Genomic DNA, 67,726 nt, shown 5'->3' on the forward strand with positions numbered 1-67,726 from the left:
AATGACTGAAACGATTACTCTTTTATTAAAAAGATGCAAATAATTTCGATGTCAATGGCCTAACCAGTTAATGGACCAATCGTCATAGTTCTGCATTATGTTGTTTCTTTAGGAGTTCTTGCATCTACTGAGAACCACCCGGCTTTTTAATTCTCAACACCCTCCTTTTCTTTCATCTAAGCACTACAGCACCTATAAACCTCTCACACGCAGCAATCCACTCACGATTAATGAAGTGCTTACTTAACCAATTTAAACCCCTAATTCCTATTAATTCAACATAATAGCCACCCTCTCCGCCAGAATTAACAACACTCCAGCAGAAACTTACAAATCTCTGCAGGCCAGAAATAGTCAACCCAGCAGATCCCATATTCTTTGATAAATATGTAACAGTATGTATATCGCCGTTAAAATGCATAACCCTCGTGTAAGACCCCTATCAAGTCTGCTTTACACCTGTATTACATTTCTCCCTCAATCAGCAGCTTTTCCGAGACTCCGGCCTCCCACGAGGAGCAGAAACCATTACAAGGGGCTGCAGCTCATTTGCAGAAAGATTGGAGATCGCGCTGCATCAAAAAGTATGTGAAGCATTTCCCCGAACAAAATTGATTTATTCCATTTCTATGTTTGTATGCAGCATCAGTATCAGTGTATTTAATGTAAATCCCCAGTCTGGCATTGAGTTGCTGTGCAGGTGGCTCCTTATAGTGCAGGTAAAAAAACGGCCAATCCGATAACACAAGGGGCCTGCTCTGGTGCAACATTTAGGCACATGCAGCATTTTTATATATAAGATATTTAATGTTGAACCAAATGATCAAATATACCTTTGGCATAACAATTCATACCAATCAAACACAACCATGCACAATGCCCTTTTTCTGATCCACTGGTGCCGGTTGCTTAAGTTACAAAGAAACAAGGCTGTTCTTTCGTGGAATAAAAAAAGCATAAGCAAATAAATAAATATGTCTGAGTATTTCAATTTTGACTTAGGAAAAACAGATCAAGCAGAGCCCGTGGCTAGAGGAGCCTGACTGCATGCTGGTGGGGGGTAAAAGACAGCCTGGGGGATGTGGAGGGCGTCTGTTTTTTAATGAGCTGAAACTTTAAATACTGCATAATATATAATAAAAAAAGGATAGTTCATTTAACTCTCACGATAAGTCGTGGAAAAAATATAAAAATCCATTACTCTCTTAATGTCAACAGAGTAAGCATTGAGTATGAATGAAGTGAACATGAAGCCACATCATCAACGAGAAAGAAAAACACAACAATAATCAACTTGAACTGGAAGAAAAAATAGATTTGGGCATGAAGTTAAGTGCACAAGCTCAAGGGCATCAACTAAACACAGAAAAAGCAATGACAATGATTTATTAAACTATATGAATTTGGGTCGACTCGGAGAATACAACATTTGCATTGTTTATAATGCTTTAAATGTGAAGTAGAATATGAGGAACCTAGATAAAATTGTCCAGAATTTGTATTTACTGCAACGTAGTTGTAGTGTCAGCTGGGAGTGGTCTTGAGCTGGAAAAGCCAGAATAGATGACTGACAGACATTTCAGCCACCCACTGACAGTAGCTTTGGCAATGCTGATTGTCACAGCAGGCCCAGCGTTTCAATACTTCCCCTTCCCCCAACACACACACACCCACACACACGCACAGAAAACATGTCATGAAGATAAAGAAGGGGAGCGGGGGGGGGTGTTCCATCAGGAACACTCCCTCCATCTTTCGCTGCGATCTGCAGACTCCAGGCCTGTTTTTATCCTTTAACACCAGGAATGTCTCCAAGCTTCATTAATTTTTTTCTATTTTCTATTTGACATCTTATTTCGTGAACTGTTTCCAAATCAATAAGAAGAGTCTGACGTGGTTCTGATTTTGACGACGGTGGTCCAATCCTCAAACTCAACGCCCTCTCAACCCAAAACGTTCTTCTACTTTAGTTCAGTTCAAAACATCTGAACGGGAGCGAACACAACAATCTGCAGACAGGAAATTACCATATTTGGACTGAGGAGTGACGTAGAGACGATGGACGGCAGCGTTGAGATTCTCCTCCTGACGTCGTTGTATCAGAACATCTGGAGACGAGCTCCAGGTTCTCTCATACTCGTTCAGAGACCAGACGAAACAATGTCTATAAAAGTTTGTGTGAACCACATGTTTTTTTTGTTTTTTAAGATTTTGGAACTTTGTTGAATTTCTGTACAAGGAAGACTATTTGTTTGCATACAAGAATAATAAAATAATGAGGGGGGGGGGGGGGTTGTATTATGAAGAAATACACCATAATAGATTTTTAACAGCTTCAGGACGCTATAGCTCCTCCAAAACAGAAAGAACAAGTCGTGATTCAAGTGTTAATGAATAAAGGACAGCAATTATTAACCAATGAGAAGCATCATAGAGGCCTCTTACTCTGCTTAAGTAATACTCTTTCAAAGCTGATCAAAGTGTCCATATATGCAACTGGAGAGGTTTCGAGTAGAAAAGTAATGAGCTTCATGTATGCCTTGACACATTGTAATTCATAAAGTGCCATTTCACTGTGAATATTGTGACAATATTGGCTGACACCTCTGCATTAAGATGTAATTCCAAGTGTGGTCCTTAAAGTGATGTGAGTGATGGCTCTGGTACCCTGCTGCTCGTGGAGCAAGCACTCAGACGATGCTGGTGGCCGATCCAGAGGCTTAATAATGATAACCTCGCCAATATTAGCTGCAGGGGTTTGTTCACACAATAATTGTTTCTGCCAAGCCATATATCTATATGACAGAAATAACTGCTGTGAATTTCCTGCTCAATAATTGATTGAAGAATCGGCTGCATCAACTATTTCAATAAGATGAACATGGTTTGTGCCTTTTTTTTTTTTTTTGCTCTGAAGAAACAGAGAATTTATTAGCTAATTAGAAGATAATTACAACTCTGTGCAAGTTGATTAGCAATTTCACTGTTGAACATTAACAATTTACAGCAACAGTACACTCAATTTCAGCACTTGTTTTGCTTTACTTACCTAAATTCTAAACAGTACAAGTATTTAAAGATTTCACCTTGACACAACTTATTACCAGTTTTCGCATGCAATTAAACTTGCCAAATAGGCATTAATTCTTTGTTCATTACCAGATTAGATGTGTGTTGGGTAATTTAGAACATTCAATACAGGACTAGACTCCAACGGCTATTGAAAGGCATCAATCTCGCACCAAATGCGGATGTATTTTTGTAATTTGCAGCAGCTCATTTGCAGGCCAGATACCCTAAACCTGCCCTCGTGTCGCCTGAGGTTCGGTGTGTAATGCTGAGCCTCTGCTGGAGCTGAAGGGGTGTCCTCCTCTGCAGATTAGAGTGACTCAAAGGTGAAGCCCTGAAAACAAATACAATGTACTCACATGCTCCACAGTTTAGATTTCACTGACTCACATCATCCTGTAAAAGCAGCAGACAAAGCTGTAGTCAGTTGCAACCCCACGCAATTGCGTCTGGCTGTACGGTGGTATCAATGCAGCTCGGGGGTCAAAGGGTCAATGAGTAATTAAGACATGGTTGCCTGAGCATTCCCCATGCACATGTCCAGTCCTGATGAAAGGTTGGAAATGAAAGGAGGGGGATTTAAGTGCAGCCTGATACTATGGATCAGATTTCCATAAGTGTGTCTGAATGTTCTGTGTTCAAGGCAATTAGTATGATTAAGAGATAGTGTGGTGTCATCACGCTGTTTAAGAGGATTTTTTGCCCATGAATTCTGCATGAGGGTTGGATTTCTTTTACACAAGTTACTTTTGCTTAGAATACAAATCTTAACTATTTGTGTAATAACTCATTCAGTTATTAGCGTGCTCTATTTAGAAAAGCAAAGCAGTTTTCTTATTATCTTTTTTTGGGGGGGGGGGGAGGTTATGATGGTGCTCGGATAATTGTTGACCAGAACTAAAAATGAATGGAGACTGCCACAATAAGACCACGAGGAACGGAACATTTAACACATTTCGATAAACATATTTTTAAATATTGGATTCAATTACCTTTTAAATGCTCTTCCATGCGACAAGCCCGTTTTACAAAACAGGACACTCGTGATGAGGCGGTACATCATGAACAGCACGTTCGCAGCCTTCAAGTGCAAAGAAGGTCAGAAGGTGCATTGATTTACATGTACAACAAGAAATTATTTGCTCGGTTTCATTGTTGCTAAAAATGAAGAGGCCAAGGACAGAAAATTGAGGTCCCTGATAAATGCTATTAGTAGGAGATGCTGAGGAGTGAAGAAATCAATATGGCAGTTTGTCAACCTGCCTCTCGGAGGGAGCAGGACTCTGCAGCAGAGGTAAGTGTGCCCCGTCAGCAAAGCACATTACTAGAAATCAAAGTCCAGTGAAGGCCCGGAAGGAAGGGATGCAGATGTCTCTATACAAAGGCCACACGTTGGTAATTAAAACCTATTTTATCAGACCTGTCTTGTCACTGGGTTTTCTCTAACACTATTGACTATCTGTTGCATGCATAGTGATCACTAATTTACCCTTAAATAAATGAACCAGGGTTATTTAAAATCCTGTTACACAAAATGAAGCAAAAGACATGGGTGAAATAAATGATTACACTTGGTATCACTTAAATATTTAAGATTTATTTCAGAAAATTACCTTATTTACAACTATATATTTTTCAAGAGTGGCGTTAAGTCTGCGTGGCAGGAAAACCATTACAGCCAAATCATCATTGTCATTTTACACCCTTTAATATGTGTGGCAAAAAACATACGTTTACAATGATTGACTGCAGACATGCGTAACCTACTGGAGGCTGATACCACGTTCCCGAACATCGCTTTGCAAACATGCAGGAAATGGGGGTAGAGCGTCAAACACTCGCAGAAATCCTAAACTTTCCCCGATTAAATGTTAATGTAAAGTCAGCCTTCCGAACAAACAGTACATGCAAGTATTGTGTGTCGGTGTAATAACATGCATTGCTGACTCCTCCACTACTCTTCAATCTTAAATAATGAAACAGTGCAGTCACACAATAAGAGCACCAGTGACATACGATGGCCCTTCAGTCAATGTGTCCAGCAGCTTGACAGACAAGAGTCTCTTGAAAAAAACACTCAAAATAGTTGTATTCATGGTTTAGTACTGTGCACCTTCTTCTTCTTTGTAGGCAAAATAGACCGTGACAGGTCCAACACTCGTCTGCACTGTCTCTGCAGCTCCCACCACCATCCAGCAGCCAATGCCATACGCCAAGCAAGGGATGCCTGCAGTAAAAGGACACAGTGATAGTGTTTTAAAATATATCCTGTATTTCAAAGCAGTAAAGAAGTGCATTAACTATCATTACTGACCCAGATTAAGAACTTTCAACACGGCGAAAAATCTGTCCTCAAAGTCCAGGTTCTGTGCAGGCGCTTTGCTACAGTGGTATTTTATAAAGGGGAAGCAGCCTGTTCTCAGTATCTGGTAGTTGGATCCCTGGACTCTCCAATTAAAGTTGGACAGTCCAAACTGGTCGTTGTGAACGGAGCTGTAGCGGACACAGTACGAAGTCCACGGCGGGAGGTCCCGCTGCAGCAGGTGGCAGGTCAGCACCTCTGAGGCGGCTGGCCGCGGGCCGGTGCTGCCCAACGTGCTCGGAAACAGGGCGATCTTCAGAAAGATGCTGTGCAGCTTCCTCATAAGAAACGTCATGACGTGTGTGAAAAGTAGAATGATTTACCTTTCCTGCTGTTTTTTAAAATGTATTTATTGTAATCACCTGGACTGCATGCACACTACTAACAACCAGAGAGCTACGACTAGCTATCGATGACATCTACCGACAAATCAGCTGGTGTACAACAACATGACGTCTAGAAACGTCCGTAACAGTGGGGAGAAGGGCACACTTGACAAGGACAACGAACGTGACCGGAAGTGAGTCCCCGCTTGTAAACCAAACGACGTCCTTCTGCTAAAGACATCGACACAGAGCGACGCGTCCGCATCCACGCGCGCAGCTCACGCGCTTTGTCCTCACAAGCTGCGCGAGACGCGAGGAGCGCTTCTTGGCAGAGTGCGGCTGCTCTGACCTGGTGTTCCCGCTAAAGCTTCCGGTTTGCACACGCAGCGCCGCGCATTTGTTCCTCTTGAAGGGAGAATACAGCATGTACAAATACTCAACATACAAACTATGTGCAGTGCATAAACACTATACTAATTTGATGATACACTAGTTTACTCATTAATCTGCAATTTCCAAGACAACATAAAATCGCTTTATATAATTTGAATAAATGAATGCTTAATGAATGAATGAGTGAAGACGACTCAATAACCAGTGGAATATATTGTGCATGGTTAACTGTACTTCTTCATAAGCTTTTCCAATATTTAACTACATTCAAGCCGTTAAAACACATTACAAAACCATTTATTATAAGGTTTATGCAGTGCAGGGCCGTGCATTTTCTAGCTAGGCCTGCAATGCCGTCTTACTACAGCTGAACAACCTAATGTACGATATTAGTTCACCAGTGTTCCGGTGCGGGGCTTTTATTGTGAAGGAGCAGACGGAAACAGATAAAGTGAACTGTTCGTGCAGATTCTGATAATGTTTTTTCAGGAATTTATTCAGCTGTCTGAATGTTTGATCAATGTTTAATTCAAGGATTTCCATATTCACGGCTGTCTTATGCAACTGGCTTATCCTCCACAGATCGCACCTTCTTCTTTACAGTCATCTGCAGTACAGCTTCTATGTTCTTGATCAGCTCCTCCAAAAACAAAACATAAAATAAGTTTAATTACTACTCATTATTATTCAGTCTTTCATTTGAAAGTATACAATATTTACTTCAACACAATCATTCAAGCTGACTGAAGATGCACGTTTCATTAAATAGATGAGGAGGGATCGTTAAGTCATTAAAATGGTACCTTAAAATTGGTTTCTCCTTGCATTTTAAAGGGCGATATTTCCTGATGAATGACTGACAGATTCCGGGCAAAGGTCACCAGTGCTCCCTGGAGATCTTCAGAGACGGTTCTATTAACGACACCCCAAACAAACGAGTTTACTAACGCTCCCCATGTTGCCAGCTAAGAAACAATCACCTTGTTTCATTTGATGGTGTTGGTTTAAATGAAACTCTCAGTAGACAACATCTTCACTCTTTAGGTTGATGAGCACAGCTGGATTTAACTGTTACAGCTAAAGGATTTGCGTGACAAATATGTTAAATAACCCTCTGCTTTACAACTTGTAGAGTTTGTAACATTTACAAAGCCAGAGGTGGCATCTTAATCCTCTAAAAGAATTGTCTTTACTCTCACTCTGGGGACGGCTCTAATCCACCTTATCTTCTACTGTTTTTTCATGTGCTTGTGATTTTGAAAAGGTTGGTAAAGCAAACTTACTGAATGTATATGAACTGTATGAATATGGCGTTGATGCAATAAGGAATACTCACATCATTCCAACGGTGCAGCGGTCACTGCTATCGTAGAGAGCAAAAACTGTTCCTTGCTTCCTCTGAAAATGAAGAAGCACAAACACACAGTCGAAAGAAGAGCTCCATCATCACTCCTCTGATTCAGCATCGCACTCCTTTAACATTGTCAGACACTTGATGTACGATTTCAGATCAACATCAATAGGGCAGAACTAGAAGAAATCCCCTTTTATATTCCATATATTCTTCTTCCTGGTTAAAACCCAGATTCCTGCATTTACCCACAATGCAACGTGACAGTCAGTTCGATGTGTTCCGCTTTTAGCATCTAATTTATCCTAGACCTGCTAGCCTCAAGCAGAGATGACGAGCCGGATAAAGAGGTTTTCTTTCTGACTGCACACACCAATATACTTTTTTTCTTCCATTTCAAGCTTTTCAAACTCACTCGACACTGACTCAAGTGACATCACTCGAAGCACCTATTCAAACTTTGTGCAGCTTTTTCCCCATTAGCAGTAGAACTCCCCAAGTCCTGTAAACAGACTTTGAGGTGTAAACTTGGCGGAGTTATAAACCAATCTGAGCCACAAAATGGACAAGATGTAAGGACGATATTAGGTGTTTACCTTCATGTTAAATCCTATGCCATGAGCCTTGCACACCATGAAGAACACATTATGGTACAACATGGAAAGGTTTGAGTGAAACAAGTGGCTTCCAATAACTGCATAACGATTAACCACAGGAGGCTGTAAGACAAAAAGAAAAAGCATGAAACCAAGAAAGAGACACATAATGTCATTCTGACTGTTGCCATTAGTCTTCCTGAATCTCAAACAAGACAAAAGCATTGTATGTATTTACACTAGGAGTTAAAGTATAATAGGTGTTGTGTGTAAAATGGGCGGAGTAGAGATGGCTGAACCCCATACACATGTCCTTAGGGTCACTGTTGAGGTTGGGGAGTGTGTGTGATTACTAAACATGATGAGTGTAGGGAACATGTGGTAAACTGTTGGGCCTTTCTTAATTAACTGCGGGGAGGAACAATTAATGTTTAGAAGACATGCCAAATACAAGATGAGCTTAATTGTATGATGCCAATCAAAGAAACCACAGTTTTGCACATTTGTGTATTCAATTTGAGACAAAAGCGCCACCAAATGCACTAAAGGACGACTCAACGCACAATACATATCACCATAACAGAGGGGTTCTGAGCATGCGAGTGTCATAAGTACCACTAGAGAGGTTGATTACTTAAAAGTGGCAGGGCTCAAGAGGATAACACTGTTCCTGCTTCTCAAGCACCTTTGGGAGACAAGGAGAGCAGGCCTAAGCCTCCGTGAGCTCAGGAGATGGCCCATAACTCGCTGTGATGCGTGTGTGCTTGCGGTTGTCAAACACAGGACCCTCACACAACACTAAAAGTGTCCAACAGGGATTTAATTGTGTTTGTAATATGGAGGCCCCTAATGATGGCCACTGGTAAAGCCATTAAACACCGCGGTGGCTCAACTGCTGGACTGAAGCACCCGGCTATACCGACTAAATGAATGCTTGATACAATAACACAAGTCACCGATTAACAAGCATAAACTCAGGCATTCTGCTAATAAAAGGACTCTATTGTTTAAGGCCTGGCACCAGGTTGATGAGGTGTTCAAGCATGCATACACATGCATAATGAAAATGTTATGAATTATTAATGTGTTGATTATTTAGGCTCATCTATCAAAATGATAATGAATTCAGCACCCAAACGGCAATTGAGCTCAGTGCGTAATTACATTATTTAGTTGTATTTAACAAAAAATAAAGAGGAAAACACTGATCTATCGTTGTGATTACTGCAGTGATACAATAATATCCTCTTAACTGTCAGCTTGCTTGAGAACTGGCAGTTTCTTTCTTGTTGAGGACATTGTAAAAGTATACAACTTCAAATGTTTAGCATTTAAAATCAACCTTCTCCCGTGTTTGAACATTTTTACATTATTACAAATGTCGTCATAGGCAAATAAAAAATGGTACTTTGGCTGCAATCGGATCTTCACTGCATTTGTCTTGGATTGGCATTGGTACTTCTAAACAGCCTGTGCGGCAATTCAGGGTTCCTCCAGTCATCATCAGAAGCATCTGGGTCATGGCCAGCTGGTCACTGTATGTGAGGTCCAGATCAATAGCCCACACCTGCAAACAAAACATTATGAGCTCTGTGTCACAGAAGAGAAAGACGGACACTATAAACTTAAATTACAATTAAGAAATCAAAAATAGAACATCAAAGTATTTCACCCACCAAACCTTAAAATTACCTTTTAATCCCAACAGTGTTTTCCATGTGAAAGGGAAAGGGAAAGGAAGACACGGTTAATGGTGTGTGCTCGACAGATTTAGGTAGTTCAGTTGTGGAATGACACGTGCACAAAGTAGATCCTTCTCTGCGTATTTGTACTCAGTTTGCCGTGGGCTAGTTTGCTTGGCACAGGTCTGATGAGAAGCTAAGTTCGGATATGTATAGTAAATGGCATCATTAGAAGTATATTAAGGGGTCAGGTATGGTCATAGCCTTCTGCTTAAACAGGGCTAATTTCCCCAATAATAACCTAATAGCTATGCCCTCTCTTCAAAAGTGGCAAATAAATCACCAGTGAAGGAGTTGTTAATAACTAAGTGGCAGTCGGCTGCCTCCCTTTGCTGTTCCTATTTGTCAAAGTAAACGCTCCTGCCACTGAATGCAAATCGGTGCCTGTCTGAACACTTGAGTCTCTGGAATCTGAGCATTTTATCTCCACTAACACACGGACATCTTACCAAGTACAGTGATTCGCTTATAAGCCACATTACATGTTTTATTAAATTCAAATATGTCATGAATCATAGTTCATAGTCTAGGGCTGCAACTAACTTCATGTTCATCATTGATTTATCTCCCAATTAGTTTCTCGATTAACCAAAGTCAGAAAATAGTGGAAAAGGCGTTCCCATTTTCCACGGTTCTATTTTCTTCAAATGTCTTGTTTCATCCAAACGACACACACAAAAACAAAAAACTTTACTTCTGAGGAGCTCCAAGCTGAAAAATGTACCAGTTCTGTTTGAAAAATAATCAAAATCATAAATCAATTATAATGATTTTTGCGGTAGAATAATTGATTAATACCTTATTTCAGGGAATTAAGTTCAAAACTATAAAACTCTATTCATTTTAAAGGGGCTGTACGAATACCAAAACATATTTCCAATTGAAGAAATACTCAAAATAATGTTTTTAAACAGTACACATCTAAAAACTTGTTGTCTATGTTCAGTCAAAGTTTAACAGTATGCTGTGCACTCAGCAGGACCGACACTATGCATCAGGTTGATACCTGGGCCTGAGTGATGGACACACTGAACCGTGCCATTCATTCGACTCACTAAAAATCTTTCTCCAATGTCTCATTGTCACTCTTAACAAAGCCGTGGGAAATGTAAGCCTGGATTGTACCTGTTTTCTATTGCCTTGCATTTTCATTAAAAACCCTGATGCTGCAGCTGGGGCCCCACCGTTCCACAATGTGAGGGGAGACTGCAAGGGCAAACATATGTGACCCACTTCTTCCCATCAAATAAAGTAGGCAGCTTTTAGCAACAGGTTTGAATCTAAATTGATGTTTAAATCCAGACAGGTTTGCCCATGTGGCTCTCCCCTGTCTGCTCTGTGTGCGGGGAGATGGTGAAGAATATGTCTTTAATGTTCCTGCCTCTATTGAAGCTCATGCTGTTTATAGTCTGTTCTTAATTATGCTGTCAGTGAATCCCATTCAATTTTGGGTCAACATTGAAATAGAAAATTAATTGTAAGGCTTATATCAAGTTTAAAAAAGAGCAGGTTCAGTTCCTATAATAAATTTGAGAGATGGTATATTTTCTGAATTTAGTGTCACTGAAATTACAAATTAAAGATTGAATTGAATCCTAAAATCGAAGAAATACTGTGAGATATATATATATATATATTCTTATATTTACATTTATATAATGTATAAAACCAATAGTCCGTGCAAAGACTACCGATAACAAAATCTGTATTCTAAATCGTAAAGAAATGTATAATACTCATGCAGTCAAATAACAAAACATGTATATTATTATACATGTAGAAGTATATATTTGAGATACAAATGGCATTGTCTGAACACTGCTTTGCTCACACGTGAGTTAACATCTAATCCATAAGAGACTACCCTCTAGTGGCAAGCATGCCCTCAGCTAATGTCAAATCCAAATACATTTATTATACAGAAAATACATTTAGAACACAAACACAAATAAAGAAAATAAATAGAAGAGGTGTATTGAAATATCCTGAATAGGAAGAAGATACATATTTAATGTAAGAAAAGAATACATTTTGTGTCCTTTTTTATACCGATATTTTAAACTGTAAAGTAGATATTGTGCTTTCTCCACTCCCTTGCAGGTTTAATATTGTATAGAACCACATAATAAACAAAGCATTTCATTTTACAGCTCTGGATCAATAAGCAGTCAATGTAGCCACATGTTGGGAGCAGAGGTTAAACCATCATAAAGCAGCCCATTTCCAATATCATAAATCAAGAAGGTTTCAACAAAACCTAATCCTGACAAATGAGGGAAGGCTTCGATGGTGCATCGCTATAATAACGAGACACGTTTCAGCAGCCCACTGCAGGTAAGCAGCTCGGGGTTAAACACTGACAGGGCATCCCTGTGAAGCTGCCAAATCACTTTAGAATGACCTATTGTCTGAAAGATAGGTGCCTCTGAATTTCTCGGCACTACGAGGTTAAAGGGCAAGCCTTAAATGGTGGAATCAGTGTATCGACACGATAAGACCTGACAGTTTATTAGATGGCCTTGTGACACATTTGGTCCCTGTGCCCACTGTTTGCCTTGTCTGTTTTCCAAATCCCAGAGGAGCACTAGGGGAGACACCTCTGCTCCCATAGAAACCCCTACCCAGCTTTAAAAAGTATTTCCTCCACCAGAATGAGAAATAGAGAGCTTGGACGCCACATGCCGCAACAGCCCGGACCATATTTAGTGTAGCATTAGCTCACCTTTTGCTCCATGGTGTCGCGGTTCAGAAAGGTAGCCAGGTCCACGGAGACATAACCCACGATAAGGCGCTGTAGACAGGCTTGGCCCACACGCATGCAGATGGATTGCAAGGTCTCTTGGTGTACAGAGGTCTGAGGAACAGTGGAGCCCAGAGCTTCCAGTTGACAGGAGCCCTGAAGCTGGTCTCCACAGGACAGCATGGTCACCTCACCCCCGGGCTCCAGCAGCAGATCCACTGTCAGGCAGGTGACACTTTCTGAAGGGGGGTAGGCCTCCACCACACCGCCTGGGCACACATTGAGAACAGAGGAACGGCTACAGTACAAGACGACACAACCTACCTATAATAAAGCATCCTAACCTCTCTGTTTAATCATCAACAAAAGTAACATGGACTGTATTAAACTTGTCAGGTCACATCTGGGAACTAGGGAGGACATATGAAATGACTGTTAGCATATTCCAAAAGGTTTGTATTTGCAGGTAAAAAGACTTCAGAGCCTGACAAAAGGTATCTGACCTTGTCTGAGGAATGTCTTCAGGAAGCAGGCCCAGTCGGGATAGCAGGAGGTGTTAGCAGGCTGGGCGTAACGAGCAAGCCACCCTGGGACTTCATCTAAATATCTCAGCAGTACAGACTCCTGCAGAAAGAGAGTTAAGGTGCATACATTAGGGATCCACTGAAAATGAGTTGGCGACAGATCTGAGGATATCACGTTTTGTCAAACACAAGTCACATGCAAGTCCTGCCTACTTTATTGTGTCGCATTATCAAAGCTTTCGAGGCATCGACTACATTATAGGAAACGCCCTTATGTTATCCGGATGACTCCAGTGACTGCTTGTTATCCTCGATGCCTTTTGGTGGCTGCTTCAATTTCTGTGCGAGTGTCTGATGGATACTGCGGCAGGGTCTATCTGTGAGTGACAGCCTATTATCAGAAGGCCTCAGGAGTCTAATGGCTTTAACTCGCAGCCACAGAGACAGCACCTGCCCTCAATAACAACTCTCTCCACTGGGCAGCTGATGAATGCCTAAGCTAAGCCCATCTATCTGGGGATCAATCAGGGCTTGACTGGGATCGATATCCCTCTTGTTTCTGTAACTGGGAAATGCCATAATGGTTTCACCACTTAATTATGCTGTTAATTTCTAACTTTTGTTGTTGGTGTCTCCGAAACAGTTTGGTAACTCAAGTACATGTTTGCCTTATATATATATATATCCATATATATATCCATATATATGGATACATGTATATGTATATATATACATATATTTGTATGTATATACAGTATATGCATATATATATAGATATGGACATGTGTATATACTGTATATACATAAATATGGATATATATCCATATATATCCATATAAATACATACATATAAATGTATGTATACATATATATAGATATATATATGCATATATATACATATATACATACATATATATGTATTTATATATCCAAATATATGTAGATACTGTATATATAGCAAAGTAACAAAGTAACAACTCCATATATATATATATGTAAATATATATATACATAAATGCATATATACAAATATATATATATATATATATGAATATATATATATATATTCATGTATGTGTAGTAAAGTGACAATGACTCAGTATATACCACATATATATATATATGGATATATAAATGTATATACATTTATAGACATTGTGTTATTAAACTACATTGGATGCTGTGTTGACTCCATGACAAGTCCAAGTGCTGAGTCTTGTTTTAAATACAGCGTTCTGGATGTAATAATGTCTGCATATGACTATTAGACAGGAATTTAATTCGGTCATACACAATAAAATCTGAAAGTCTGAATGGAAAATAATGTCTTTGTTGTTTCATCGTTCCATCCGGAGCGTTACTTTGTTTTGAGTACACACTGTCTGGCTTCACTGGAGATTATGCTGTTGATATTCCAGTCATGTAACAGCCATCCTCATATTCAAGTACTGTAAGAGGCGAGGTCAAATGCTACTCAGTGATTCCCCCTGCACAAGCCATAAAGCACACAATGGTGCGGCAAAAAGTGTAAAGCAACGGTTGTCATTTTTAACGGAAGAGCAAGCTCACCCCAGGACTTTGCCTATGCAGTTCACAGAAACAGCAGGACAGGAAGAAAAGAAAGAGAGGTAGTTTGCAATAAATTATTTGGACTTAAACTGCGTACAGTACCCTGTGATAGGATTCAGGCATTGCTTGGTGTCCACATAAAGCCAAGCAATCTGGTCATAAATAAAATAGATGTTAACCTGCCTCTTTGATTGCTATTGCATCTCTCCATTACATGGTGGAACAACGGAGGAGATATACAGAACATCTCTGGAATAGAGGGCTACAATCTGACTAGTGACACATTATGTATGAATATTTATTTTCTGTAGCATTGTCCCACCGAAGCTACAACCTCAATCCACCACAACCCACTACACATTTACTTTGTAAAACTAAATTAAACATCAAGTTACTCTTCACATTCTCCTCATCCCTGTTCTAATGTAACATCTTTGTAAAAGGGTAGACACATTTCCTCTGCTTAGAAAATGCACCAAAAGCACTTCTGCTCTTCAATGAATGGGAAACACAAAAACAACACGGTGCATTCAGGTTAAGTATGTGAAAGCTCAACATTATATATTCAAACTCGTCACAGACTGCACACTATTTAGACAGAAAATGTTCCCGTACCTCTTCAGTGGTCGTGATTATCAAATGACCCATTTAGTTGACAAACTTTACCGAAGTAAGGTGTTGCTCAAGAGCTGTTTGTACAGTGTGGCAAAAAGAAATACTCCATCTGTTGACGCTATTAGGTGTAATTTTTACCCTCTTGTGCCTAATGATCCATGTGCAAGCTGTGTGAGCGCTTAAATGTGTGTGGCCCCCTTCAGGCGTTGCATGGGTGAAGATCTACATGTCTTTAACCTCTCTCTGTGTAAATGCTAAAAGAGGCCTGGGGGCTTTCTGAAGGCGGAAACGTTGAGCTGGAGGCTGTGGGCCTCACGAGATTCAGAGGAACACACTCCTCTGTGGAAGCTAAAGTGTGGATGCGAAACCCTCCTCCCTCTTGTTGTTGTTCCCTTTTAGGCTTTCTTTTACATCGCCAGAAGGGATCTGATTGTTGGTATTATTCTAAAAGGCCACATGGCAGTCTTGTGAGTCAGGCTTCTTCATGCTGAGCCCTTCAGAACAAGCAATAATTACAAAAGTATTCACACAGTCTGTGCAGACTGAGGCTAAGTACACAATCTAACCCTTCTTGACTTTTCCAGGGATTATTAAGGGTGTGACACGTTCCACTGAATTGTAAAACATGTTCATGTAATATGCACTTCAATCATCACTTATTTGTTAATTTGTTGGTAAACAATGATCCTGGTGTTATTCTTGGTGATTATGAATTAATATTTAAAACGCTTCATTTGATCATTTGTGTTGCATCAATAATTAATTGAAGACCTAATATTTTCCTAAACATAGCTTTTTAATGCTTAAATGGTTGTAACTATTCAGCATATATCCTCCGCACTGCAGGCTGCCGTTGCAATGAGGTCTACTTCTTTTCTGCAAAGTGGCAAGTTAATGAGTGTTATATCTCAAAATATACTGCCATGTTTAAACATCCATCCGGTTGCTGCTGTGAAGAGAGGATGGCGAAGAGGTGCACTGATATAAAATATTCAGATGTTTCTATCTAATCAACAACAGTGTTGCTATCTTCAATGTATACAAGTAAAACCCCAGAGGAACAATGTCATACATTAAGGGGCTAATACATTTTAGGCAAAAACAACATCATGAGAAAAGAATCATGCAATGAGGAGCACAGGATGTGGGCTTTGCTTTGATTAAAAGAGCAAGGTGTAGAATAAAGGCCAGTTAAAGTGTTGTGTCCATATGGCCCCGAAGCCCAGAGGCTGTTGGCCTACACTGGGGGCCTCGGCACTCTTCCCTCTCCATGGGACCCCAGCTGGTGAAACAAACCCCATTTACTTTCCTGTGCTGCCTCAGCCACCATTATGGACCTTGGCTGTGGCTCAGCCCCTCTCCGCCATAATTAACAGCACCGATGCCACAACAATTACAGCCCCGCACCGCATATACATATGAATCAAAGAACGAGCTAATAGGAACAAAACGGAGTGAGCCATACGAAGCTTGAGATGACTGCTGTTCTTTCAAATGGAATAAAAAGTAAAATCGTTGTGCTCCAAGCCCACAATCATTAGCCTGTAATTAGTTGACACAAAGCTCCCAGTTAAATGGCAAAATACGGTAATTAACACATGACAGAAAATCAAAGGCTACTTTGTAAGCATATGAGAAATCAGAGCCAGGGGCTCAGAAGCGGTGTACAGATTGCATCTGTACCAAATGAATGGTTTGTAAATGATTAACTGTATTTTATTTGTTTGAATAGGTGTGCGATTAAATCAGAATTTATTTTTTGAGAGGAAAGCAAAAGTCAAATGAAACTTACTTCACGGGGTATTAAAATGTTCTCTATCCAAATGACCCTGACCTCACCCGTGATTATTATGAACTCAACAGTTATGGGACGGAAAGCTCAGTGTTATTAATGTTAGAAACAAATAAAAGCATCAACACCAGCTGCAATCAAAGAATTCAACTGTTTAGTTTGTTTCAATATACTTTCAAGGCTTTTCTAATACAAATTAATTTAGCTGTGAATCTATGTGAAAATAATCTGCACAAAAGTTTTCTAAAAATATCTACATATTTCTAGAGCGAGAAGTGCTCTGTTAACCAACATCTCTGTCATGTAATTGTCACTGCCAGGTGAGTTTGGGCATGGCTACCGTTGGACAGGCTGCTGTTCTCCCCAACACATCGACACGAGTTGATGTGTGTGCCTTAGAGAATGAATAATGTCTGCGTGTATAAACAGATTTTGTATCTATTGATTTAACGTTCTGTGACTCTGGGGATGATGCTCAAAATACTGAACTACAGGGACCAGCATTGCGATTGTTCCGATAAAATGCCCACTCTGGCACAATGATGTCATCTCTCTGACCCCACTGTGACCGTAGCTTGTATTTATTCAATGACGGAAGTGAATCCAACCCTTTTTAGCTGTCTCATCACAACAAGAATCACAATCTCCATTTTAATATCTAGCTGTTACTGTAATTTTATCTGTTAAGTATCTAGTTCGCATGTTAACTTTAAATGTCCGAGCCCTCATTGGTATGAGTGTAATATTAATAGCAATAAAGTTGATTTGCATTGCACTTTTCTAAAAACCAGTGCTTCGGGGGAGCCATAAAAACAGGATATAATAGTAATGTAATAATGGAACTAAATAAGAACTCAAACCAAAATTCAAGCAAATTCAATACAACATTGCACAAAAGTAAGTGAATAAAATGTCCTAATCCTCCGAGTGTCATCTTTACCTGAATCCATTCTGTGTTCTGTAGCTCAGGACCGCAACGATGGCGTTCCTGCAGAGCCCAGTTATAGCAGCTGAGATGGCACGTGTCACAGTATGCTGTGCCGCGGCCTCCATGCTCAGAGTCCATCTTGAAGAGCCAGCGCTGCACATGAATATTTTGAGTCATGAGTCGAGCCAGTGTTCCATGAAGCTAAACCAAGAGAGACACATGTGAATTACCAACGAAATAACATAATTCATTACCAATAAAAGTGAAAATGTCTTCTGTACTGGCACTGATAAAATACCTCACGCTGTCATGCTGTCTGTGAATGCATTTGTGTTTTAATCTCTGACCTGGTTTTGTGTGTAGATGTCTCCTTGACCAGGGGGTACGTCCACCTCTGCCCCAGTGAAGATCCTCCTCCCTCCAGATTTTGTGCTGTAGAGCTGTGCAATAGCCGGTTCTGGAGCCAGGATGGGCACTCCTAGATCATCAGCCACTGCCAGGTCATCCACATGGGCCACCCCGGCCACAATGTAGGCCTGCTTCCCCTGGATCAGGTGCTTGATGCGCTTCAGGGTGAGGGGACTGTACTTTAGCAGCGTGGATAGGCACATGTTATGGGTCTGGAAGAAAAGACGAGGAAAAGCATTTGTGCTGGAGCTCAGAGTTCTTAGTGTGTCTTCCAAGGGTTATTTCTTGACCTGATTTATCACTGTGTACACACAACAGATCTATTATTGTAATAGCCAGCAGAGTTTTAACCTCTCCTGTATTCCAGTAGGTTTTATTGATAAAAGCTGCCGGTGGGAGGGCTCTCCTATCCTTCACATCTTTAATGTGTGCTAGCAATGAGCTCCTTGGGAATATAACTAATTACTTCACATCTGTATTTATTTGATCCACATAGAATTATCCCTTCTGTCAGTGGCAGAATGCGCTGGCAGCCATGGGTAGCAGTGATTCATCTCAACAACACGTCTGGAACAGTTTAACAACAAAACAGCAGGAAAATCAATAGACAGAAATGAAGAAGACCACGTCATGTTGCACATTTAATCTAGTGCAAAATGATAGAAAAAGATGGATAGAATGGCTGGATGTAAAAAGACAATACACTAACATTTTCATTTTATTGTATTAAGGTAATCAAAACTATTCCACATTTTTTAAATACAGCAGTGAGATGGAATAAACTGATAATAAAACCAATTAATATGGAATTTTATTATTTACTCAACCCCAGTTCGAGATCATTACATGTTTGTTTTATTATAAGTATAACTTAATATATCTCTAGTGTGTTTACTCTGAAATAACAAAGATGTATAATATAAAAAAGCTGTAAAAAGGAATGAAACATTTTAAATACAGAGTGGAAGACAACTGTAAAATAACAATCTCCTCTAGTACCCTCTAGAGGAACATTCTCAAACTACAGATGCTCGAGGCGACTCTAGAGTACAATCTAAGAAGGAAATGCATTGTCAGGTTTGTTTCTTCAAAGTTGTTTGCGCACAAAATGTAAACGTGATTTATCTTACAGGGAAATAATCTATAGCCTCAGGCGTGAGGATGACGAAGCGTCTGACCGAGGAGTCGCACTTCAGGAGGCTGGTGTAATAGTGCACAATGTCCTCTCCGAGATGTCGGGGACATACGTAGATCACCTCCACATGTTCATCTTAAAACATACAAAGACAATGAGGAAATCACATTTTTACATTAAAGCATACAAAGAATATGAATGTATGTATATGGCGGTGAGGTTGTAAGGAAAGCTCCTACCTCTGATATCACACAGTCTGCTTATTTGGATATTCTGTAGGATATCATATCTCCTCAAGTTCATACGCCGGCTCTGAGAGTATCCTGTCAGATCAAGGTCACAAAAGTCTGCATGAGAATTCATATCATCTTTAAATGGCTTTATTATAAATGTGTAGCTCTGTACAACTACTCTCATGTGTACTCTACTCGACTTGGGGGATAGGTAGTTACGTCTAATCACACAGTAGGGCAGTCGGATGATTAATTTCGCCTAATAACTAGCAGGTGCAGTGTGCTGGGCCTCCTGTTGCACCCTGTCCAGTCACCGCTGAGCTACATCCAGTGGCACCGCCAGGATTGTACTTTATGTCTGTCTGGATTTCTGCCTGAGAGAGAATTCTCAACTGAATCAAGGTAATTAAATGATTGGATTCATGCTAATTAACAACAATGGGGTTCAACTTTCTAATTATCCTTGCTCACACAGCACTCTCTGCAGCCACCCCAAGTGCAAATAAAGCATTCCATCTGCGAGTAATTAGGCTTAATAATTTCAGACAATCGCTCAATGATTTACAATGCACATGCCTGATTACAGTCTCAATGTGAGTGCCGCGGAGAAATTAGAACAAGAAGGGATCATATAGCTTGCACACTGTGTGGTGCGAAATCACAAAAGCCTCTTCCTCTTTTGTCTGTGGGTTTTGTTTTGCACAGCAATAAAATAAGACCTCTTGCAAATATTCAACAACATGGCTTTTCATTGGCTTAATCTGCAAATTAAATGGTGATAGAAACTAAATTGTTCAGTTCCCTGGCATGGAGACTGTCATCACCCTGTGAGTGCTTTCCTGCAGAGAGTCATTTGAACGAGACAGAGTGCTCCACCAGGGCCACAGACTGGTGAGACAGGGGATGACTGCTGCTGGACTAGCGTGTGTGTGTGTGTGTGTGTGTGTGTGTGCAGCAGCCAGAGAACGCTACCTAATGAAGGGATGTGGATAATGGTCCTCTTGGAGGACTGGATGTGTTTCCAGTTGGCTGCCAGATGCTGGGGATGGAGAAAAGGAGCGATCAGAGAGGGGCGGCTTGGTTGCGTACACACAAACACCCGCACACACACGCGTATACCCAAGCATGCGCTCTCACACACACACACACACACACACACACACACAAATCATCATTGCATAGCTAAAGCACATCAAGCCAATCTCTCTCTAGGCTAACAGAAGCAAACCAAGCATAAAATACCACCTTAATTAAATTAAGCGTTTACTTTAGAATTATCTTCTCACAATTAATTCAATCAGCAAGGTACATGATGCTACTGCCAGGGGAAGATTAGCAGGCTTAATTAACAGGGTATGAATGCTTAAAGAGTGAGCACATACATTTAGTGCATGCATACACGCACAGCGATGTTAAAAACTAAACGAACTTGTAAGCACTAATTAATATTGTGTCAGCAAAAGATGTTCAACCCGGATGACAGCACAGACATGACATCTCTGCTGAATAGGGGAACATGTACAGAACATTGTGCATCTTGGAAAACTGTGCAGTCATAATGCTCTTGAAGAGCTAGATTGAAGAAGATCTTTATATTTTAAGTTTAGGTTTGCAAAGTTCTGCTATGGCGGAAAGAAGTTAGAAATTTTTTCCGTAACCTAATGGAGTCAATTGGTCTTCATGGCTCAACAAGGCGCCAGAAAATCCTAAAATGTTTTAAGTAAGATTTAGTCGCATTAAATTAAATGAGTTTGGATATGGTCCATGTTTTAATATCCAATTTGAACGTGCTATGTGGCTGCAGTTTGACTTTATTTATCTGTCTCGCGCTTTACTTTTACCATTCTCAACTGCTCATCCGTCTCACTCTTTATTTCTGCAATTCTCTTTTGTTCATCAGTCCCTAACGCAGCACATATTATTAAGTTACATCCCATAATTAATGTCCAGCATTATTATTGACATGGTATTGCCCCATTTCTGCCCTTGCTTGTCATGTAGTCAGTGCTAGAGACTTAAATATAGATTTGAAATGATATTGTAAAAACACTGTCATAAAATAAAGTTTGAGCAACAAAAAGAGAAACAAGGGTGTTCTTTGAAAACATAAGCAAACAATATGAAGTAAGAGAGATGGAGAGAGAGAGAGAGAGAGAGAGAGAAATCACACAATGATTATAAGCAACATCACCTGCGCTCTGCTGCGGAAATTCTCCAGTTGTCTGAAACGCCGGGCCTGCAGGGCCTTCCCGACGTGACGCATCTGAGTGTGCATCAACCATGAGACAGCGATGGTGCCAACCGCCCACTTGCGCTGGCAGTGGCGCAGGTAGGCTGTCCGGGCTAAGCAGCGCCTCCAGAAGGACTGGATGTGGATGGCAGCTGCTTCAATGCCTCCCTCTCCCTTGAAGCGCTGACCCGGGCGTAAGACCAGACTCAATACCTCCTCCCGGTTTTCAAGCACTGAGAGGAAGCCGGTCACCGGAGGAGCTTTTAACCAACCACTTTCCCAAACATGGCTTAACTCTACTAGCCGTTCCCCGTTCACCTTGGCTAGAGGCACAGCGAAGTCCCTGAGCAGCTTTTCCAGGGCCTCCAGAGCATCTACCACACTGCTCCAGCACAAGCTGAAGCACTGCTTGAAGTGACAGAAATCTGTCGCCATTGGGTTGGTCCGTCCCATTAAGATGGTAAAGTCGTATTTGCTGATATTTACTGGAACTTGCTCAGGTAGAATCTACAGAACACAGGGAGACCTAGACTTTAATAAAACAGTTAAAGGAATTTAAATAGTATATTGGTTCACCTTGTCTTTCTCTATTTAATTAAACATACATTTAAAACTATTACAGTCATCTTACATGAGGGTTTTTAGGGATAAGACTGTTTGGTGTCGTTGGCGGAGCCTTGGTGGTCCAGACGGGTGTGCATTCCTCGCCTGTTCTTTCGCAGATGGATCCAGGTTCTGTTTCCCACTTCAGCTGCTTGGGACACCTGGACTTCAAGCTCATCAGACCTAAAGTCACAAATAGACAGGCTTAACTGTACTCTATTAGTGATCAATCAGTGGCAAACAGTCATCAATGTCAAATCAAGTGGCAGCTGTCCCTACTCCACCGGAGTCACTGAGCAGACCTGTCGTAGAGGAACATGAATCCTCTCTGGAGTGAAGACAGGCGGCCTTGTGCTGGATTGACATTTGAAGCAAACTTGTCACTGATGAAAACAGAAAATGTCCTTGTTTATAAAAGTTTCAGACAAAGATAATAATAATTCGGAAAACAGCAAGAAAAAACCTCACTAATTAAATGTAACAGAAGAAAATTACAGTTAGCAATTTCCCACTGAATATAAGTTAAAAATTCCTAAAACAACAACTAACCTGACATGCCCACTCAATGAGCATCTATACAGTACATACACATATATCAGGTACAGTGTTGGTGCTGAGGTGATACAATGTCTTTTTACCTTTCCCCGTGGTTTCTTCAGGTATTACCAAGCTATTACGGCCCTTTGTGACTGGAAGACCCGCCACATGGCCGGGGACTATTCTGGGATGTTTTGCCTGAACAACACATTTTTATAAGATCAGAGGTTGTAAATATTGCATTAACAAAATCAAATCAAAGCCCAAGCTACATCTAACTTTATTAAACACTTACAGGTTTAAAGCTTGAACATGTTTAGATGTAATGTTTTTTCTCCAGCAGTTTCTTTCTTTTAAATAGATATTTTAGGAGGTAACCAACCATTAATCAGACTCTTGCCAAAAATTACTTTCTAGCAGAGTAATTATAAAGGAGAGAACTATAGCACCATGATTACAAACAATATATTTTCTGTATTCATTACGAATTCAAGAAAGCCATGAGGCTGGCAGTGGCCTCACTGCTGTAACCCATCTAACCCTTAATTGATCACAAAGTATCCCAGATTAAATGTTATCTTAACCTTTAAGTAATTCTGTTTTTCTAAAGTAAAACATTTTAATACATAGTATTGTATCATAATAAAATCAGAAGTAAATGTGCTGGCCTAGTTTAATATAAACAGTTTAAAATGTGTCATTATTCATAAAACACAAAGTTTGTGCTGTGCTGATCCTCCAGACTTGTCACCTAATGTCCTCTCCTTCGTTCTCCTCAGACCACTGAGCTCTCTGACAGACCACAGGTAGTAGCCAGGTGCTGGGAGAATATCCCCTCAGAGGCACACATCTGTTTCAGATGGGGTTGGGAAAAGGTGGCACCCTTTTGTAAAATTGCTCAAATGCAAAAGCTAATTTCCTGGCGTGGGTAGAGGAGCTGGCCAGAGTTGCAGGAGGAGGCAGCAGGCAGAGAGCCAGTAGTTAGCAGTTGGGGAAGCTACGGCTGTCTTATTGGCATGCTGGACCAGGTACCTACTTCTGTCCTGAGACAGCTGTAAACCAGTAGCCCATAGCACAGCAATCAGGCGCCTGTTTCTTTAGAAGAATGCTGATGTGCTGCAATCTGCTGCTTTCCGCTTTCTGCAGCCAGCACTTCCATCTCTCCTATATCAGAGTGACAGCCTTGGCCGCTATTTCTCATGTCAGGTATAGATTACCGAAAACATATTGGAAAATAAAGTGAGGAAAACATATCTAAAACGAATGCCGACCTTTGCAAAGAAGAATTTGTTTGCTGTGACAAGTGCTAGCTGTCATCATTGAGCAAAGTGACCTTTATGTCACTTACTCGCTAAACATGATACTTGAAGCATCTATTAATGCAGACCTGGAACATCACGCTTTACTCCAGCATGATGTGTCTATTCCGGGGATTAAGGGAGAAAGCATCAAGGAAAGAAGCAATGATATCCAATTCATCTTAGTTGTGGCAGAATCTCTCGTAATGCTTCATAATCAAATCTTTCCCGAGGCATGTGCTGTATGTTACAATTAATATCAACAAAGACTCAAGACACGGGAATCAATTCTGCTCGAGATCAATCTCACTGTGGAGAGAAATTATCTAGAGGACATGATATTATTCTGATTATAGTGTATTATTATAGTTGATTATAGTCCTTTCCAGCAGTAAGGCTGAAGTGCAAATCTGCTCCACAACTAAGAAAGTCAAAGTACCAGCTGTAGACTAATTTCTGCAACCAATAAAAAGTAATAAATATCATGTGTTCAGTTTTACATAGCCACAGCTGAATGAGCTGTCACACACTCCATGGTTGTTATGTAAACAACTCAATCTAGCAACACATTGGAGTTCATCATTATGAAAAGAATCAACTATCACCTTGATTTCACCTTGAAGAGCCTGAAAGGCTCCAGGGCCGGACGGACTCAAGTAGCATATTTAAATTCACACCATTTACTGGAAACCCACCAGTACACTTTGCATCAAAATGAGGTACTGACATAAATGTCACATACATAGAGTTTTAAAATTATTTCTAATTTACAGGTTAAATTATGTTCATCTAGATGTATAGTCAGATTACTTACTATATGTGTCCTCCTCTTGTGGACATCAGGGAGTGATATCCCAAATTTCTGGTACATCATAGCTCTGTTGTTTGGATGAGCAGGATTACTCAACACACGCTTGGTTAACGCGAACTTGTGCTGATCAAAACAGATAAAGGAAAAGTTTCAAAACTTGAGTTAGTTAATATCAACAATTTAAATGTATGTATATTTCTGCGGAGCAGAGATGTTTGATGTGTTTTACTTGTGTCTATTGTGCTGCTTTACTACAGTTTATCTAATTTCGTTTTACTTGCCTTAATGCGCAATACAAGAGAATAGTTGAATTTCTAACTTACCTAACTACAGTCTACATTACCTTGTAGATCGTATACTCTATATTAATTATTTAAAATAATTGTTATAATCTACCTTTTCCCCAGGTGGAATGTCTTCCCTTTGTGGACGCACATCTTGGATACTCTCCAGGGAAGGTTTCCTGTGTGATGTCTCTATTTCAGTCTCACAATACACATCACTATAATGTATGCAATTCTGAAGATACTTCTAACAACGAGATGGTGGGACGTAAGGGTTCCCACTGCAAATTATTATACAGTAAACAACACATGTTAGCTTCTCCTTACTTACCATGTGGGAATCTGTTTCTTCTTTTGCAAGTCTACAATTCTTGGGAGGACCAACAGCTGCTTTGTCACTTTTTTCAGATAATCATCTGCATGCTTCTATTTATAATGAATACAAATATAGTGCATAACTATATAGAATAATATAACAAATTATACTAAATGCATATATGCTACTATATATATATATATATATATATATATATAACTTATATCATGTATGGATGTGTTTAGATTTATATATTCAATATATATTATCTATTTCATATTACAGGTATCAGTGCTTATTCTGCAGGAAGCATCCTCACCCTGATGCTTCTCTCTGTCTTGCCAATGGCGGCGTCCAAGGCTTGAATGTCCAGTGTTGTCCCCATCTCATTGACACTCTCAAGAGTACATTTGAGTTGTCTCAAATCCTCTTGAACCTGTAAATTGCAGTTATGTGATGTACATAATGTGGATATCTGGTATTGGTCGTTTATCGAAATGTATTCAAGGTTGAAAAAGAAATAGCAATGTTAAAATTGTCTGCACTGTGGTCATAATTTAGTCAACTTGTTTACGTGAGATATCCGTGAAAACTAGCGTTAGCTAGCTATAGCTAGTCTGACCCAACTCACTATATTCACTAAAATAGATTAATATATAGGTAGACAACGTTACCTGAAATAAAACTGCTCCAAACTTCTCTTCGTTTTTAAGTGTGTCAGACATTTTGTATTGGGTTAATACTAATACAAAATAATGCAACATGTGTCACAATATTATAATAAAGACCTCAAATCGCTAACGTAAACTTCTGTAAGCGAACAAGTCAGCGACACGTCAATCAAACGCCTTTACACAGTAGTCGCAACCATGACAACGAATAGCTAATGTCAGGTGTATATTATACCCCGAGTATAGACTGTCGGGCAGTCCGTCCCGTCCCTACGTGTGTTTGGTTTCGAAAGGCAAGGGAAAAACCTCAACTATGGTGCACATTTTATCTTACTATTTAGTATGTACTCTCGCGCTTAAGGTTAACATATATTAATAAGTTATTGGTAGGGTTTTGGGGAGAATTATTTTTTTGTTCTTGCCTTAAAGATAAATTCAGGGCAATAAAACCATTAAAGGCTTCAGTACAGGAAGCGCATTCAGTACAGGAAGCGCATTTAATTTCGGTGTTGACGTTTTCTCACAGTTTAAGCATATAGCGTTAGGTTACACGAGTGACATTTTAGTATCTATATCACGATAATATATTCCCTAATATAAACGCGCATACATATATCGTAAGGCGTTATTAAATAAGCTCTGAAACCTGATTCTTCAGCTTCAGAGTAATCGACGGTTCACCGGAAGAGGCCGTCGCTGAGGCTCAGTCAGAGTTGAGAGGTTATCAACGTCACGTCAAGCTAGCAGGTAAAGCAGCTCGTCCTATTTATGATAAAAATGTCAACTACAGAAGAAGAAGAAACGGAGATGCCTATTCCATGTGTGGTCATCACAAGCTGTGACGGTGGTTTTAAAGAAGAAGAGCTGATAAAACGTAAGTTTAGCTGAGGGGTTCATGGTTTGACAAACAGGCTAATGGTGAACATAGCTAACTCTCTTTTAGCACATGTGACATTTGGTCGAGCATTCATATTTTGAATACAGGTCGATAACTAAAAGCTGTCTGAGGTTGTCAAACCAGTTAGTGGTGTATTGTTTGTGTTGGACAGGTTTAAAAACGGCAGAGGTAAGGCCGAAGGAGACGAGCTATGTGCTTCTTATTTCAGCAGCTCGCCCCTGTGGTCACAACTTCGTCAAACGTATAGCTCTCTACTTGGATGTGTGGTTTATAACAAACGTGTTCTTGCCTCAGATATCCTCAGTTCGAAGACTTTACCCGAGCCGATCAAACGAGAAGAAACAGTAGACTGGTACCCATGGACCATCGACAACAAATATTATACAGCGGATGTCAGGCTATGCGTTGTGCCAAGCACCTTCCATATGTCACCGGAGATCGCCCAGTCCATGCAGGCTTTCATCGCTTATTTTGACAGTTCAGCGGTACGTGACCTAAGAACATGCCGTAGTTTGATCATCTTAACGGTATAGCCTGTGATACATGTGTAATGTTTATTGTATGTGCATGGTGTTTGCAGAAAGACGGTCTGGAAAAGCTACTTCCTTGGATATCTGCGGTGGAAGATCTTTCTCCAGAGGTGCTCATTCTAGTGTGTGAAAGAGTCTGTGAAAATGGTTAGTTCCCCAGCTCTCAATGTCCGTTAGCTTGCAGAAAGCACTCAACTACGATATTAACCGGTACTATATTTCATCTGAAATTAAATTTGTTTTCAAGGGGTCACCAGACATGAAGCACAGCAGTGGTGTTTGGCTCATTCCTTCGAGCTGGTGGAGCTTAGTCCACAGGAATTGCCTGATGAGGATGGTAAGTTTTCCAGATAGCAGGAATTCAAATGACACTACATACATTGTTGTAGTTCTTTATATTATGCATTGTTTTGTACTCATTTACACCATCTGTGTTGCCTTACCAGATGACTTTCCAGAATCCACAGGAGTAAAGAGAATTGTCCAGGCTCTCAATGCCAACGTGTGGTCCAGTGTAGAAATGAAGGATGGTGAGATGACATCACTAATAAAATTACTTATTGCATTTGCACCTATTTGACTATTTAATTAAGCTCTGTGTATGAATGGTATGTGACATAGTATATCTCTATCTGATAGGGCACAATCAGGGCTTCGGTCTGATAAGCACTTTGGTTGCCGCCAGACACAACAACCCACACAGCCGTCAAGATCCACAGGTCAGTGGAAATTTACTTGTCATCATTTTCACTTCCATTAAATCATAATTTAATTTATAGATGTGTTCCTACTTTTTTTTTGTGCATCATCGATTCATTTTCAATTAAATGTGATTTAAATGTTTCAGTGTTTAAGGAATGCTAACCCAAGCTCTTTTTCTGTAGCAGTCTTCCAGTTTGCCAGTAGAGGAGTCGCGTGTCAGTGAGGAGACCAACCATACAGAAAGTAGTGGAAACCCAGAGACACAGGGAAACACAGTTGTTGGTAAGTGATCAACCCGACAAAATCTGTTATAACACAACAATAACGGATTAAGCATGTTCTCCCAACATATGAATCTTGATGATTAGAGGTGACAGTTAATGTTCACCTGTGTTCACACAGATGCAATGACTGATTTGGACATTCAAGAACTCGCTAATCTCACTGCTGGAGATGCAGATGTGGATAACTTTGAACGTCTCTTCAGCAAATTAAAAGAGATGAAAGGTAATTGGGGAATGAAAAGAAAAGGCACAACGTTGTTGTTTTTGGTCATTTTTAAAAACCTTGCTCTAAAAAAAACTTTTTCATTATTGTGGTGGAGGTCCAACACTTTTACAGCTGGTGACATTTATGATGCTTTGGTTTTCTCTGATTTTCAACCTGCAGACAAAGCGTCTTCATTACCTCATGAGCAGAGAAAGGTTCATGCAGAGAAGGTATGCAACTGTCGGACTAGAAAATGTTTATTCTCATAATCTTTGTATCTGCTTTTGTATAAAAAATTATCTATCATAAAAAAAAAAATGTGAGCAAAGTCTCAAACTAATTTTATCTTTACAACCTCGCCTTGCCTCCTTGTTTGTCTATATTGAGTATTTACACAATCTACTCTCCAGGTAGCAAAAGCGTTTTGGACAGCCATCGGTGGTGATGACGATGAGATAGACGGGTTATCATCGGGAGAGGAAAGCTAAAAGCTGTGACTCAGTCTCTTTTCTCCTGGTCCTCCCACAAGATCCAGCGCCCTTGGACTTGCATCTTTCACCTGGAAAGTGGAGATGCTTACAGATGGTACTGTAGGCATAGTTATATTTAGACAGTTTTGATTCTTAAGATGAAATGATTGCAATACACGTGTATAGTGAGCAGCAGTTGAGTATTTTGATTGGGGAGATTAGTGATACCCTGGATCCCTCGCTCGGCTCTGAGCCCTGAGTGAACCGCAACACCTGGTGTTGCAGGTGAAGAAAACTACAAATATGTGGGCTTTAATTTGAGTGTATGTCTTTGAGGTACAATTGTCACATATATTTTAAGTGACATAATGTGCCTTATACTTCTGAGTTGTAAGATGTTAAATGCACATTCTGTTGAATCAACATAAAGACTTGTGATTTAACTTGTTATCCTCCAGTGGTGCATTTGTTGTGAACACAAGACTGTTGCACTACACGAGTACATACAGGTCATGTAGGGCTTGTGAAGAAAAGTATGCAGACCAGAAAAATAGAAACACCTGTACGCTGCAACGAACAACCTGCCATTAATAAAATGATCAGTTGCTGTATTGGACAACATTATACTGGCTTGGTTGAAATACTTTCTCTCATGGGGAGGAGCCAAAATGTATAAAAACACAGTATAGCGTTTAACAAATTGTCACCACAAACTAGCCTCAAGTTGCCCTTGGGTTGACTCACATTCCAGTTTTACAATGGTAGCATTTAATACAGGGCAATAAAATTGGACTGCATTCACGTATCAAGATTTCTATTTTGTTTTGAAATAATTTCACTCAGTTGCAATTCCTTAAATTTTCACAGAACAAAACAATGATCATTTGAGAACAAATTAGGCTACATGACAAAACATGTACATAAGACTTGGAACAGAAAACCACCAACTAAGAACATCAAAGAACACAAGTACTGATACAGAACTACCAACTATACCGACCGCACTGTAGTAGTGTTTAAGTTCAACACTGTGTAAATGTTTGCAATAGATTACATGGTGGCTCCACCTTATGTAAGTGCCAGGTAAACATGGTGGCTTTATAGACGATGACCAAGGACAGCGAGCATATTACCACATGCTGTATATTGGAGCCATGTACATGTAATATACAGTATTTACTAGACAAGCAAATACCACTAGAACTAAAGTATTACACTGATCAACACAGTACATTGGAAGTGCATCATTTACCCACATGGAGCCAAGTGTACGAATGGTAATATGGGACAAGATTTGCATTTGTTTTGACCCAATATGCCATCGATGTTTGAGCCACTGCCATGGTTGCTGCTAGTGAGTAGCCTTCACACTAATCACATGGGTGTCTAAATTCAACCATGAGCGTTCATACTCTTCGTCCCTAAGAGTAATAGCTGGTACTGTAATTCACACTTAAGTGGACCCGCGTTAGAAAAGCCTGCATTTAAGCAGGCCACGTCCTGGTCATCAATGCAAAGTCTTTTTGTGAATCTACCCATGCCAGAGGTCAGTTGGGTCCACGGTTTCAAGCACTGCGTGACTACGAGAAATCACAAGCTTTAAATATTTATGTACAACCATATTGAGGCAATAAAAAAAAATATATTCCCATGCAGGATAGTATGCAAAAATAACTTAGAAAATGTCTTTCACTGAGCAAAATAGTTTTCATACAAGGGTTCTTTTCAAGAAAGAATGGTGCTATAGTTTGAAATAGATAAATTACCAATTACATGATCAATCGGATAATTGACACTTTAATTCATACAGATAAATTAATATGGGCAAAGTACGTTGTACTTAAGACATTAATTAAATATACTCTATTTAATCACTACTCAGAATTAAATTTTTCATCTTAATTTGCGGTTCAATTGACAAATAAGCCTCCTAATTCAGTGAGTACTAAGAGTGGCACTGGGACACTGAAACACCAGTGGTGATGGCATCAATTTGACCTAATACATAGAATCAATTAAAAAAAAAAAACATGTTAAAGGTAACCAAGCTGAAACTGTGCCAAAACTTCAACTTGGAAAAAAACAAACATTTGAATCTCCTTTAAAAAAATCTGTCTGAATGAATAATAAAGAAATGGTGGTTATTCTTTAAAACCTATTGCAAATAGCCTGTGGCTGCCCGTTGAACATATGAACACAAGACAATGTAAAAGTCCTATAATAACAATTAAACGGAGACACAAAATGGTACTGAGGAAAGTGCTATAGAGGCGGGGAAAAATGTTAAGAGACTGCGAGGGATGAGAGTGATTTGATTAATTGTGTCCCCTTCCTTATCATCACAGATGCGGGACTTTTCCTATGTGGTTTGTGGATATGTGTTTGTCTATGTGGATGGGAAGGGGGTTTTCTGGGAAGCTTGTGCTGCTCCTAGGACACACTGGAGCAGTGGATGCTGGGAGAGCCCATCTGTGTGAGAACCTTGTCCAGCCACTGCAAAGGGCCGTTGAGATGCAGTTCTATCCAGCAGGGGGTGCTGGTCACTGTCTGGCGTCTGCAGGGTACAGAGAAGAGGAGGGGCAACACGGTTAGTTATTACTGAGTTTTTCACACTACACATTATAGTTCCACACATTTAAAATGGCATTTGGTTATTATTAATTTGACTACATTTATAGTCACGTATGATCCCACTACATCCTTCTGTATCGGGTCCCTCCTAAGTTTGAGAGGATTTGGCTCTTGATTATAGTCGATGCAAAGATACAGTCCGCCTGTCTTAAGTCATTCAAGTTTCTATCAGATGTTTTCTTCCGAGGTTTTTGGTGCCAGAAATGGAACACCAGTGGGAATCCCCTTTGCAAAAGGTGTCTGAAATGTGTTCACCTCCCACTCCATGTCCCCCCGAATGCATGTCACGAATGCACGCCTGCTGCATTCTTCCGACGTTACTCAACCCTCTCTTGCCGACTCACAGCAGCACCCTCCCCCATAACCCTCTTTCTCCTTTCCAAGTCTGCGAACGTCTTTGCACAACACCCCTTCATTTTTTTCACCACCAAAACAGAAGTAAATTTGCCGACCATAAACACCAAAGCCCTCTCGCATGTTCTTCTTCATTTTGAAGCACGCGGGTACATGAAACCTTTGTGCTCTAAATGTGCGCAGTGCAACGAGCTCAAGGAGACAAGAAGTGTGATGAACCCTTTAAACCGAATGTTTATTGATAACATTAAACCAGCTGGGACCAAGGCAACAGCAGCACCTTGGAAAGCTGAAATACAAGCAGCTAATTGAACGAAAAAGGTGCACAGCATGTCTCGGCTTGGCTGTAAACGGATGTAAGTGCCGCTGTGTCTGCCGAATGAAGTCTTCTGTTGCTGCCTTTGCTATTACTGGAAATTACTTCGCTGCTTCATTTGCCGCATTAGAGCTATTTTAATTTTTGCCATTTCTCAAACATATTATATATATATATTTGTCTTTGTAACTTACACTAGCACAATCATGTGTTGACCTACAATGCCTTTCACTTTTAAGAATTAAACTGTCATAACATACCTGCAAACTCATGAGGGGTGAAAAAGGTGACAACGGGGTGGGGGTCCTCTGCTCTGACTAAGTCAGTGCCCACAAACCCTTCTAATAAGAATATAATAGATGTTTGTATATATATACATATATATATGGCCGCCACACCTTGAAATATTCAGTAATATTTATTTTGCATGGGACCAGGTGTGAATAGGAGTGAGGCCCATTCAGAGAAATCTCTACGGCCCACTTGAGCGACAATCACACAGGTTAACAAGTCCCACGTTACACTATTTTACAAATCAAGTAACTTCCTGAATTTGGTGCACTTGAACACTTTTAACATTTCTAAATTATTTTAGAAATTAATTCCTTTTGTTCCTTATTTTATCCAATAATATATAATATATAATAAACCTTCCCACCCACCCTGTCTGTGATATCCCATCAGAGGCCCCCACCCCGGGAAGTGGCTGAATGGAGAAGGGGTGGGGGGGTTTCTGTGAGATTCACACTGAATTCCTGCTGGAAATCACTTCTATATACAGACTCTGGTTCGGTGCTTCGTGACGTCACTGGTTCTAGCGACGTCACAGCACAGAACCAGAGTCCTTACATGTCATGTGACAATGTTTCCATGGTGACGGACAAGGTCACGGAGATCGAAGGCACTGACAAGAAGTGACTTCCACCAGGAAACCTGTTTAAACTTTATATGCATGTACACTACCGTTCAAAAGTTTGGGATCACTTAGAAATGTCCTTATTTTTCAAAGAAAAGCATTGTTTTTTCAATGAAGATAACATTAAATCAATCAAAAATACACGCTATACATTGTTAATGTGGTAAATGACTATTCTAGGTGGAAACGTCTGGTTTCTAATGAAATATCTCCAAAGGTGTATAGAGGCCCATTTCCAGCAACTATCACTCCAGTGTTCTAATGGTACATTGTGTTTGCTAATCGCCTTAGAAGACTAATGGATGATTAGAAAACCCTTGAAAACCCTTGTGCAATTATGTTAGCACAGCTGAAAACTGTTTGCTGATGAGAGAAGCTATAAAACTGGCCTTCCTTTGAGCTAGTTGATTATCTGGAGCATCACATTTGTGGGTTCGATAAGACTCTCAAAATGGCCAGAAAAAAAGAAGTTTCCTGTGAAATTCGCCAGTCTATTCTTGTTCTTAGAAATGAAGGCTATTCCATGCGAGAAATTGCAAAGAAACTGAAAATTTCCTACAGCGGTGTGTACTACTCCCTTCAGAGAACAGCACAAACGGGCTCTAACCAGAGCAGAAAGAGAAGTGGGAGGCCCCGGTGCACAACTCGGCAAGAAGACAAGTACATTAGAGTCTCTAGTTTGAGAACTGGCAGCTTCTTTAAATGGTACCCGCAAAACGCCAGTGTCAACGTCGACAGTGAAGAGGCGACTCCGGGATGGTGGCCTTCTAGGCAGAGTGGCAAAGAAAAAGCCATATCTGAGACGGGCCAATAAAAAGAAAAGATTGGTATGGGCAAAAGAACACAGGCATTGGACAGAGGAAGATTGGAAAAAGGTGTTATGGACAGATGAATCCAAGTTTGAGGTGTTTGGATCACACAGAAGAACATTTGTGAGACGCAGAACAGGTGAAAAGATGCTGGAAGAGTGCCTGACACCATCTGTCAAGCATGGTGGAGGTAATGTGATGGTCTGGGGCTGCTTTGGTGCTGGTAAAGTGGGAGATTTGTACCAGGTAAAGGGATTTTAAATAAGGAAGGCTATCACTCCATTTTGCAACGCCATGCCATACCCTGTGGGCAGCGCTTGATTGGAGCCAATTTCCTCCTCCAACAGGACAATGACCCAAAGCACACCTCCACATTGTGCAAGAACTATTGAGGGAAGAAGCAGGCAGCTGGTATGCTGTCTGTAATGGAGTGGCCAGCACAGTCACCAGATCTCAACCCCATTGAGCTGTTGTGGGAGCAGCTTGACCGTATGGTCCGCAAGAAGTGCCCATCAAGCCAATCCAACTTGTGGCAGGTGCTTCAGGAAGCGTGGGGTGACATTTCAACAGATTACCTCAACAAATTAACAGCTAGAATGCCAAAGGTCTGCAATGCTGTAATTGCTGCAAAAGGAGCATTCTTTGACGAAAGCAAAGTTTGAAGAAAAGAAATTAATACTTCAAATACAAATCATTATTTCTAACCTTGTCAATGTCTTGACTATATTTTCTATACATTTTGCAACTCATATGATAAATAAAAGTGTGAGTTTTCATGGAAAACACAAAATTGTCTGGGTGCTCCCAAACTTTTGAACGGTAGTGTACATGTTGTGTATGTATATATGTACTTATGTGTGTGCATTAGGGATCCACCGATCTGATCGGCGCCGATCCATATCGGCCGATATGCCCATTATCGGTTTTGATCGGCGTTCTCAAAACGGCCGATCAGATGACGTAACATCTGCGAGAACTATCAGACGTTTCAATCGCCGAGCATCGCAACGGAGACGATGCGCCCGGCGAGGGCCGCAGAGTGAGAGGTCCACGAGGGGATCCTCACCACCGAGCGGCGTCCCCGTCCCCCGAGTTGAATCTCTGGGTCAACTCAGCCGACTCTCACATGTCTGCCCCTATAGACTGATGCTCACGGTACACGCATTCGATCGGGAGCGCGCGAGGATTTTGAAAGTTAGCGGAAGGATTTAAGTGACAACATCCGGTTTTGCAAAGTTAGCGGAAAGAACCACGTGAAACAACATCCGTTTGTCAAAATAAGATGTCGACAAATCATACACTAGCATCTTTATAGATCGTTTCTGAGATTTAGCTTAAATTATGCTAACATTAAAACATTTTTACTGTCCCAAGGAAGAGTTTATAAAAATGTCAGACTTTTTATGTTAAAAAAAGTCCTGTAAATAGATTTCCCCAAGAGTTCCAGGAAATGAATGATGCAGATGTGTTCCATACATATCTGAAATCCACGACAATAGCAATCAAACAATTTTAATGTATCAATTAGGACATTTTTCAAAGTAAAAGTCCTAAATGTTTAAAGAAATCTGTAATTTCTTTAATGTTTGAGGTGCTTTATATTTGTATTTCCTCATAGTCCTAGGCAATAATGCTACACAATAAATAGAATGCTTCAATCGACACCGTGATCGGTATTATCAGATCGGCAGATACTGATTTCAGTGATCGGTGATCGCTATTATCGGTGATCGGCAGATACTGATTTCAGTGATCGGTGATCGCTATTATCGGTGATCGGCAGATACTGATTTCAGTGATCGGTGATCGGCACAAAAAACCTGATCGGTGCATCTCTAGTGTGCATACTACTGTTTATATCTGTCACGGGACACAACATGTGACTATCTAATCTTTCATGGAACAATGTAATTATCAGGCCAGCAGACCATTGTACAATGGTGCTAAAACGCTAGCGCGATTAACATCTGCTAGCTAAACGGCGCTAGCCTTAATTAACTGTCTTCACTTTAACTTCTACAGTTAATAACTGTCAAAATATAAAAGCGAGCGAACATAACATTAATATATATATGGTGCTAATGTATGTTTCTCACCTGTAAACACCAAGAGACTCGCATCAACAGCTGCGTCACTGTCTGTGTTACGCTGGTCTAACTTGTTTGTTTAAGACAAGAATTACGGCACCAGTCATGGCAAAACCCGCTACTGCCCCCTACTGGCGAACACAAGTATAACAATATTTAAAAATCATTAAAATTAGGAAAAATGGAAAAGTAGCACATCTTCAAATTTAAGAAGCTGGAACCATAATTTTTTAAATAATTATTTAAAGTGAAATTATTATCAATTTTTTCTTCTTCTTTTTTTTCTTCTCTTAAGCAACTAATTGATTAATCTAATAATATGTTTAGCTGAACTTTGGTAGTTTTACAACAAAATGTATGAAGTAGAAATATTATTAATGATATAATGATAGTAATAAAAAATATGCGTTGTCATTATATATCATATGGTTAAAGTCATTCATAAACCAACTTCCCTTTCTTTGGCCTGAACAAGGACTCGTGAGCTCTGCTCAGCTGCCTCTACCTGGCTGTCACGAACATAACATAACTTCTATACGATACCTGCCATAAATATCATGATACCAGAATTCGATACAATACCATAAAAACAATGATACCAAAAATACGATACTGGTAAATTTGTCTATAATAGTAATAAATAAAACATCTGTATGGTTCACTTTTTACTAACTTTTTCAACACTTAACAAATGGCAGTATTATAAGTATTAATACAGCCAGATATTAATGAAACTACATGGTTCCATCATAGCATTGATTATACACTGAGGCCGTTAGTCAGTATCTGACCAGATGATACAGAGTTAATCAGGATGAGCAGCTGTAGAGTTGCATAACTTTACAGACTGTCTGCCTTGGAGACAAAGAACTGAAACTTTTCACTTCTGGAATCATCTTTTTCTTCTTTTTTTTAAAGCTGAAGACTTCAAGTCTCAAAAGCTCCGCCACTTCACGCCACTCGCTGTGAGCGCTGCGCAGCGCATTGCGTGCAGACAGCTTGACACGGAGCAGCTCGTGCGCTCTGATCGCGCGCTCTTTTAATGAAGTATTGATACAAAAAATATGCTAAATCACATCGTGTTAACGTACGGGTACTTTGTCAGTATCGCTACACCGTGCAGCGTGACAGCAGCAGATGTAGCTTGCTGACATTCAAGCTAACCTGAACCCCCCAAACGCCGTCGACATCTGAACGCTGATTGGCCGAGACTCGACACGTCCCATCAAAGATGTTTTATTGCGAAAAGCACCACATCACATTTTCTCCGTGTCCCACTCCAATCTCATAAACGCCGGCCGGCCAGTTGAACCCCCCCCCCCCCCCCTACCCCAAAACAAAAACTCTTCGGATCTACACGATTCACTTGGATGACCTATTTTGATTTCAAAACGGTGAATTTCACCGAAAGGTGACAAGTTTGCAGGTATGATATAAACACATATTCAGTCAATAACATGTACATGTCCGAGACAAATATATATAATGCTTTCATATAATTGTGAATTAGTTTGAAATGTATTCATTTACCTGTACTCGACTCCCCAACCCTTGACAAAACTCATGCGAATGGTGCACATTCTGGTGAGCTGGTAGACGGCCTCAAAGCCCTGGTTCACTGACTGGGCCAGCAGAGCAGCAAACTCCTGGTTGTTGAAGATCTTCAGGTTGCAGCCTGCGAAAAGGGAATGTATTATTAGTCGGCATAGGACCGCGATCAAACTAGATTTCAGTATCAAAAGAGCATTAGATCTCAGTTATGTGCCGGTCATGTGTTTATGTGCATCCTCCCATGCTAACCTGGAGGTATTTTGCAGACAGTGGCAGGATGCCAGCCATAGCGCTGGTTGCAGTTAGGACTCTGGACAAAGATAGCACTGTCACTGAGACACTCTGCGAACACCTCTCCTCCAATGTAGTACAACCTCACGCCCCGTCCTTGAAAAGAAAAGATTGTTACTCAGCTACCTGCTGATTATGGCAAGTGTAAATATAAAAGTTAAAGTTAGTCCCTGTGAAATAAAATGAGTACCTATGTGTCTGCGAGTGAGCTCTACTGCCGAGTTGCGGTTGACGTTGGACAGCAAGCCCAAACAGAAGCGTTCAGAGTTGGATGGGTCTGTGAATCCGTCGACAGTGAGGGAGGGCTGGGAGGCATGGAAGGTCTCTCCTACGCGTTGGTTCAGCTCATAGTAGGAGATGGAGCTCCAAAAGGCCGACTCACAGTATGTCACAGGTTGTAAGTCTGTGTGAGCACAGGGTGGGGGTTAGATGGAGAGACATGAGCTGAGATGCAAGTATCGGTTTGGTCCATTAAGGGCATCATGGGAGAAAGTACTGCTTTGTGGTCTCAAACAGCCACTTGATTGTGATGATGCACGCCTCTGATAAAGTTTCCCTTTGATGTTTCTTCAAAAGCTCTTTCCCACGACCCTCATGGCCCGAGCCTGGAATGGCCAAGACATGACGTACATATTTATTGTTTTAACAATGACCTCCTGGTGGCTTTCCACATAGATAGAATAACCTGGCAACCGGATATTATTATTATTGCATTACCTTGAGCTGTCTGCTGCTGGCTTTTCCACACACAAGGACAGACCCAAGACAAAGACTCCATTCATACCATACATCCTCCGTTACAGCCCTGAGGCCGACCCTCCCAGACGTAGGCCACTGCTTCTGTATGGTACCCATCTGTCTGTCTGCGTCATCTTCAAGAGATCCACTATTGTCCCTGTGCCCAAGAATGCTTCTCCAGCATGTATGAATGACTACCGACCGGTGGCCCTCACCTCGGTGGTCATGAAATGCTTTGAGAGGCTGATAAAGGACTACATCTGCGCCTTCCTCCCTTCCTCCATGGACCCGCTGCAGTTTGCTTATCGCCCAAACAGATCCACGGATGATGCTGTCTCCCAGGTACTGCACACCACACTCTCTCATCTGGACAGCCAGAGGGGGGGCTATGTGAGACTGCTGTTCATTGATTATAGTTCAGCTTTCAACACCATAGTCCTCCAGACTGGCCGGCAAGCTGATTGAGCTGGGACTGAACACCCCCCTGTGTGCTTGGATCCTGGACTTCCTGACCGCCAGGCCACAGGTGGTCAGGGTGGGCAGACACACCTCCAGCACCCTCACCCTGAACACAGGATCCCCCCAGGGTTGCGTCCTCAGCCCCCTACTGTACTCCCTGTACACACATGACTGTGTGGCCAGGTTCAGCTCAACACCATCATCAAGTTTGCGGATGACACAGTGGTGGTGGGCCTGATCTCCGACACCGTCGAGAAGGCCTACCTGGAGGAAGTTGCTGATCTGTCACTCTGGTGCCGGGACAACAGCCTCCTCATGAATGTCACCAAAACTAAGGAGCTGATTGTGGACTTTAGGAGGGTACAACAACAGAGGACGTACTCACCACTGGGGATTAACGGGACTACTGTGGAGAGGGTGAGCGGGTATAAATACCTGGGAGTCCACATCACCGAGGATCTGACATGGTCAACAAACACAGACACTCTGGTGAGAAAGGCAAGGCAGCGCCTCTACCACCTCAGGCAGCTGAGAAAATTTAAAGTTTCCCAGAGGATCCTTCAGTCCTTCTACTCTGGAGCTGTAGAGAGCATCCTGACAGGAAGCATCACAGCCTGGTTTGGCAACTGCTCCGCTCAGGACAGGAAGGCTCTGCAGAGAGTAGTGCGTTCGGCTGACCGCACTATTGGACCTACACTCCCCACCCTGCAGGACTTGTACACCAGGAGGTGCAGAACCAGAGCCGGCAGGATCATGAAGGATCCTCACCACCCCAACAACAGACTGTTTCAGCTGCTGCGGTCAGGCAGGCGCCTCCGTAGTCACGCTGCAAGAACAGAGAGACTGAGACGGAGTTTCTTTCCTCAGGCCATCAGGATTGTGAACTCCGACCTCACCAGGACCCCCACATAGACCCACACAACTGCCCCTCTTAGGCACACACACACACACACACACACTTACTGTAAATATTGTGTTGTTTTTTATTGTAAATAGTGTGTACTTGTTGCCCTTGCACATTCCTGCTGAGCATTGCCACTTTCATTTCACTGCACACCCTGTGTGTGTATGTGACAAATAAAACATCTTGAATCTCATACAAACACGCATTTGTAAAACGCCTTGGAGCAAATGTGTGATATTGTGTTGTATTAATTGACTTGTTCATGTCCATGAGCAAAGACATAAAAGAGAAGTTATCCAGATAGCATGTCTAATATAGTCTAATAATATCCTCCTATTAGAGAGCGAGTGAATGAGTCAACAAGGAAGTTGTTGTCATAAGCACAACATAAAAATGTGTAAAATAGTTCATTAATGACGAGAGTTCAGTTTGGTGGGAAAAGGCTGCAGTATTATACCTTACATAATGTCATTACTACCAACCAGATAAGTGCACATAATAAATGATATGCTCTGGAAGTGAAGTTGACCCCTTTGGTTTTGCTTACCAAGATTACTGTTTGTGCGTGACACAGGGTTGGGTGACAGGCTGGGTGAACCTGAAATAGAAGGGGAGTAGAAGTTTGGTTCATGATCAAGATAAGGCATAATTAGAATAGTATGAGCTGTGTGTACTTGTGTGTGACTCACCTGTGTCCATGCTGTGGTTGAGCTGGTGATCATTTGTCTCACCATCCTCACTCAGATACCCTGGTGGTGGAGTTTCTAGAACATATAAACACAAACACTCCTAATCTCATAATTTCACATGTTTTCAAATGCATGTAAAGTAATTAATGCTCTACAGCTATTTTTTGTGAGTAAAATCAAGGCCAATCTTGAACTTTCGAGGCAGAAATATCAATTCACCCAGTATTTTCATACAGCCAAGTTCCCCTTTGTTTGAAACCACAGTTCTCTCCAAATCAAACCAAACTAAAAAGTAAATCATGAGAATAAGAGTTGACAGACTTTTTAGTTTTCGTAAATAAGGTTTCTCACCAGGAATATAGTTACTCTGGGGCTCAATGCCAGCGGGAAAGTTAGTGTTCTCAGGGATGGATGGACTGTGGTCATCCAATGGTGGAAACTCTGCAGGGATATCTGTATGCCGTGGTACCAGGACAGGAGGCAAAACTGGAGACGCACAAATACATTAATTAAATACCAGTTCAGTTCTGTATAAAGTGTGGCAAAAGCATTATTCTAAATTAAGTAAGTTGGATCACGTAGCAATTAACAAAACTCACTTGGCGTCTCCACCATCTGGTAGTGGTAAGGGTTGACGCAGACATCATCCTTCTTTGTGTGGAAGGCAAATTCACAGTGGTCGACAGCCCTCAGCTCATGGTGGGACTGCAGGTCTGGCCAGCGCCACAAGCGACAGTAGATGACATGAGGAAGACCCTTTCTGTGGGAGACCTGGAGACGCCCATCTAAAGATCTGAAAGACAGCACCAAAAAGACTTTAATGGTCAATGCAGATTAAATTTCATCAATCAATGTGTTGCATTGCTCTATGCTCTGACAAATGTTGATCAAATATAACCTTTCCCATCTGTAATTGTTACTGATGTGCTTTTTAATGCTTTGTCATTTACTGTTATCAAAATAATGTAAGCATGACTGAACGTGTTATATGCCAACCTATCCCTCAGTCCTTCCCACACAGTAAAACTGGTTCGGGAACTATCAGCTGGCTGAACAATCTTATGATGACCCCAAACTCCAGATACTCATTTCAGAAAACAAACAAAAGGCAAGCTACAAAGTATTTGGTCTAAATGAGGTCTGAGGCCAACGTCGTCTCTTGTAGATCAAACATGCGAAGTGGGAGTTTAATTATGAAGGGACTTCTTCGTCCCAGTGGGATGAGTTGGGTGCTCCGCCAGGCCAGGCAGGTCATTTCATCTCCTAAATCACCAAAAGGGATTTATTCCACCAAAAGGACGATTCACCCAGCTTCGGCTCAGAAGAGATTAACATTATGGTCAGACTGCAATGTAATCAAGAGAAGTAAACAATTAAGATGCTGCTATACCCCTGCAATAAATATCTAAACTGCACTTAAAGCAAGGCCTGAGAGTTTATCATAAAAGTAGTGAAGTGTATCCATGATTGTAAAAAGCTAAGTACTACTGTGTCCCTAACAACAATAAGATTTCTTAATGGCGAATCAAGTTTGGAGTCCACCAACAGTCCCTGGAAGCTGATATATTGTATCGCTACCTTTCCTATCCTGGCACCTTACCAAGAGCCTCAGTCCATTAGAGAAAAGCTGCCATTAACAGTCGCGACTGATAGCTGCAATCGGCTAAGAGGGCCTCCCGGTGGAGTGAAGTTGTGAGTGGACACGGGGTCGACGTCAGCGGTGAGCACGCCGGGCGAGTTTCTTCGACCACGAGCTTAAACAGATCTCCAAACATTTGGGAAATCCGGACCCATTGAAGGAGAGCTGGTTAATTGGGTAGTCCCGTATCGGGGCTCATCTCTCGGATCTAACGTGATACAGTCAAACTATGATGTTAAAAGTGTGATTGTATGAGAGATGTGTGACTGATGTACAACAATAATGCTACAGTTAAGTGTACGAGCAAAGATATTGCCATGAAACTACGACAAAAAAAGGAAAAAAGGGACTGTAACAAATCTAGGATCTCTCCCCTCACATAGAGTCCAGTGAGGTGATGGCATGTTTACCCTTTGAACTCCACAATAGTTAAGCTCATTGTTGAGCTATCAGACTAGAAACATACGGTTCTCATTTTTGACCATTGCTTGGCCTCTTGTGAAGTACATCAGAGAGGACGTGGCGAGCAAGACAAACAAGTTTGCGTGGGTCTAGTTTCAAGATGGCCTATGCAATTTACAGTATCAAACCCAAATATCATAATGTCTAATCAGAATATACAGTACTCGGCCAAATGACATCTAGAATTATCAAAGCAACATTGCAATTAGACTCAACATTTCTGACTCAGAGGGAATAAGTTGCGTGGCAATCACATCTAAAAATAAAATGTGTGCGCACCTCTGGCAAGTTCATTCAGAAGAGATGGGTTGAGACTCATCCTCCAGCAATGCCTCTTCAGAGGGTGTCTCTTTCTTTGGGTCAGCTGAGGTCAGCCTACCCATGCTTCTGCTGAGATTGGTCTCCCTGATTTGCCCCTCTGAAATGATGACCCCTCTAGCACCTGGACTAAGGCAACACTCCTATTCACCAGAAGAGACAACAACTGGACAGCCAGGGATTCACTGGCATCTCAGCACCAACGCAGTACCTCTCATCCTGTGACGATCCAGAGTGAGAGAAACCGCTTTCTGTTGAAGACTGTGGTCTTGGTACTAACATCAGACAGCACTTCTCATGGCTTTACACGATAAATAAGTGTGCTCTGCCCAGCGCCTATATATGTAAAAACACATGAAGAATGGGAACAACACTGTTTGGAGGGTTTCTGGTAGCATTGTCACGATGAATACCACACACACTGACCGTGTTTACATGCATTCGACTAACTGGCTTAGTCGGACTGAAATCGAATTATCCGTTTCATGGAAACACCTTTGTTCGACTATGTGCGGTCCGACTACGATCCGATTCACACCCCTGGATAACTCGATCCGATCCGGTTGATAATTCGACTATCGCGGCATGTAACGGTGAATTGGATTAGGAACTGGACTTTGCGTCTTTCCGCATGCTTGAGATCCCGCCGCCCTCCTCCCCCCTCCCTCCCATGTCGTGACCCGTAAATCGAAAGAGACGATAAATTGTGCCTGGCCGGCAGAAAACAAACACACAACGCCAATAGCGCCATTTGCATTCGCTGTACTCCTATTAACACCATGGAAGAATAGTAGAGGGATGTAGCTTCGCCTTGCTCTCTGTTCGCCATCTTTCTCGAAATGTTGATGTTGTTGGTAGTGGTGAAGAGGTCAAGCGGAAACGGCTGTATCACCACGAGTTGTAATGAAAACAGCGCCGCCTATCGTATATGACATGCTTTCGGCCAATGATTCGAATTACTCACTGCCATGTACAGTATATTGGGATAACAGCAGATCCCCCAAAAGATAGCATAGTCCGACTAAAGCAAGATTCGAATTATACCATCATGTAAACACAATGACTGGATCTCTGCATCTCCAACAGATAGCAAGACAGCTGTTATTCTGTAAACCTACGGTCTCTAAACCCAGAGATTAAACCACAATCCAAACAGTGGCCCACGCCCTCCCTAGAGCCCAGAGATCTCAAGAACTAAGAAAGGGGTTTTAATAGGTTAACAGCCACACTGACTACAATGCACTACACCATGATAAGGACTATAATAATTTGCTGATTTAATATTCCTTGTGCTTAACAATTAAAGAAATCTCTAGTATAGGGTACATTCTCACTTTTTTTACACTGCCTATTACTAGCAGATCCAAGATCTGTACTTGTCTTATTCACTCGGAGTTAAAGGCTAGAGAGACACAACATACATCTTAAAGAAAATGGGAAAGAGGCATGGTGCCTGATGTGCACATTATTTTAGTGTAACATCCAACTAAGTGAAAACATGTGATTGAGCTGTTGACGCATTCAGACCACTGCGAATACAACAGTGCGTGTGCACAGTGCTGCAGCGCACCCCAGAAAACACGACCTCATATGGCAGCGACGGCTCAGCGGATGTGCATCCCACATGGGGAATCCCAAAGCGAGCCCCGATTCCAGTTCTCCCAGAGGACACACTCCCCAGTCTAAACATCCTGAGTCAGACAACGCGCCTCGACACACCGCCCCTCCTGCTCTTCGGCACACGTGTGAACTGAGGACGGACTTGTTTATGGACTGTGCTGCGAGCGGCCGTCGTGTCAGCAGCTGAAACGTGCTGAGAAACGCCAACTACACTACGAAGTTTGCTAAATGGTATCGGTTAGTGTTGGTCTACCGGTCCTGCTAGCTGTGCTAACTAAGTTAGCACTATGTGACACATTAAAATGCGTATGTGTTGATGGGCAGAATCTCCTTCCCATTTCGTTAACTTACACCAGCGCAACCACCATATAATTTAGCTTTACATGGTTTTATATGTAGAGTTGTCGCTATTTGAGACTGATAACATGCCAACTGTCTCTGGCCTATTTACACAAGATAATACATATGTACGCTGAGAAGCAGTTTGCTTGTTAGCGTTAGCTCCACCATGTAGCTACCGTGTTAGCGTTAAATGTAGCAGCTAAAGCCAACTATAAATGCAATTTTAAAAACCCTGCATGAGATTACACACGTCACATCCTCACCAATGGATTTGGTAATGAACCCGTAGATGTTAACGAAATCAAGTCAACAGGGAATTGCTTCGCTGAACTAAAGCACTTCTAATATTAGCTCAATTAACTAGCAAGCTACGTAGCTCCCGTTAGCCGTCGTCAGCCTGCGCTCGCAGTTCAACGGTGTGCGTCCTGACCTGGGGATGTTGATGCATTTCGTGTTCACGTTCTGTGTCGTGATGGCTTTCTCCAACTCGTCCAACTGTCCCGTCTTCTTCAACTTCTTCACGAGACTTTTGACCGCCTTCTCGCACCATTTCTCCTCCTGCCCGTTCTGCTCTCCCTTCTTCCAGCCGAGAAGCCTCTTCACGATTGGAGGTGTGAACGGCAATATAGACATGTTTTTAAGAAACCAGCTCACCGGCCGACAACTTGCGACGCTACACCGATTTGATTCCCAGGATTGCTAACATTACCGTGTTGACGTTGCTGTAAAAACAACTACGATAGCTGGTTCGCTTAGAGAGGTAAACTCCCGGACGGGCGAGTGGCTGGTCGCTGCCGGGGACTGAAGCAGCAGCGGCGGCGGCTCGTGTCGCAGGTTAACTCCGGAGCAGCTCCTCCGCAGCCCGGGCTGCTGCTCTGCCCCTCCTCCTGCTCCTCGGTCAGCTGGTCTGTCCTCCACCTGCATCGGCTGAGTGTCAAGAAGACGTGACCATGTTATTCTATACAATAAAGGCCGCCGCTAATTTAAACATTGTTAAATATTGATTAAAGAAAGCTTATTTTCAAGGTTTTTAAGTTCTGTTGAAAATCAATTGAATTATGAATCAACTAAACTAACGCCTTGATAAAATCACTCTGATAAACTAGTTACACCAATGGGTTTGGTAATTTTCTTGTATTATCAATTCAGATGTGGTAGGCCTATGTTGACATTTTCTCAAAGAATGTGTCCTCTTTTCACTCGGTTTTCTTCATGCTGGTGGGTTTTCAGTTTAAATGCTATATGCTTCAATTGAACTTTATTTAAACTAAATAAGTAATAGATGTTACAAAATGTTTGTAATCTGAGATATGTCATCACTGAAAAGTGATCCAACGCTTGCGTTTACTGTGACCATGAATAGAAGACCCCGTAGGAGTAATCCCTTTCATCCCCTCATAAAAGTGATTTGATTTCACCACTGATGCATCTTTCCAAAAATGGACGAGGGAGGTGACTTTGCATTCAGTTGTAGCCTATTTGGGGTTTAATGGTGTTATTATAAGTGCACCCCATGTGCCTGTGCTATAAATATCCACATCGAGAACCAGCCCCCTTTCCTTCTCCTTATTTATAACCTCCATCAATGACTGCTGCCTATTTTTAACCAAATATTTGGCACGGACTCCTACTTCCTCCTTAAATAAATAGTATAGCTATCTTGGCAGTGGCACCTGAACATAGTATTAAAGGACACTTCATGGCTCTTTGTTGAGGAGTCAGTTGGTATGTGTGTCCAAAAATATGCCCTCATAATATTCATTGTTGCACACTGAAGCAAGTAGGACAGCGTCTAAGGATTATGTTCATTATGGACTAATCTGCTGTGGTTTGATTTCTCAATTAATACTTTTGTCTATAAAATGTCAGAAGATAATATTATTGACAAATAAGCCAAGAAGCTGAATTTTCAGTCAGACATGATCAAATTCAACTGAATGTACTTTATTAATATCATATTACATTTAATATATTAATCAGGCGTATTATGGATAAGATTATGCCGACACATATTAATACATATATATAGAGAAATACAAAATATTATGCTTTTTCAGTCAACTGGTAAATGTCTAAGTTGTTGCATATGACTCTTAACCAAGTGGTTTGTCTTATTGTTCAAAAAGGATTCGTGCTGAAATGGCAATGTTCAATGTGTATTTGGAGTTGGAAACAGGTTGGAGGGCTTTCTTTCTTGTGCACTCTGATGATCTGTTTCATGGCCGCCACCTATTACTGCCGGAGCTGGACAGCTGGTGTGTGAAGAGTGTCTCTGTGTGTGTGCGTGTGTGAGAGAGAGAGAGAGAAATGAGGGGCTTGTGTAGTATGAGTCAGACACGGAGGCAGATGGGCCGCAGCAGGCAGGAGAAGGTCTCAGGGAAAGAGTGAAGAATAATTTTGGACAAAAGGCACGACGGCTGTGAATAAGTAATGACTGGAGACAATCTGATGGATAACAATGGCATTGTGATTGTCCACTCAGGGGCTACGTGGGAAACCCGCAGGATGAGGTGCAGGGGCCTGATCGGCTGGGCTGCTGTCACACCAATACTCAGACTAGGATGGAGCAGCAATTAGAGTAAATATACCTTTTGTGTGTCCATATGGGCAAATTGTAGTGACATTTGAAGTGTTATAAGACCACTAAATTATGATGTAATGCTTTAAAATGACTACGAATTTGAGTATTCATCCCGTTGTGATCAGTTATACTGTAAACACCATTTATGTGGGTTGAATAATAGCATAAAGAATTGTATGATGTAAAAAAATCAAAGCTCCACAAATCTTTAATTGCCTCAGCAGCTAATTGCAGTGTGCGAAAATCACACGTGGCTGTTCTGCACAGCCCCAAATGGGCGGGGTCCGGTTCTCCCTGCAATCTCTGCCTCCTTTTTAATCTCCCTTTACACTGCAAGCTGTCATCTGTTGCTCAAAGGCATCAATCTCTCCCCAGACAGTGGCACCTCCAGATCTGTGGCAGTGGTGACCTCCCTCCCTGCTCCCTCCCACGCTTCAACCAAAGCCCCCTCAAGACCTCTTCCCTCGGCTTCAGACCCGTGGAGGCGACACACTTTCACGTCATCCTCTCCTTTTCTCTTGTGATTGTCTCACAGGTGCCTGCATGTGTGTTCACTTATACCTTTCTCACCTGCAGCTATTGGTTGTGACTGATAGATTTATTTACAACATTACAGTAACATTTACAAATGCCGATAAGGCCGCTTATTAGAGGGCGAGAATCAATGCATTATTACATTTTATTAATGGATTCCCAACATTTCCAAATGTATTATTACAAGATAATGCTTATCATTAACCTCATGGATTTTTCACAAGCAACCCAACAGTTTCCTTATTATTGGCTTCTAAAGAATCTATAAAGCATTATTACATTATGAATTAACCAATAACAATGTCATTAGATGTGACCTAATTTTTGAAGGGTGCCTTATTAGAAACTAGAACAGGGCCTTATGAATTAACATTCATGTGAGCATGAATTTAAATAATTATCTACAATATAACTGATATATGTTGCAAAGTAGCAAGTGAATCTGTACCATGTAGGTTGGATTTATCACATCAATCCATGACTGACATTCATAAGATGTTATACAAGTATCAGCAAGATAGAGAACATATCACCACCAAGTGGGTAAAAGCTATTACTACACCATTTAAGTCATGCACCAAACTGGTTCCTTCCTTTCTTCCTTGCCATCTATCTATTTATTGATCAATATCTATCTATATATCTATCTAACAACAGATGAAATATATAAAAGGAGATTGCCTTCAATAGGCCTTTTAGTACCAGTATTAAAGTTATTTATCATACAGAATAGATCATTTCAGAATAATATTAATACATTATAGTTATTGATGCATCACTTTACTGTTGCAGCTTGGGTAACTAATTTAGCTCCATCCTCCTTCCCAATCTATAATAATATATGTATTGATTATTTATATTTAGCATTATCTGAATCTGCAAAGAAACCAGTACCCTAATAGAGTAAAAACTACAATATTTCCTCCTGAAATGTGGTGAAGTAGAGGGAAAAAACTTCAAAATTTGACTTACATTAAATACAGTGCTTGAGCAGATATATATGTAGTTACTTTCAACTGCTGGCTTAATGGGACACTAATATGACAAAGTAATCAATAATGGTATCAGTAACACCTCTACTTTTTCCAGTCAAGTCAAAATGTGAAAAAGGCTGATTATTAAATGAAAATGTATTTTCTTAGTTGGGATTATGTGGAAAAGTACATTTTCTTTGTGTGTGTGTGTGTGTGTGTGTGTGTGTGTGTGTGTGTGTGTGTGTGTGTGTGTGTGTGTGTGTGTGTGTGTGTGTGTGTTTGCATTTGAGGACTCACTGGTTATAATTTATTTGTGAATCAGTGCCATTGATTTATATGCTATATTCCATAAACACAATTTACATGTTTATTGTGAACAATGGCCCATAACAGCATTAAGTTGATTCAGAGGCTTTGCAAAATATCTCCTCATCTTACATATGGATGAAATGCAGCACTTAGCCATGATTCATTAATTTCACCTCCAGGCGAAAATGGCTTTCTGTTGGTCTGAACCTCAAGCACTTGGCCCTGGATTTACAAAGGATCTCCCATGTCTGACTATTTTATGGGTGGACATTGATATCATAAGTGATAAACGCAAGATAATTATGATTATTTATCATTTGTTTCTACTTTTTTTGTCTTTGGAAAAGAAAGTTTTCTAAATCATAGGAGACTCCTTTAACTGAGAACAGTGCCGTCACTGTACAGTTTAAACACAGATCTTGATCAGACTTTCATTTTTACAACTTTACACCAAAGCTGGTGGAACTTGTCATTTTCTGAGATCAAAATACACTCTGTCACTCACACCACCACCAAAACTAATGATTGTGAAATTAGTTTCAGAGCAATCAGGAGCTCCCCTGCTAAGACCCACTGTATCCATATGCATGAAATTGCTTGTGTTAATACATGCTATGAATCGTGGGTAATGCAGTGAATAATTCTGACTGCACGCAATAATGCTATCTTCTATTAGATTGGGGAATGTTGTGAAGCCGGAGCCCTGTGGCAATATGCTTGTAAATGGCCATGTATGGATAATTAAGCATTACTCTTGAACATTAAAACTTGCTTATTTCAGAGAGCTGCAGGCAACGGAGAGCTCTTATTGGACTCATCACTATTTTTGGTGTCTCCCTATAATGTGTTCTCATTAGTATTAGTATGCGAGCAATTATAAACTTTCTAAAATCTATTTTACTGTATCCTGAAAATGGGGTTTTATTAGTAAGAGTGTATTTAACAATTGTAATCTTTTTTAGAAAACATTTTGTTTAGCAATACATGAAGGCAGGTTAGTTGTTTGAAACCTCACTAAAATAACAGAATGGGATATTTAATAGTGCTTTAAAAAATGAATTAAACATATTGCTTTTTATTGTGTACTCTGATCTTCCAAGAAATATATTGAAATATTAAAAGAGAAGTACTTGTTTCATAAGGAAAGTGCTGTATACTGGATAGTGTTGCAGAGATGCATTTTACATATCCAACCCATATTCCTAATATTGTGACCTTCCAACAAGCGACCAGCAACCTTCAGGCGGTCATTTCTGAGCAGAATGAGCTGCCACAGGAGGCCATGCTTTACGGAGGTAGATAAACACATTCCTCAGAATTGGGCGATGACAGGAGAGACCCGTCCTCTCCCTCAGCTGTTGTGTTTAGGTAACCCTTGTTTGCATCATCTTTGTCCTGTGCTGTAGCCAACCCAATTGTGTCACCATGCAATCCACATGGGGTATGTTAGAACATGGCCGTGTATCTGCACTGGGCCTTCATGAGTGTGACGAAGGTCAGTGACGAGACAATAAGGTTTGTATAAAAGGCTGCAGTTGAGGCAATAGTTGTTTTTCTTCTTTACTTATTTTGTAAAATGAGCCTTTTGACTGTTTTTTTGGCCGAACAACAAATGCATACGAGAAGTCACATGTGGGGGATAAAAGGGGATCAAGGCTAAAAGGGGGATCAAGACCAAACTGCTTTAATTATGTGTCACATAAAATTGTGTCTTTAAAAAGACTCCCACACAACCAAATCACCTCTTCAGTTTTAACTCAGTGGTCAAAGTGAAGAATGTGTGAGGTTGCCAGTAACATGTAATTACACAAAAACAACCCTTGAGTCACTTGATCTTGATCAAGCCTGAGAAAATATTTTAATGAGAACATCTTTCCGCTGTCTGGGTGTACAATAAAATTCATGACATTCATAAGAGTTTATCAAGTTACTGTGAGATCTACTCAAAAAAGTCAATTACATTTTAATATTTAGTGTGAGGAAGTTTGAAACATGGTAGTAAAATAAAATCTTTCTAGACCACAAACACGTCTAAACAGAACAAAGAAAAACTTGTCTTTAGAATACATTTTTTTTCCATCCCCCAATTTATTGATCAGAAAAGCTACAGGACGACATTGTGACTCCATGCCTGTCTATATGCTCTTCAGTAAACCCGCTGTATCATAAACATATAGGTATTGTTTAATATGATAATTTTTTTCTCAAACTCCCGGCTTTTCTTTAAATTCTGTACAATATGAAAATCAGTTGGCATACCTGTGAAACGTTCTTTCTGCTTTAATGAGATTGCCAATTTCACCAAAAGCTTAAAACTTTGACGGTTATTCTGAAAGGGCTTGAAACATGTGTAATGTCTATGTTTTTTATCTTCTCGGTACGACAGTAACTATCATGAAATACAACAATCATCGAGTTGTCCTTGTAATTATATTAAAGTTTAATGTTGCTAAAACAGATGATTTAATGTGGCATCAGGAAAAGAAAACAATCAGTCTTGTTGTAGTCCTCAGCAATCGCCTTTTTATTATACATGTTCACATTGCCTCTCATCAATCCATTCGCCACACTACATATGTGTTTTAGTGCTGAAGAAAGGGAGATATAGTCTTATTGTATCGAAGAAAGGACCATTTTTAATGCCAAAAAATGTCCAATAAATCCATAACTAACCATATTTTTTGCAACAAATAAATGTAAAGTTTTTAAAAACCGAAGTGAGTGCCGAAGGAAAGTGGCAGAGCAGCAGCAGCAGCAGGGAGAGAGACATGTGCAGCAGGATTACTCTGCTTCATTAAATACACAACATAGCTGTGATGCCTGTGCTCTTTCAAATCCATATGTAAACCATTTCCTCCTGCCTCCTCCTCCTCTCCCTCTCTTAAAACCTCCGGCTCATTAGTGCTGCCTTTATGACATGGCTTTACCTAAATGCCGTGGATTTTTCCATTCCCACTCTGGCCTTTTCTCAGGCGGCGCAGGCTCGGTACCTGAAAGAGAGACCTGGAAGACATGTTCCTGTTTCAGCAGCATTCCTCTGCAGTGATTGCTCCTGAGCACAAAGACTTGGTTTTATGCTTTTATTGCACACTTACAGCAACTGATGCATTCACACGACGTAGACGTGTTGGAGTTCTCTGGTTAGACCTTTGATGTGTGTTGCATATGACCCTCACTGTGTGCACACAACTGGAGTACAAACGGATGAATACAAATGCAGTTATTCATATACATGTTTAATCTGCAATTCCTGAAATTACTTGCAGAAATATTATGAGAACAATGTTGACAAACAGCTACCAGTCACTTTTTCTACACCAGAATTGGTATTCGAGACCTAACACATCTTATTGTAAGTGTGTGCCCTCAATACAACAAGAGTCCACAAGGTGGCAATGTAACACGGGTTTGAATCATCTCCAAAAAAGTGAATTCAAAGTGTAATTTCCTTCAATGGCTGCCTCTACTATTGTCACCTATTGACATTGATCTGAGGAGACGTCTCCAATCAGCAGACTGCACAATCTATGAAGGCATTCGGATTATGTTGCATCTTTTCTGACATTTACTGGCATGTTTTGATTTGATCATCCAGGATCATATATGATCATCCGAACATGTCATGTCTCTGATTTTATTATATAGTATTATATAAGCCAAACACACAAACAGTCACCGAGACAGAGGGCAGGAGAGTAACGGCCTAAAAGCCTGAATGCCTGAGAAGAGGGTGAATGATCCAGGTTTCCAACTGGCTCCTGTATTTTACTGAGTGGTTTTAGGGTGAGAAGTGTTTTCCTGTTTATCCATTCAATGGAAATAATATCCCATAAAGAGCCAATATGTTTCAGTCTTTGAACTCGCAGAGAGTTTTTCTCCGGCTCTTTGGAATAAATTAGGGCGAGCTGCTTGACGAAGGACTTCCCGTCAGCCTCCTCCAACCCTCCACACATGTTTCTGATAGACCTCCAAAAGCCTCAGTATCCAAGGGCAGCTCATTCAGAAAGAGAGAGGGAGTGATAAAAACAGCGGTGGGTGAGGAGGAAGAGAAGGAGATATAGGAGTCAAGGATGGACAAGAAAGCAGGGTGGGAGCAATAAAAGGCGAGGGAAGATAAAAAAGGTAACATTTTAGAGCATGACGCTGTTATTTGCTTCACTAGAGACGGCACCCTCGACTTCCCAAATGAAAATGACAGGGTTGTGTGTTCCTCTTGGTCCAATTATTTGTCTACAGTATGTTTTCTTCATAAACTATACACAATATCAGACTTTTGCATTCTCAATTGCAAAACATTTTTTGTGTTGCTCTGGGATGCCAGAGTGCCTCTCACAGACGAGAAACTTGGATTGAAAGCCCAAAAAGAAATAGACTCTTAAGTCTGATCAAATCCATTCCATTATCCATACCGCTTATCGTCATTAGGGTCGCTGGAGCCGATCCCAGCTGACATAGGGCGAAGGCAGGGTTCACCCTGGACAGGTCGCCAGTCCATCCAGGGCACACATAGACAGACAACCATTCACTCTCACATTCACACCTACGGGCAACTTAGAGACCAATTAACCTGACTGCATGTCTTTGTACTGTGGGAGGAAGCCGGAGAACCCACGCTGCCACGGGGAGAACATGCAAATTCCACACAGAAGGAACGCCCCAACTGGGAATTGAACCCACGGCCCTCTTGCTGTGAGGCGACAGTGCTAGCCACTACACCACCGTGCAGCCCTGATCAAATCCATGCATTCTTTTAATTTACTAGAAAATTCCCAAACTGTATTTCTTTCCCGAAATAAAATGAAATATCCTCTTTGTAGAGTGTGATCCTTGACATCACAAACATCTTTGTATGCTAAATTGCTTTTTGTTTCTTCTTTTTAAAAAGGTGATTGTCACTGTGTGTTTAAACACGTGTTTAAACTCAGTTTATCGGAGGACTCATATATATTTGCAGGCCACTCTGCAGGTCTTGCCCGTGTCTTAAACACAATGTAATCCTTCATGCTTAATTTAGTCCCTCATGAATCACCCTGAAACCTGTGTGGACAGACAAGCGAGTGTAAACACCTGTTGTGGTGTGTGTCGCTATTTTTACATGAGAGTAAACGTGAGTATCGGTGAGTAGTGTAGGGGTGGTAATGGAGGGAGGGAGTTTGAAGGGGGGAGATGCTGGCTGGGAGAGAGGAGGGGTATGGACTGTGAAATCAAAAACAGCTGCAGCAGGCTACAAAGAAGCCTCAGCTGGAATAACTCACTCACAAAAGTGACTCTGCTCTCCTGAGTGCAGGCAGTTTGGCGCATCCCCAAACACAAGAGACCAGACCCATCCAGCATCCCCTCTCTCCTGTCCGGCTATCCCTTCTCACAGAAAGGAGGCTACTATAAACATAGTTACAACAAAGTTTCTTGCACTTAACTTTATATATTATATATATATATATATACAGAATTCTGGGAAAAATGTATAAATTGCCTAAAAACATCTCAAATATGTCCATATGATGGAATGTTTATGTGAAAACATCATATAAGTCAATGAAGAGCTGGAACAAGATGATACAGGATATTAATGATACGGTCAGACTCAGATACATATATATATATATATATATATATATAACATTATGCATATCATGAAGAGGCCAGTATGTTAAGGCAAGACATTTGTATTGCACGTTTCAACAACAAGGCAATTCAAAGTACTTCACATGAAACCATTAAAAGCATCAAACACACAATGCCAAAGAAAACAAGATGTATAAAACATTTGATTAAAAAAAAAGGGCCGTGAAAAACGTTAAGGGGTTAATCACTAATGCATGTATAGCCCTCAATGTGTTTAGATCGTTTGAGAAAGACTGGCCTTAAGTGGAGGATCATTTAAGAATAAGAATAGTCTGTATGTCTCTACATTTCGGTTTTCCACAAATCATAGCTCACTTGCACTGAGTGACCAGATAAGAATGTATGTAATCCAATACAACGATTCCAGAAATACGGAAAATTGAAAAATGTCTAGGATTTAAACAGCAGTTTTGTTCTTTTGCAAAAGACTGACTCCTCTCAACTTATAATTTTGGATCATAAGTACTGGTGTAGTAAGCAGTATATTTATGTTTGGAGCTGGTGGCAATTGAAACGAGTATCATATAACAGGGCATCCTTTTATATTTTATAATTTTTTTGTAAAATGTTAATTTGTAAAGTAATAACTGTACTGTAGCTGCCCGGTGAATGAAGTGGAGTACTTCATGTCCTTCTAAAATGCTGTGCAAAAGAAGTATGACAAAAAAAATACTCAAGTCAAGTACTGGATTGCATGATATCGTGATGTGTTCCAAATAGTAGGCATCTATAGAAATGTTAATACGGACAAGACACCATCACTGCTTACTAAATGTATTCACAACCGATACCACAAGGTTTAATACCCGCTACTGCAGCTCACTCTGACAGTTGCTGGCGACGTTGTGATAATTGTGAAATAACAACAATAAGAATTCAACTGAAACAACATGCAATGCTTATCCACATCGGTGAACATAGAATGTAAGAGTGACACTGCAGACACACACACACACACACACACACACACACACACAGACAACACAAACAAGAGGGTGACACAGTTGCCTATAGCAAGAAATGAAGTAAATGATCTCCAGTGTGTTCAGTTGTGCGTGTGTGTGTGTGTGTGAATGAGGATGGAAGTGTGCGTGTGCACATGGCTGTGTTTAGGGCCTAGAGGCTTGTTTAGCTGACCTCAGTGAAAGCAAACCTCATCACAGAAGCTCTGGCATTGTCTGTGTGCCCGGGCTGCTCTGGAGCCAGACGGTCTGCCGGCCGCTAGCTTTGCTTTGCTTATAACGGCTGAGAACATCCGATCCCCTTGGGGAGGACAGGAGGGGGGGGGGATCTACTGCACCACTCGCCACTTTCCTCTCTGTCTTTATCTCTGCTCTTTAGACAAGGAACACGCATTAGCCAGGTCATCAACTAGTATGTTTATTACGTACGCGCGTGAGTGCATGCGTGTGAGTGTGTGTGCATGAGAGCAAAGGAAACAACAAGAATGAGAAGAGGACAAGTTTGGATACAAGGGCTCGAAAATGCGAATGGAAAATGTGTTTCCGTGAGAGCACAGAACACACACACGGGGAGGAGAAACTGATTTGTCTTCAATCTGATCTGGCCGATCGCACAAACACATTCCAGTGCAGGTAATCACCGAACGTCTCGGTGTCAAAGTATTTCATTGATGAGTGTGTCCCACTTTTTTTTCCTTTTATCCAGTTCACTTCCACTAATTCATCTATCATGCAGAGAGAAGGTTGAAGCTTTGTGCTCTGACAGAAACAAATGGTCTCTAATCACCACCAGACGTCCATGTCCAACCATGACAGAACACTTCCACTCGCTCCCCGAGCTGTGTGTTCTCCGTGCCCGTCCAACAAACCCTTCATGGAGTCCACACGTGGCCTTTGAGGAGCGTTGGCCATTCTTGAAAAGCCCATGAAGGAAATATGGAACATGCTGTAATGTTTTGAAATTACATAACTTCTGGGTGGAGTATTTTCCCCACGAAAGTGTCTCAAAATAGTATGCTCTCATTCCCCATGAACGCAAACAAGTTGGTGGGAAGGTAGACAAGCATTACCTCCGCTGCTGCTTCTCTCTGTTCACATGTCAGTGTGGGAACTGGTAGCCATGACTGCATGGAAAAAAGAGGAAACCTGAAAATAGTGAAGGATGAAATACATAGAACGGTGTAGTCACAATATTACAGATATGAACCCACAATCAGGATCAACGTCTGAGTGACTGGCTTTTTACAAGATGTCAAAAGAGGATCGACCACTACGAAGGAGACAACTAGAGACAAATTACTTTTTGCTGATCAAAATTAATTAATAAGAACATGATAAAAATAAAAACACTTTGAACAATCTGCTCAGCAGCAAGCAGCAGCAGGCGGACAAAGTCAGCAACTAGCTGGTCAACATGGTGGAGAATTGAGTTGCTAATGAGAAGTCTCGTTCCCTCAGGAGTTGGCGGGGTCAGAAACCCAGCGAAAAGAGATTGGATATTGGATTTAAATTCATCACAACTCCAAATTAATGATAGTGTCCCCAATACATAATTAATGTGGGTAGCACATGATACATTTATTTTCTCTTGTACACAATCATTATGGGGTGGTGACATTTTCTACAGCAAAGCTATCGAACTGATCCTCTTAAGAAAAAAATCATGATCATCATAAAATCACATGCAAAGATATTCAGTAGAAAATGAAATGATATTGGACTTTAACAAATGGAAGCTAAAATCAATATGTTACTCATTTTTAAATAAGGGCAGTTCATTTCCCACATTCTTGCGTTTTACTGCATGTTTTATTAACGCAAACGTTTTCCTTTATCACTTACTCAGGATTTATTTTTGTTAACATTTTCATATTGTAAATCCTTAATAGCAAAGAGTTTGTCTTACATGCTGGGAACAGCGAGCCATCATCTGTTGCCCAGATCCCTCAGTGTGTGTCCGGTAGCCGACTCGACACTACACACTTACAACACAGGACACGGCCCAAACAATGCTGCACATCTGGGGGCCTCAGCTGGCCACCAGCCACCAGCACTCCCTCCTCCTTCTCCGCTGGTGTACATTACAGCTCACTGTAAACACACATTTTCATACCTACATCCTGAACCACAACTCATAGGGACGTTCTTTGTGGACAGAGGTCGAACAAAGTTCACACATAACATGGGAAGAACATCAAGGCTCAGTGCAAATCCTGGTTTGTTTGAAGGTGAGCTCCAAGCAAGAATAGCACTGATATCCAGCTCATCTCAATTCTCCCAGGACCCATGTTACCAATATGAGCTCAATGCATTCTGGTGCGGTGACATATAGGCCCATGATCAGATAGAGAGCAACTCTAAAGAATGCACCAATTCAGCGCAGACGGTTATTCCTCCACATCGAATGATCACCCTCACAGCCGTGACTTCATCTGTGGGAACAGACTAAATGTCAGTTCCTAAATCAGCATGACGATCTGCAGGCGGCTCATCAAAGCCGCTCCGAGGTTGTTCCCATCGCAAACAGAATCATACAAGTACCGGGCTGTCACATGAGCTGAAGGCATTTTGTTTGTTCCAAAGCAATCGCACCAAATTCTTTGGAGAATGTTTTCAAGATACGAAGTTGCCAATGAGGTGGAATTAAACAGATCCTTTATTTATATTCGCCATCATAGGGCAAAAGAAATCCATAATAACCGTTCATTGCAATTCTAGTGGTCTGGGAAAAAACTAGAGTTCTGCGCCTGCTCTTGGCTCTGTTTTAGGGGTTTGTAAACTCCAACCCGTGTCAGGAGACTGCCATTCTGATAATATACAACTATAGAAGACATCCAATTTTGATAGACGCTAACAATTCACAGGTTATTTTACAAAGAGGTCGTTCCAATGAGCGGTTCTATCAATACAGATGCTCGTCCCTGCAGATGGTGAAGGGAGCCTGGTTCAACGGCGAAATATCCCGCAGGAAAGGTTTCTCCTCCAAACATGGCAACACCTGCCGACATTGCAAAGGAAGACGGACTCCTGACAATATTGGCAAAGTGTTTCAGAGAAAGAAAGAAATTGTTGAGCCTGGAATCACATAATGTCATCTCAAAGGGATGCACAGGTATACTGTGGTTTATTTAGCACAAAGCCTTTCAGCTCTTCCCGCTATTAACATGCTCCAGCATAAACGTAATGCCTTGATTGCCAACAACATGTAAGTATGTAAGTTTAACTTTATGGTGCTCATTGCATTGCTCATAATGTACACTACCATTCAAAAGTTTGGGATCACTTAGAAATGACTTTATTTTTCAAAGAAAAGCACTGTTTTTTCAATAAAGATAACATTAAATTAATCAGAAATACACTCTCTACATTGTTAATGTGGTAAATGACTATTCTAGGTGGAAGTGTCTGGTTTCTAATGAAATATCTCCATAGGTGTATAGAGGCCCATTTACAGCAACTATCACTCCAGTGTTCTAATGGTACATTGTGTTTGCTAATCGCCTTAGAAGACTAATGTCTGATTAAGACCCGTGCAATTATGTTAGCACAGCTGAAAACAGTTATGCTGGTGATATAAGCTATACAACTGGCCTTCCTTTGAGCTTGAAGTTTGTAGAACAAAATTAATATTTCAAATATTAATCATTATTTCTAACCTTGTCAATGTCTTGACTATATTTTATATTCATTTGATAAATAAATGTGTGATTTTTCATGGAAGACACGAAATTGTCTGGGTGATCCCAAACTTTTGAACGGTAGTGTAATTGCTCATAATGTAATGGGAAATGTAGTGGACGAGAAGTATAAAGTCACAAATACTCATAAAAGTTGAGTAAATATACTTTACTCTCCACCAGTGGGTATGAATATACAGCATCAGTATCAGTAACAAGACATTTGGGTAAATACTCGGCAAACTGATGACTGATATAAATAATTATATTCATCCTGGCTGTGGTTTTCGTTCTCAGTCCTGGCAACAGACCTCAGAACGGTCGTCCCCGTCTCCCACGGACATAGACAGAGAAACTGTGTCCCTATTCTACTGTGATGATATTAAATATATGGAGAATCTGAAAAATGAATAGTGTTTTCATATCTACAGTATGTCTGCATCTTAATAAGCTGAAATTAAGTTATTCAGTTTCATACCCAATGCCAGAAGCCAAAATAATCTTTCTGGTACATTGTAAAAGAGACAATTCTGTCCCAACGCTGTCCCCCCTCTCTTCATCTTCCTTTTTAACTGAACAGGGGATGACAAGTTCTTGTCTTTCCTGGCCGGTTGGGGGGAGGCCCAACAAAAGAGCCCTTGTTTGAGACTTACCCCTGTCAGACAGCGCACTTTGATATTAAAAACTCTGCCGAGGGGGAGAGTTGGAGTAGGGAGGGAGTAGGGGGAGCCGTGAGGGAAAGATGAAAAGGATGAAAACAAACTCCTGCTGTCTCCTAAGCCCATGTCTGTAGGTGTAACCTCTTAATGGACTCACAAATATTTGTCCAGTCAAAACAAAACTCCTCATGAAGTAAGTGCGATCAGCCGTAGTCTGTAGTTTGTCCTGCTATAACAACCACCTGCCTATTCTCTTGTATTCTCACACAGCAATCACATTGACACAGGGGGCCTCTCTTTGGAGGTGGACAGGCCTCTTAGCCTGGACTGGAGCCATCGCCAGAGGGAAGAAATCCCCTGATGCTGTACCTCACCGACTGAGGCCGTGCCAAAGACCTGAAATACTAGCAGATGCCTGGTTGTGCCCAAAGAAATGTGCACGCCAGCAAAAATAAACCAACACTGAAGACCAAATTTTAACTTGTCCTTAGTTTTACCCTCTACCTGACAGTGAGAGCTTGGCGTGAGAGTTCAAGACTGCAGCTTTGGATTCCTGGAGAAGAACGTTCACACTAGAGCCCTGTGGGACATAAAACACACCACAAAAAAATATGAATTTCATTTCATCTCTCACAAACACATAATTCAGACAGATTAGGGGCCTCCTTCAATCAGCCGTCTGTTCAGGGGCGCAGGAGGAATGAACGACAGCGAAGAAGATAAATCTGAACACTTTCCAAGCCGAAGTTACAAGCTGCAGCATGCCGGCCATTCAGAAGCAAGTGAAATGAGCATTGGATTTTTCTTTCTACTTGCGAGGCGCCCGCTATTATCCTGATTTTGAGTGGCCCTGTGGGAAGTTATTACAGCATTTATATAAATTGCCCTGGATTGCTTCATTTTGTTCATACAGGCCAAAAAAAGAAGACAGAAGCAATTAGAGGAATGCCAGTGGAGAGAGGAGATGTGCTCAGCGACTGCATTGGTCCGTGTGCTGCTTCACGTCATCCTAACGACAACAAGATCCCCGGTCGTCTCGTACAGCGAGGCCCACTGTACTGCAGCTGACCTGGCTCTTGTAGCTGGGGGCTCATTTCTATTAGCGATTCCTTGCCATGTTAATGGTTGTAAGAACATCATCAGACACGTCAGCTCTGACAGGCTGCTGCCACGCGTACTTGCTGCCACAGGCGAAGGGGATGGGCGTTAAATCTGCAGAAGAATCTGTGCAAACCATGTTCTGGTGCACAGCAACGAGCTGACAAGAGCTGCAGCGGGAACAGAGCAGGCAAGCCTTCATCTTAACAGGTAGCAGCCGGAGAGAGGGCAGCCCAAGGGAGGAGTTGTCAGAAGACCAGCGCATGTCAAATATTCAAGCATTTGATCTCGATGATGAAATACAGAAGGAGGAACATAAACATCCATGTCGGGGTGGAGGGGCAGCCATATGCTGCACTGACTCGCAGAAGATGTGTACAGCACGAGATTAACTTTGCTCAGTCCTGGATTTATAATAACAGTACCATATGAGGTATTTATGCTTAATCTGTGTATATCTGTTGTATTATACTCCACACAATTTCAGACATAAATATGGTACTTTTTACCCCACTATATTTATTTTACAGCTGTTGTAGATACTAGATGCTTTTCAGATGATATAGTGAATTTAATGGATGTATCTATTGGTTCTGAGCCATGTGAGCCCATTCAGACGTGTATGTTAGTTCACAACTTCAACCAAAGAGAGATTTCTTCTCCAACTCCTCAGATAGTTCCGTTTAAATAGCCAGGTCCTTTCAGAAAATGTCCCACAAGTTTGAATGTAAGACTTGCTCTTGTAACAGAGTATTTCCAAATGTTGTTTCACTTTTTTTTGAAGGAAATGATCTGAATACTCCTTCCACCACTGAGTCACTGCGCACTCTCTCCACACTTTGCTAAATCCTCCATTCCCAGTCTGTCTCCTGTCTGCTGCTCTCCCTCTCTCCACCTCTCCCCTGCTCTCTTACAGCCAGGTGCTGACAGTAGTTAGCATTCACAATCTTTCTGTTAAGGCTTTAACAGGAGCCAGATGAAAGACAGCAGCCGATTAAGATGTTAAACAGCCTCATATGGGATGGCACGAGACGAGTGAAGCAGTAGTGGCTGGAGCGCAGTGGAAATAGAGACAAACAAAAGCCCAGGAATGTCAGATGGAGATCATGTTGCACAGCCCTCGAGGAATAAGACATGTTATTAACACTAGCTGCTCTTGATGACTGGGAAGCCCTCTGGGGATGCTTCTGTTCTCAAGGGAACCTGCTAATGCGCCGCGAATAGCGATCGAACAGCCATCCTGTGGGCCAAGTTTATGTATTTCAGTGAAGTTTGATGAAGTCTAATTTGTCAATTGATAACCCTCATCCTGGACAAACTCAAAAATTAGTTTACATTTCAAACGTAATACAAATTTACTATAATGTTACCATGAAACAACGAATAAATTACTGCTGGCAGGTATTGAGTTGCTGATCCATAGTATTGAGAAGAGGAGCCAACAATTCCTGGCCAGATGTCGCCTCGGCTCCTGCAACTATATTGGCAAAGAGGTGAGTATTGAGTGTAAAGTTTCACTGCTCTGGGGTTGCCAAGCCTGACATAAATGTTGTAGTGAGATAGCGTCATACATTCTGCTTTTAACATCCAAGACGATGTCATAGCCCATAAAACCTTTACAGAGGGTTGGACTTATCTAAGCTTGAGTGCATATTTTGTAGTTTGATTATTGAAAGAATGTGTCCTTAAAGCTAAAGCATGAGGATGAACAACCAATCGAGCTCTGAACTTTGATTTGTATACCAAAGCTGTCTTGCAAAGTTGTGAAAAAGAAAGTAGGACTTAAATCTGATGAGTGATTTGCTTTCCCTCATGGGGCCCAGTTCAGAGACTGTGAAATAAACACTATTGTTAAGTTTGTGAAAACCATTGTACGCAGTTGGATTGGTATTCATATCCCTCTTTCCATGAAAATCACAACAAAATGACTGAAAAATGACAAAGACAAGTCAGTTTGGTTTAGCAAGGCTTTTACATTGAAATGTAATGCTGCAGCCCAGCAGCCCAGGAGGCACCGTGAGCAGCTGAAAGCTGCAGCGGTTTCCCCTCTCTGGATTCCTCTGAGTTTCAAGGGCATCCGCTCTGTTCAAATGAGACTCAAAGGAGCCCTGCTTTTTTTAAATGCTCATCTGGACTCCCACCCACCCTGTGAGCTGATTGCGAATGGCATGCGTGGAGTAATGAGTGCTTGGTTTGATTTGGTGAGCCAACTCCTCTCTACATCTGTGTGTTTTTCCCCCTGTATAAAAACAAAACAGCTCACTTCTTTGTTTGCTTTGATATGTTTGTGTGTGCGTTTGCTGATCTGCAATGGAATGGAATATGTTCATTTTGACACGTTTAGTTTAAATGAAGAAAAAAAAACAGTCCACCATGTGCGCACACACCCACACACACACACACACACACACACACATTCCTGGCCCCTCGCTGGCACTCATACACTCAGCAGGTATGTCAGTGTGGAGACAGGCGGTGGTGTGTGCCCCAGGAATGCGAAACCTGACCTCTGTGCTGGAATTTGAGCCTCCTCACTCATCTTCACTCTTCTCAGAGATACGCTCTCATAGCTGGGCCTCGCACTGGCCAGCAGAGTAGCTACTTAAACTGCTACATAAAGTCATCTCCAACAACTGAAGGGCTGCTTTAAAGTGCTGGCACCGGCTTAATGAAGATCTCACAACACAGTGGAGACACAGTATGCATCTAAAGGACAGCATGCGTATTAAATATGAAGCTACAGCCAGCAGCTATTAGCTTGGCATAGCATAAAGACTGGAAACGGGGGTTAACATCTAGTCTGACTCTGTCTAAAGGTAACAAGACCTGCCTAACATGTTCAATTATGTTTGTTTAATTAATCTGTACCAAAAAACAAAGTGCAAAACTAGTTTTCGATGGGTTATACAGGGCTCTCAAGTTTTGAAGACAGGCAAGAGTGACATTTCCATCAGAAAAACACAACAAAACGGAACCAGCGACGTGGACATCTCGGCTCCTGAGGAGAGGAGGAAGAAAGCCCACATGGCTGAGCCTAACCGCCTCGGCTGCTCCAACCGCCCAATCAGCCCAGTCCACAGAACCACCGGCACTGCAGGCCAAACCTCAGACTGGAAGCTTGGAAGGCAAAGCAGTGTGACTGCATTTCCTGAGTCCACCCCATTTAAACTCACAATATGGAACATATTAGGAGCCCTGCAGAGAGAAAAAGGGGGCTGCGTTCTTTGGTCCTCTCTTTTACAGCCCCTCGGGGGGGAAAAAAACCTGTCAGACTTCTAAAAGGACAAACCGGGCCTGTGGAAATAAACTGTTGAGTTCTTGGCAAGATCAATAAGCATGGCATACTTTAATATATAGGATTACTTCTTAAAAACATGTGAGATTCAGTGTTAAGTGAATGTATTTTGTATTACTTAGCAGACAGTGTAAAACTGATTTGTGATTGTTTCTCTAAAAGAGTCACTTTAAAAGAAAAAACAACCCACAGGCAGGCAGAACCACAAGCAGCCCGGCTGCATTCATGAGCTATTGCCTCACATTTTAGATAGAAGGAGCGGGAGGGACTTGATTATAGCCAAAAAGGCAACTCTATTATAGGACTTATACATACATATAGATCTTTTTCAGGCAATATCACAGAGAACTCAGCAAACACACCTTTTCTTCTCACCTGAGAAGTTACAAATGCAGACATAAAAGAAAGAAAACTTTGGGCTCTCCAAGAAAAAGGAATATTAAAGAATGCAATTCTAGCTTTTTCTGCAGTGAATTAAGCCACCAGATTTTAAGGCGGAAAAACATCCTCGTTGATTTTGATTCATTATGCTGTGTCCAATTGAAAAAGAGACACCTCTGTTAAGTCAGGGCGAGTGTGTTAGAGTAGAGAGAGCCTTCACTCTGATGCCTTCACGCTTCAGCCATTTACTATTTCGAAGCAGAATCCAAACAAATGCCAATTGCCAACATTTACCACAGACCCTCTTAAAGTTAAGTGACTTTTTTGTTTGTTTTTAATTGAACATGCTTATTCAGATTATCCAGATAATTAAAACATCCCTAAAACAGCCACTGAATGCAACAATAAAGACCACTGTGAGTTGGACAAGGGTAGGCAGAATAGACTGTTGATAAATGCTGTCAGAATGAGCCTGAGGGTGTGTGTGTGTGTGTGTGTGTGTGTGTGTGTGTGTGTGTGTATGCTTACACTGTGGCATTATTTTAACCTCTGTGGAAACTCACTAAAATAAATCCTTTTCGTACGTCAGAGAGGCCCCTGTGCACCCTGTAATTACTGAAGGGAGGGTGGGTGAGCATCAAGAGGAGGAACATCAGGACCAAGCTGCTTTTGGCCTCTGAAAAACCACCAAAATGCTTACTCAGTGGTCTTATCCCAGCTAAGTTAGAGGCCTGCAACACAGTAGCATAATCATGGTTTGTCATCGGGGAGATACAAAACAAAAATGTCACTGAGGAAGCGAGATTCAGCGGCATAGCAAAGCATTAACGAAGCGCTTGTGACGGTTGTATAGAGACAACGCACACCTGTGCAGGCAAAGACACATGCAGCCACAAAGCACAGACACATCAGTCACGTCGCTTCTCATCCGCCTCTTACATTCAGCCTATTAAAGTGGAAAAAACACTCCAAAGGAAAAGTCTCCCTTTCTTGGCTTGCTCTGTGTGCCGACCCGTAATCCCCTCTGAGAGCGTGGATCCCCTGTGCACTGGCAAGTGTCAGCAGGCCCAGTAAGTGGCGAGCATGGCAGCTGCAAGGAGCCATAATTAACACCCTCAGCAAAGGTGAGAAGACTTCCATAGGCTGGTGTTCATGAGAGAGAGAAAGAGAGAGAGAGAGAGAGTTCATGAGAGAAAAGAGACAGAGAGAGAGAGACGGAAGTGTTTTGGGCGCTCTGTGTAATCTCCTTTCGTTTCAAAAGGTGCTATTACCTCACTGTTTTTACTGGGGCCAGATGTGCAGAACAGGGTCATCAAATGGAGTGAATAGTAGCGAGCTGCGGTAGTTCCACATTTGTCCGGCTCAAATGACCTCCTAACTCTTCCACACTGACTTGTGTGTCGGTTTTAACTCTCTGGTATTTATGAGCTAAACAGGAAAGGGTGAACTCTCTTTTAGTTGAAGTTATCACATTCATTTATTCTCACATTGATTGAACCAAAGGGTGCTTTTGCAGGTGTGCTCACCTTTAGTTGAAAGGGAAGAGATGGGCTTACTAACTTAATCGTAATTACCAGACCTCAAGCCTTTGTAGCCGACTGTGAACATGGAGAAGTAGGCTTTAGGAGAGGCGTACAGACAAGAATCTACAGTCAGAGGAATGCACTGAGGCTTTGGCAGGACAGAAGCCATAATAACAGGGTTTCGAAACTCAGAGCTTTAAAAAGCAGTTGTCCTCAAAGCTCAGAGACTCATCTGTGCACAGAAAACAAACGCAGATATACAGCATCTCTGTATCCTTTCACGAGAGCGCTTTGTGTTTGTGTTGTTGTGAAACGCAGCTACTAAGTTGTTTTCTCGCAAACATCCGTTCCTAATCAATG

The 67,726-nt window shown here is 41.3% G+C and overlaps 4 protein-coding genes across 7 annotated transcripts; 1 reads left to right on the top strand and 3 right to left on the bottom strand.

Moving 5' to 3' along the window:
- Positions 1-4,644: 4,644 nt before the first annotated feature.
- On the bottom strand, positions 4,645-6,697 carry c6h15orf61 (chromosome 6 C15orf61 homolog). The gene is made up of 2 exons (XM_056417464.1): positions 5,384-6,697; positions 4,645-5,296 (listed from the first exon to the last, which is right to left on the bottom strand). Exons 1-2 carry the CDS (start codon positions 5,724-5,726, stop codon positions 5,169-5,171), a joined length of 471 nt encoding a protein of 156 aa, XP_056273439.1. The 5' UTR covers positions 5,727-6,697; the 3' UTR covers positions 4,645-5,168.
- On the bottom strand, positions 5,764-26,702 carry iqch (IQ motif containing H). 3 transcript variants are annotated; one of them, XM_056417462.1, is made up of 22 exons: positions 26,537-26,702; positions 26,182-26,298; positions 25,878-25,972; positions 25,659-25,725; positions 25,266-25,385; positions 23,255-23,351; positions 22,919-22,999; positions 22,645-22,799; positions 22,332-22,520; positions 21,975-22,196; positions 20,756-20,822; positions 19,790-19,873; positions 19,546-19,685; positions 18,355-18,627; positions 18,020-18,208; positions 13,083-13,203; positions 12,562-12,848; positions 9,506-9,664; positions 8,098-8,220; positions 7,487-7,548; positions 6,954-7,062; positions 5,764-6,790 (listed from the first exon to the last, which is right to left on the bottom strand). In XM_056417462.1, the coding sequence occupies exons 1-22, from the start codon at positions 26,624-26,626 to the stop codon at positions 6,707-6,709; spliced, it is 2,931 nt and encodes a 976-aa protein (XP_056273437.1). In that variant the 5' UTR covers positions 26,627-26,702; the 3' UTR covers positions 5,764-6,706. The 3 variants fall into 3 exon arrangements, 2 of the variants coding, with proteins under 2 accessions (XP_056273437.1, XP_056273436.1); XM_056417461.1 differs by having other exon boundaries at positions 21,975-22,520; XR_008832121.1 differs by lacking the exons at positions 5,764-6,790; positions 6,954-7,062; positions 7,487-7,548; positions 8,098-8,220 and adding an exon at positions 9,790-11,045 and having other exon boundaries at positions 9,578-9,664; positions 21,975-22,520.
- Positions 26,703-27,035: 333 nt separating this feature from the next.
- Positions 27,036-30,070, top strand: aagab (alpha and gamma adaptin binding protein). 2 transcript variants are annotated; one of them, XM_056416390.1, is made up of 10 exons: positions 27,036-27,407; positions 27,726-27,916; positions 28,012-28,108; positions 28,209-28,298; positions 28,408-28,491; positions 28,601-28,680; positions 28,849-28,945; positions 29,066-29,170; positions 29,333-29,382; positions 29,563-30,070. In XM_056416390.1, exons 1-10 carry the CDS (start codon positions 27,302-27,304, stop codon positions 29,638-29,640), a joined length of 978 nt encoding a protein of 325 aa, XP_056272365.1. In that variant the 5' UTR covers positions 27,036-27,301; the 3' UTR covers positions 29,641-30,070. The 2 variants fall into 2 exon arrangements, with proteins under 2 accessions (XP_056272365.1, XP_056272364.1); XM_056416389.1 differs by having other exon boundaries at positions 27,038-27,407; positions 28,846-28,945.
- Positions 30,071-30,367: 297 nt separating this feature from the next.
- Positions 30,368-46,709, bottom strand: smad3b (SMAD family member 3b). The gene is made up of 9 exons (XM_056416388.1): positions 46,179-46,709; positions 41,967-42,160; positions 41,719-41,853; positions 41,368-41,442; positions 41,226-41,276; positions 38,768-38,980; positions 38,536-38,673; positions 38,266-38,410; positions 30,368-32,176 (listed from the first exon to the last, which is right to left on the bottom strand). Exons 1-9 carry the CDS (start codon positions 46,379-46,381, stop codon positions 32,053-32,055), a joined length of 1,278 nt encoding a protein of 425 aa, XP_056272363.1. The 5' UTR covers positions 46,382-46,709; the 3' UTR covers positions 30,368-32,052.
- Between the last annotated feature and the right edge of the window lie 21,017 nt (positions 46,710-67,726).

Source organism: Pseudoliparis swirei, chromosome 6 (assembly GCF_029220125.1).
Source record: "Pseudoliparis swirei isolate HS2019 ecotype Mariana Trench chromosome 6, NWPU_hadal_v1, whole genome shotgun sequence".
In the NCBI taxonomy this organism is placed as follows: Eukaryota; Metazoa; Chordata; class Actinopteri; order Perciformes; family Liparidae; genus Pseudoliparis; species Pseudoliparis swirei.

Coding starts and splice junctions, on each gene's coding strand:
- c6h15orf61 (XM_056417464.1), bottom strand. CDS start 5,726: ATGACGTTTCTTATGAGGAAGCTGCACAGCATCTTTCTGAAGATCGCC. Junction 5,297..5,383: donor GTTGAAAGTTCTTAATCTGG/GTCAGTAATGAT, acceptor CTTTTACTGCAG/GCATCCCTTGCTTGGCGTAT.
- iqch (XM_056417461.1), bottom strand. CDS start 26,626: ATGTTGCATTATTTTGTATTAGTATTAACCCAATACAAAATGTCTGAC. Junction 19,686..19,789: donor CAGACTGTGTGATATCAGAG/GTAGGAGCTTTC, acceptor GTATGTTTTAAG/ATGAACATGTGGAGGTGATC. Junction 13,204..18,019: donor AGAACACAGAATGGATTCAG/GTAAAGATGACA, acceptor CTCTTTCTGCAG/GAGTCTGTACTGCTGAGATA.
- aagab (XM_056416389.1), top strand. CDS start 27,302: ATGATAAAAATGTCAACTACAGAAGAAGAAGAAACGGAGATGCCTATT. Junction 27,917..28,011: donor CTTATTTTGACAGTTCAGCG/GTACGTGACCTA, acceptor TGGTGTTTGCAG/AAAGACGGTCTGGAAAAGCT. Junction 29,383..29,562: donor GAAAGGTTCATGCAGAGAAG/GTATGCAACTGT, acceptor TCTACTCTCCAG/GTAGCAAAAGCGTTTTGGAC.
- smad3b (XM_056416388.1), bottom strand. CDS start 46,381: ATGTCTATATTGCCGTTCACACCTCCAATCGTGAAGAGGCTTCTCGGC. Junction 41,443..41,718: donor CCAGAGTAACTATATTCCTG/GTGAGAAACCTT, acceptor TATATGTTCTAG/AAACTCCACCACCAGGGTAT. Junction 38,674..38,767: donor GCTCACTCGCAGACACATAG/GTACTCATTTTA, acceptor TTTCTTTTCAAG/GACGGGGCGTGAGGTTGTAC.